The sequence below is a fragment of the Leptopilina boulardi genome, unplaced genomic scaffold, assembly GCF_019393585.1.
Source record: "Leptopilina boulardi isolate dan_hultmark-lab unplaced genomic scaffold, ZJU_Lbou_2.1 LbouV2_44, whole genome shotgun sequence".
Classification (NCBI taxonomy): domain Eukaryota; kingdom Metazoa; phylum Arthropoda; class Insecta; order Hymenoptera; family Figitidae; genus Leptopilina; species Leptopilina boulardi.
Window position 1 is genome coordinate 862,253 of NW_026137988.1, and position 68,336 is coordinate 930,588.

The 68,336-nt window shown below is 29.3% G+C and overlaps 3 protein-coding genes and 1 long non-coding RNA gene across 4 annotated transcripts in view; 1 reads left to right on the forward strand and 3 right to left on the reverse strand.

Moving 5' to 3' along the window:
* Window positions 1-9,572, reverse strand: part of LOC127289527 (uncharacterized) — a 21,776-nt gene extending 12,204 nt beyond the window's left edge. The window contains exons 1-2 of the long non-coding RNA XR_007844190.1: window positions 8,953-9,572; window positions 8,102-8,615 (exon numbers count right to left, since the gene is read on the reverse strand). This is a non-coding gene — a long non-coding RNA (uncharacterized LOC127289527). The remainder of the gene's footprint in view (window positions 1-8,101; window positions 8,616-8,952) is intronic.
* Window positions 9,573-19,876: 10,304 nt separating this feature from the next.
* Window positions 19,877-38,371, forward strand: LOC127289520 (uncharacterized). Its single transcript, XM_051317500.1, has 4 exons — window positions 19,877-20,020; window positions 25,392-25,592; window positions 34,195-34,317; window positions 34,373-38,371. Exon 4 carries the CDS (start codon window positions 36,736-36,738, stop codon window positions 37,963-37,965), a length of 1,230 nt encoding a protein of 409 aa, XP_051173457.1. The 5' UTR covers window positions 19,877-20,020; window positions 25,392-25,592; window positions 34,195-34,317; window positions 34,373-36,735; the 3' UTR covers window positions 37,966-38,371.
* A 2,917-nt stretch (window positions 38,372-41,288) lies between these two features.
* LOC127289538 (uncharacterized) lies at window positions 41,289-41,789 on the reverse strand. The gene has a single exon (XM_051317523.1). It carries the CDS (start codon window positions 41,787-41,789, stop codon window positions 41,289-41,291), a length of 501 nt encoding a protein of 166 aa, XP_051173480.1.
* An 894-nt stretch (window positions 41,790-42,683) lies between these two features.
* LOC127289539 (uncharacterized) lies at window positions 42,684-43,562 on the reverse strand. The gene has a single exon (XM_051317524.1). It carries the CDS (start codon window positions 43,560-43,562, stop codon window positions 42,684-42,686), a length of 879 nt encoding a protein of 292 aa, XP_051173481.1.
* Between the last annotated feature and the right edge of the window lie 24,774 nt (window positions 43,563-68,336).

The window sequence follows — 68,336 nt, forward strand, 5'->3', positions numbered from 1 at the left end:
GTAGTTTTGCTCTTCTAACTCAAAAAAATAAAGCCAGCATTGATCCATAACCCTGTGATTTTTTTTAATCAAAAAAACTACCCTTAACCTGAAGAATTAAACTTAGGAGATAACACAATATAATTATATTAAATTACCTTCTAAGTTTGATACTTTGGTGGTTTTTTCGATTTAAAAAAATTTTAGAGGGTGCGGGAGCATTTCTGGCTTTGTTTCCGCATTGCTAGAGTAAAAATACCTGGTTATAAACTTTTTTAATCAGTTATTTTATTGTTTTACCTCCTAAATTTGATTCTTCAGATTAAGGGTAGTTTTTTTGATTAAAAAAATTCAGGGGGTGCTGGATCAATGCTGGCTTTGTTTTTGAGTTAGTGGAGCAAAACTACAAACATGTATAAGGTTCTGTTTTTAAAGAAACCGGTAATTTAATATTTTTTACTTATTAAATTTAAATTTTTCTATTTAAGGGTGGTTTTTTCGATTTAAAAAAATTCAGAGGGTGGTGGATCAATGCTGGCTTTATTTTTTTAGTTAGTAGAGCCAAACTACATACATGTAAGGTTCTGTTTTAAAAAAAGCCGGTAATTTAATATTTTTTTACTTCCTAAATTTGAATTTTTCTATTTAAGGGTGGTTTTTCAATTTAAAAAAATTTAGAGGGTGAGGGAGCATTTCTGGCTTTGTTTCTGCATTGCTGGAGTAAAAATATCTGGTTATAAAATTTGTCAATCAGTTATTTTATTATTTTATCTCCTTAATTTGATTCTGCAGATTAGGGGTAGTTTTTTCAATTGAAAAAATTCAGGGGGTGCTGGATCAATGCTGGCTTTGTTTTAGAGTTAGTGGAGCAAAGTTTCTTAGATGTAAAATTCGATTTTTTAAAAAAATAAGTTGATTTATTTTTTATCTCTGAAGTGTGAATTTGTCCACTTAAGGGTAGTTTTGGTCAATTTAAAAAAAAAACTGAGGGTGATGGAGCAATTCTGAGCACAGATTCGGTTTCAGCGGGCCAAAATACTATAGGAAATATATGTCTAGTTCAAGAAACAGACAACTTTTTTTTTTTGTGTGCCTGTCTTATCAGATGCTCGAAAATTTAAACTGTTAAAGTATATTGAAAAGGATCCATATATTCCTATCAGTTTTCGAACTTGGGAATTGTATGAGTATCCTCTATTACCTGTAACTCCTAAGCATATTTGGAGTGTAAAAACTTCAGCACAACTGCAAAAACCTAGATTTGTTGAGTTGGGGTTTCAAAGAAGTAGAAAAAATAATACAATACTAAATTCAAGTTATTTTGATCATTCTAATATCTCTGATGTTAAGTTATTTTTAGATTCTCAATGTTATCCATATGAAAATATGAATCTCGACATTGACAAAAACCAATATTCTACTTTGTATGAAATGTTCACTAATTTTCAAGCTACATATTATGGTAAAGAATCACAACCAATGTTAACAAAAAAAGAATTTTTAAAGTACGCTCCTTTAGTTGTAATAGATTGCTCAAAACAAAATGAATCACTGAAAAGTGGACCTGTTGATATCCCCTTAGAATTTGAATTAAAATAAAATTTCCGTGCAAATACTTCCGCCCATTGTTTAATTCTACATGATAGAATTGTTGAATATAAACTAACTAGCTAAAAGAAACGCGCGTAAACGCGCGCGATATCTACGATTTTTTATGAAAAATTAAAAATTTATTTTTATTTGACGGACACTTATTGGACTTTTGATCTCACAAAAATAATAATATTATTTTACAAGTACGCTTAAGGTATGTATACTTAAGGTTAACAGTCCATCCAGGATCACCAAAAGGAAACAATGTAGGATATGTCATGGGATTAAAATTTTCCCTAACAATAAGACTAGAAATTATTTTCTTATTATTTTCTGTTGTGCATACTGAATTTACATCAGCATGTAAATCCCTCTTCAATTTTTGTAGATAATTTCTTCATCTTACAGGACAAATTTTTTTCTTTGGGTATTTTCTTTTCATTCTTAGTTTCAGTAGACAGAACTCTGTTGTCATTTTTACTGGGAAAAGTTTTTACAAAATATGAAAGGTTTAGCTCACCATTTTGAAGTTCTTTAGCTCGATTTATGAAAAGACAATTCCAATCATTCTCTACAAATCGAAATCCTAATATTAGACATTCTAACTGCCGGAAAATGATTTAATTAATTGTTTTCAAAAAATGATATCAAATGCTTGCTCATTACATTATTATCAGTTCCATAAATTAATCTTTTAATTTACACTGTTAACCAATACAGATGTTGCAAATGCTATTGCATTATACTTCACACTTAACTGTACCAACCGGTTGTTGATCAACATCTACAAAAAATTCTGTTGGTTTAAAGGGGAACAATCTAATTAAATATTCTATTTGAAGAATATTCGAACACCCTGCATTAAGGTTATCAAAAATATAAAGTCTTACTTCATCGTAATAAACACAAATCCAATGACCAGAATTGTTATTACCGCTAAAAACTATTTGAATATGTTTATCTCTTTCTCTAATTGGAACAATTAAATCAAGCATTTGTAAATACACAGTACTTTGCATAATGAAAAAAGAATTTGAATCATTTTTTGATAATTCTTGAAATTTATACATATGCATATCATTTAACATTTCATTTACATTTTCAATAATTTTAAAATCTTCATTACTTAAAATAAAATACTCTTCTATGTTCGACATGGTATCCTTCTTCTACTTTCAAACTGTTGATAAAGCCAATTTTCAAAACATATCGTTTATTTTAGTTTATTGCTTTAAAAAATTTACTTACATGTGTTTCACCTATAAAAAATTTCATTAACTATAATTCAGCTAACTAATGCAACAATGATAATCTTACATGAACGTGAATTAGCGTTGTTTAATCTTTTTCCATATTATATTATTTTCGATAATGATTATTATTGAACTTATTTTCCTCTGCACTTTTTATTAATATTCAAATCAATATTCAACTCACAAACTATTATTTAACCCATAAAACAATTTTAACCCTTAAAACAATATTCAAACCTCTTTCTATCTATTTAAATACTTTTCCAAAAGCCAGCATCCTCTATTCTCAAACAGTCAATATTTTTTTTTCAATATCGAAATATATTCAATGCCAATGTTATCCAATATCATATTTTATTATCCTCAAAATCCAAATATCTTTAATGCCAAAATTACCCAATACCAAAAAATTTTTCCAAAAGACAGCTTCCACTATTATAAAACAATCAATATTTTTGTTGCATTATTAAAATATATTCAATACTAATGTTATCCAATATCTCTCGCTTTATCCTCAAAATCGTAATATCTTTAATGCCAATGTTATTTAATACCAAAAAAACTAAATGGATTGAAGTATTTTTTATATGAAACATTTAAGACAACCAAAAGAAACAAATATCTTCAATACCAATATCATGCCATATCCATATTTATCTTTAAAATACATATTGTATAATTATTAATACTATACAAAAATAGGAATATATTTTTTGGGCCCAATACAAAAATGAAAAAGACAAATATAATATAAGAAGATTCAACACCTGCAGTAAGTTATTGATCGACAAATTGCAGAAAAATATTATAAACTTTATAATAATCAAGTTAAGTTACCTGAGACTATTAGAATCTTTTTTTAGCAACACTACTACAATGTTGTTGAAACGGTATTCGGTTGCTCTATGTTTATCTTACATCAGCAGTAGCCTTTTCACTCCATTGAGGAGAAGTGTTATACCCCCACTCTACCAATCTGGGCCTATATTAAGTTCTCGCGAGTGGCAGATATTACGGTAGGCCTGAGTGGCATCCTCGGGGATAGGTGTTGGTAAGTTAAGTATGAATACACCACTTCCACTCACTGGGATTAAACGGTTATCATCTATATCGCATATACAATAATAAAAAAATTTCCCTCAACCCAAGACTGTTAGGACGAATCGAGCGATTACGGATTGGGTCCTGAAAAGGGAAGTGGTATATCCTCACTCTATCGGCCTGTCCCGGGCTCAGACCTCGAGTAAGTCAATTACAGCGGGGGCCTGTATGACGTTCTCGGGCTTAATGACAATATTATTTTATGACGCTTAATGAGTTTTTCAAAAAAATTATAAATTTTTTAAATATAAACACTGTTTAATTTATTTTGACATATTCGTTTTCCTCAGAAGTTCACGATTACGATCATATATTGCTCCAATAATAACACAGGCACAAAAAAAAAATTCAGGTCTTAAAAAACACAACCCCATATTCCTATGTTTTTGGGGTCGCTGAAACCGAATATGACCATTAACCAAGCCATTAACAATTTTTTTGACGACCCATTTTCCCGCAACCACCCCTTGCACCTACTCACGGGGGTTGGAGTTTCAAATTAAAAAAAATTGAGTATGGTGTCTATTCCAATGTTTTTTTGGGTCGCTTCATCCCAAAAACACCATTGAAAACAAATCCTTTCTTTCCTTAACCCCGTACAACCCTCTGGGAGGGGGTTAAAATTTTAAATTTCACAAAAAGTCAAGTTCGGTGTCTAATCCTACGTTTCTTGGGGCGCTGAAATTAAAAAACACCACCAAAAACAAATTCTTTACCCCCTTAACCCGCTAGAACCCCTGGGAGGGGGTTGGAATATCATTTTTCACGGCGCTAAGTGTAGAAAAATAAATTTCCTTAAGACTTTGTAGGTGCGTATTTGTGTAATCATAGGTAACTTTCTAGAAAACTTTATTGTTGGTGATGTTTTTTGGTTTCAGCGACCCAAAAAACATAAGATTAGACACCGTACTCGACTTTTCGTGAAAAATGAAATTCCAACCCCCTCCAGGGGTTTTAGGGGGTTAAAAGGGTAAAGAATGTGTTTTTGTTGGTGTTTTTTGATTTCAGCGACCAAAAAAACATAGGAATAGATACCGTACTCGACTTTTTGTAAAAATTGAAATTCCAACCCCTTCTCAGGGGGTTATAGGGGGTTAAGGATTTGTTTTTAGTGGTATTTTTCGGATTAAGCGACCCAAAAAACATTGGAATTGACACACTACTCGATTTTTTTGTTTTTAGTGGTATTTTTCGGATTAAGCGACCCAAAAAACATAGGATTAAACACCGTACTCGACTTTTCGTGAACAATGAAATTCCAACCCTCTCCAGGGGTTGTAGGGGGTTAAAAGGGTAAAGAATGTGTTTTTGTTGGTGTTTTTTGATTTCAGCGACCAAAAAAACATAGGAATAGATACCGTACTCGACTTTTTGTAAAAATTGAAATTCCAACCCCTTTTCAGGGGGTTGTAGGGGGTTAAGGATTTGTTTTTAGTGGTATTTTTCGGATTAAGCGACCCAAAAAACATTGGAATTGACACAATACTCGATTTTTTTGTTTTTAGTGGTATTTTTCGGATTAAGCGGCACAAAAAACATAGGATTACACACCGTACTCGACTTTTCGTGAACAATGAAATTCCAACCCCCTCCCAGGGGTTGTAGGGGGTTAAGGATTTGTTTTTAGTGGTATTTTTCGGATTAAGCGACCCAAAAAACATTGGAATTGACACACTACTCGATTTTTTTTTTTTTTTTGAAACTCCAACCCCCATGAGTAGGTGCAAGGGGGTGGTTGCGGGAAAATGGGTCGTCAAAAAAAATTTTCATGGTCATATACGGTTTCAGCGACCCCTTTCATTACAGTATTTAAAAGGTCATCGACCATCTTATGAACCCTCAACCAAAAGCTGTTTTGACAACAAAAATTTCAGATAGAAACCGTCGAGAACCCTAATTATCAAAGTAAAGATATATATGTATATATAATCTAATAATAATGAGAAAAATCAAGTACTAAGAAAATGTGAATGAATGACGGAATGAATACAAAGATTATTATACTATAATAATAATTAGCGAAATTGTGAGAAAAATTGTGTAAATTAAAAAAAAATTTATTTACAATAATTCAATTTTTTACCAATAATTGTTAATTATTATTAGTATTAATTTATAATTATTAATAATTAGTACTAGTAATAATTTATAATTATTAAAAATTATTACTAGTAATAATTTATTATTATCATTATATATATATGAGAGATTCTTTTTCAATCGCCCCAGCCCAAAAAGTCAATGTTCTGGGATTGGCTTCATACTTTGGTAAATTGTTGTCCTATATGATAGTAATAAATCCCTAAAATATAAACGCATTAAAAAAATATTTGTAGAAAGTAGAGGGGGTTGAAGTTTTGACGTTAAGGGTAACATTGTCATTTTCAAATCCGTATAACTATGACAAAAATTAATGGATTTTAATTTATCTATAATGAATTTTAATTCATTTTTCACGTACTTTTCAAAAAAGTATACGAAATTTAAAAAAAAAATTTTTGACCCCTTTTTTTCAAAATCAACCCTTATTTTTCGATTTTCACCCCTTCGGATATTTTTTTTTTATTTTATTTTCATTGGAAAGCTGAGGTTTTTTCCCATGAGCTGTGTAAATATGAAAATGGAACAACAATAATTTTGTGAGAAACAGAATATTAAAGTAGGCGGTGCCGATAAGGGGTATACCTGGAGATCATCTTTGAGGATTTAGGTAGGCACCGCCTAATTTAATATTATGTTTCTCACAAAATTATTGTTGTCTCACTTTCGTATTTACATAGCTCATAGGAAAAAACCTCAGCTTTCCAATGAAAATAAAAAAAAAATCCCGAAGGGGTGAAAACCGAAAAATAAGGGTTGATTTTGAAAAAAAGGGGTCAAAATTTTTTTTTTTAATTTCGTATACTTTTTTGAAAAGTACGTGAAAAATGCATTAAAATTCATTATAGATAAATTAAAATCCATTAACTTTTGTCATAGTTATAGGGATTTGAAAATGACAATGTTACCCTTAACGTCAAAACTTCAACCCCCTCTACTTTCTGCAAATATTTTTTTAATGCGTTTATATTTTAGGGATTTATTACTATCATATAGGACAACAATTTACCAAAGTATGAAGCCAATCCCACAACATTGACTTTTTGGGCTGGGGCGATTGAAAAAGAATCTCTCATATATAATAATTATTATTAATTTATAAATATATATTATTACTAGTAATAATTAAATTGCATATGAATAAAATTGTATTTGAGAGAGAGAGACAGTCACAGCAGTTCACTCGACCTTGTTAAGAATTTCTCCTAGGTCAGTTATAAGAGGCTCTTAAAGAAAAACTCTCCTAAAGATATACTCTTACGCAAAACTTTCACTCTCTACATTTATTCCTCTTTTAGAATAATAATTTTGTAGATTCCGAAATGGAGTACATAGTAGATGTTCAAGGATTCAAATTGCCAATTAATGAATTTGTTTTAAAAGAATTGGCTATAGTTTCTACAAATAATAATGATTCCAATCCAGTGCATATGATTTTTCAACCTCCGTGTCCGTGGAATTGTATTTCGAAGAAATACAAGAGTGTTAATCGTTGGTTAGAAAAGAATTTACATGGTATTTCTTGGAATGCCGGTGATGTTTCGTATACTTATATAATGAAATATTAAAAAATACGCTTAAAGAAGCGAGAAAAATTTATGTAAAAGGATACGAGGAAAAAATGGTTACAAGAATTTATTGATGAAAACAGTGTTGCCAAGTTAGTGGTTTTCCCACTAAATTTAGTAAGATTTTGGTCCTTCAGTAACATTTTTAGTGAGAGAAATATTTTAGTAGGAAATTTAGTATCTTTTTTTTTCTTTCGTGGTCTTTTTAGTGTTTTTACCTAAATGTCATTTTTTCTACGTAAATTGTATCTGAAGTATTAAAAGTGTGGTCACTAAGTTTAAACTATTCAAGTGAATTTGATTGGTTATACTGATGGAGATTCAGCAAATGTTCAGACTGGGCCAATCAAAATTAGTCACACAGTTCTATAAGAAAGGATGCTCTTCTACGTGCCAAGCCCTGCACTGCTGTTTAGTACAGTTTATTTGTGAAGCTTATATTGTCGATATGGATAATTTAAACTACGTTTCAATAAAAAAATTAAGAGATCAAGCTTTTGTAGTTACCTGTTCACATCATTCAATTAATGATTCCTGTGGTTCCTGTTTAATAAGTAATTCCAGGAGACTAGTGGCTTCATTTACCTCCCTCTGCCTCTCCTTCTCTTCCTCCTCCTTATTTTCCTTATCTATTACAACAATCTCTTCAATTTTAACACCTTGAGTTGGATGAAAATCAATGTCCATTTGACTCATAGTAAATTCTTCAATTTCTGCTGGATTTGAAACCGGACCTTCTATAATGTCAAAATCAAATTCATCTCCCGATAAATGCTCAATATTAGGACGTTTTTTAACAGGAACACGAAATCCTGAATTTCAACTACTTCTACTACGATATTCATGTGTTCCAGGAAATACTCATCGTCGTCCATTGATAAACGTGGACTGAATAGTCCGTATCGCCTTACTCCTGCCGCCAATGTAAGAAAATCTGAAATTTCTGAAGATCAAAACAATTGATCACCCATTCGTTTGGTACATGAAAAAATAAACGGAAGCCCGTGTAATTGTCCTCATTCTGCAAAAAACAAAGAAATATATATTATTATTAATTGTATAATTAAATAATAATCATAATAAACTATCACATACAATTAAAAAATAATTTAAATTAACTTTTATAATAAATAATAACTCACGTAAAAAGTGCTCCTGGGAATTGCCACCAGAATTCTTATTCGAAATTCCAATGTAATTCCGATTGAAAATTTCAGTGGAATTCCAAGGAATTCTAATCGAAAATTCCTATGGAATTCCGATTAAAAATTTTAGTGAAATTTCGATTTTTATTAAATATTACTAAAATTGAAGGCAAATTTTAAAAAAATGTAAAAAAATTTTTTAGTTACACTCACTTTTTTTCACTAAAAAGAAAAAAACCACTGCACTGTGCATTCAACAAGTCACTTAAGAGGTTCTTCTATTTTTGGTGGTTACTTTTTTATTAAAGCTCCTATGGCACTGGCCTCTTTTCATATGTTGTCCCATAGTTTACAATTGAGTGACTTTACTTTTTGGTAAAAGAACTCTTTTATCGTCATACCAACTTAGAGCCTCTTTTCTTTGTTGTACAGTGTAATCTTGATGTTTTACACTTCGAATTAAATATTGATTTTCTACTACGTTTTCGTATGAAAAAAGTGTTTTTTTATAGTTCTCAAATGTAATTTCCTTTAATGTTGAAGATCTAACACCTTTATCTTTTTTCTTCTCGCGAATTTCTTTTAATATTTTATATGAATACAATTTCGATCTTAATCCAATAAACTCCATGACAATCTTGCCATTGCATTCATCTTTCATTAAACCTCGAACTTTTCTATTTTTTAATTCTATACCATAACAATTATTTTCTGGATAATCGGAAGTATCGAAAAAATGTGAATCGCGTTTAATATAATCATATATGTTTGGAACTTTAATATAATAAATTAAACTATCAGTATCGGTATAAGGTAATTTAGATTGATCACTGAAAGTTTTTTTAACATAATTATAATGAAAATCGTAAAGAAAGAGTTTTGATATATCAAGAATGCTAAATCCAACATATATCGGTTTATTAAATTTAATCTGAACTTTATTCATCTCTATCCTAACCAAATTTTCATCAAAAATATAACAACTGTTGAAATTTGGTTTACTAATAAGAGCTTTAGCCCTGTATCTACATTCCCAATGTGTAATAATTCTAATATCCTTATGCTTTCTTATATTCTCCATTGTCTGCCCAAAAACAGAATTGTTTATTAATTTGTAAAAATTTTTCAAATATATTTGTTGACATTTTTCGAAATTCAGTATTCAAATCAATATATTTTTTTAACCATTGAGATTGATTGAATTTTAAAATTCTATAAATTTTCGTTAATTTCATTCCAAGTTGCAAATAATATTTTAAATTTTTATAATGAATTACATATTTTGTTCTGGAAAACAAATGTGGTATTAAGTTAGGTAATTTTCTCCCTGCAGCAGGGGGTATAAAATGTTTGGGGCATAAAGGCAAATCTTTATGCATATCATGAAATTCTTCTGGATATTCCAAATCTACTTCCAAAATATATCCATACATAGAATCATCTTCAATTTTATTCACATCAAACTCTGATAAATTAATTTCCCATTGAAAATCAGAATAGGGTAAAAAATTACTCATCGCTGCGCCATATAAATTATTTATATCAAAATACATTATATAAGATTCTTCAATTTCTGAATTAAATTCTGGCCCCATAAATCGATTGTTTGCTTTCGCATACCTATTTGAGCATTGAGAAATTCCTCCGCGAATACCTCCATTTCAATATTTCTTAATAACTCTAGTTCTATTTTTGTGAATTTTAACATAGCATCGAATGCAAGTCCTGGTGCTGTAAAATAGTGTAAAGGATCTAAATTATATGCAGATAAGCATGTTTTTCGAAAATTCTCAAAAACATCAGCTAAAAGTAAAACGTCTGTTTTTAAATATAAATCTGAATATTCCCCCAAGTTATTCAAATTAAATGTATTCCATAGGGGCCGTCCATATACCACGTGGACAGTTTTGGGGGGAGGGGGGGTTCGTCAAAAGTCCACGATTGTCCACGAGGGGGGAGGGGGGGTCAAAGCAAATATCCACGTGGACCCAGTAAAAATGAAATTTTATTTATTGTTTTTTATCCCTCTTTTAAATTTCGCGCCAGTGTATTATGCAGCGCTGCGCAAGTCATTCGATATTTTTATCGATTTCGTTCGAGTTTTATCGAATCAATATACGCCGGTTGGTGTGCTACACGTGAAAAATCATAACAAACCCGCCTAAACCCGAATTCTCATAAATTACAATTTCATTTTTAATGAATTTAAGACCTACTGTGAATAATTTACCTCAAAATCTCCTTGATGATTTGTACTGCCCTTCAGTACTACCTGTACTGCAAGGTAAGTGACCCCTTAAAAAGATTCCACAGATAGGACTCCGATAAAAATTTTGATACTCAGCGTAACAAATTTTGATTTGAAATACATCTTGAATTTTGAAACTACTATTGACTCAAAATACTTCAATCAACTAACAGACTGTTTTTAAAATTTTAAAACGCATATGCAATGAATGTGGCCTTTATTTTGCCGCAAAGTCGCACTTAACTACTCACGTTAAAATATTATATAAAAATCAACGTAAAAGAAATACAGAGGATTGGGATGAAGAAACGGAACTTGTTGAAGTGTCTTGTGTAAAGATGGAAAATAATGTAACTTCAGAGAGCTCCATTGATTTTTTCGCAACTGATAATCTTGCCGAATGGTTAACACAACCATGGATCAGCAATGATGATATAGATGACGATTAGTAGATTTGTGGTTTTTTCGATATTATTTTAAGATTTGTTACCATAAAGATTTACCTACTTTTATTTTATACGATAATTTTCAGATATTCCTGGCATAAATATTTTAATTCTACCATACATTGTATTTTTAGCTATAGTGATCGATAATTTAAGATTTGTTGCCCAAAAGATTTATGTATTTTTAGTTTGTAGAGTAATTTGAAATATTTTTGCCAAAAATATCTTCACGATACCAAAAAATAATGGTATTTAGTTGGTAAACGTTATTCTAAGATGTGTTAGCAATGTGATTGTTATGTGATTCAACCAAAAATGTTATTTTGCTTAGCAAAATTTTAAGTTTACTAGCAGTAAACTTGAAAATTATTTTTATAATTAAAAGAAACAGTGACTAAATGTTTTCTAATAACTATTATATATCTATTTATTTACCATTTTAAAATAAGAAACATACAAACAAAAATTTTCACCAAAAAAAGTCCACGTGGACATTTAGGGGGGGGGGTTCGTCAAAAGTCCACAATTGTCCACGAGGGGGGAGGGGGGGTCAAAAAGTGACGAAAAATTGTCCACGTGGTATCTGGACGGCCCCATACTTGACAGCATGCGCATATTCTTCATTCGATATATTTGAATTATTCAATTTTGAAAAGAATGCTTCTATTGACGGTAACTTATTTTCCTCTAATTTTTTCCAACTATCTATATATTCATACAGGAAAACTCCTTTTCTGACCAATAAATTAAACTTATCGATATTATTGCAATATTTTGCAGTAATTTTTTTTCGTTATTATTTAAAAAACTTGATCATTTATCCAAACTACTAGGCATGAACCTAAACGAGTCTAAAAATTTAAAACATATGTACATCGTATCCCGACAAATTGTGAAAAACTACGGGAATCGAATGCAAATTTTTATAATTAATATTACAACCCTGATGAGCTGCACCCCGATATTTTCCAGTGAAATGACAGTGATCTCGATGTTTAATTTCATCATTTTCGAACGAATTTTCACAAATGTGACAAATTTTTACGGTTCTAAATTCCAATTCTTGCTGAAAAGTTAGAGTTTCTATTGGCACTATTTTTTTCAAATATGTTTCAATTAAATCAGTAATACTTATTAATTTTTTCATGAACCAAGAAATGCAATCCTGCCCTCTATAAGATTCAAACACCGAAAGTGAATCTTCTAAATCACATTTTAAATAAAATGCAACGCTTGCCGGAATGTGTTTCCAATATACCCCAGATATTATTTCGTTATCATTAAAAGCTTCTAAAAGACTTTCATTTACCGCATATAGTACAAATGGCACCTTTTCTTTAAATCTAAAATTTTTAAACTTTAAAATATTCTCCTCTTATGTCGGTAAAATAACTTTACACTCGTTTAAATTCATACAATCGGTTTTATGTTTCAGAAATGAATTTTCATAATTAAAATGACATAGACATCTGTCACATAAATAAGTTAGCCGTGATGTTTTGAGAATTGTGATTTTACCAATCCACGCGAAGTGATAATTAAAATTATTATTATTGTGATTATTTATTACAGAAAAAGTGTCCACTTTTTTATAATTAGTAAATGAATAGCATCTCTTTTAGAAAAATTATCGCCGAGGGGCTGTTCACTCTCAAATACCCGATTTGTAATGTAGAGAATATACTAGGTATCTTCCGAATATTCATCAATTAACATAAGAAAATATAAATTTCTTGATTCTGAATAAATTGTATTTTAAGTGGAGATTACCGGCGATTACTGAAAAGGACGTTCGAATTTGTCGAATACTATGCGAATCCAACAAATCTCGTCGATTACAGTAAAATCCTAAGTCATGCAGTAAGAATTGTTGCGAGTCACGAATGGTTACGGAGAAATACGAGCGAATTCGGCGGCAGCCGATTATTATTATTATTATTATTATTATTATTATTATTATTATTATTATTATTATCTAGTCTGCAACACGAAGCAGCGCAAAGAAAGAATTTGTGAAAATACTGTGAATATCAACGAGTCCGTGCGATTCCATTCGAATCCGAAGCCGAATACGTACGAGTCCTAAAAATCTTTAATGAATTCTCCAATATTGTTCAATTGGATTTTCAGTGAACAGCCCCTCGATTATCGCTTAAGTAAAAAGGGACAATGTCTTCTTTATTTTTACCAACTTTTTCAAAACCATAAATATTTATTTTCAAACTATTCATCTTTTCAAATTTAGAAACATCTTTTAAACTAATAGGAAAATTTATTCCCTCATATTTTAAAACATTCCTAAAATGAGGATAAGAACTTATAAAATTTGCATTATTTTTAACTGGAAACAAAGCTGCCATTACTGACCAAAGAAAACAGTAATCGTTAGTACATTTTACATTTACAATAGCCGTTTTATCAATTATAAATTTTGGTAATTCCGTATTTACAGAACAACCTTCCTGAATTGGCGCAAGTCTATTTATATTAACCATTAAATTTAAAATCTCCTTCAATGACCAACCTGACTTTTTTTCATTAAATTCCTCAATTTCTTTAAGAATATATTCATTTATTTCATTAAGAATTGTATCTAAGTCTGAGAAGGGAAAAAGAATTTCATTTTTTGCATCAAACGATTTTTTTTCTTGTATATTTTCACCGTTTTCGATAGTTGTAAAATTGCCTATTAACACAAAATTCACTTTTAAGCTATTATTTTCTTTAAAAGCATTTTTTAAACGGGATTTTATTACAGATTTTGACTCCTCTAAAAAGTTGAACAAATCTTTATGTTTTAAATTAATAACTACTCCTGTTCTAACTCTTTTTTCAAAAGCTGACTCTAAATTTTCCCATTTTATTCTTCTTTCTTTTTTTCCAAATTACCTCCACCAGTTTTTTGAATTTCTCTAAATTTTTCGCAAATAGTTTTTAAAATTCCAACAGTTGTTATAATTCTTTTTCTTTTACTCACATTAATCAATTCTTTTTTTGATGTCAAAATTTTATTCAAAAGACTTATATTTTGCACTACTAATTTTATCCACCTTTCTGATTCCAATAATTACCGTTTTTTACTCTTAATATTTTTCACTATAATTAAGCACTCTCCATAATTTCAATGAGTTTTGGAATATCTATAGAATCCATATTTTCTGTCTTTTTTTTTAATTAAAAAAATGAATTTTTTATTTAACAAACACGCACAACCTATCAAGCTATTTGTTTATTGAAGACTAATAATTATTAACAAATGTATGCTTGCTTTTATACCACATTCCAAGGTTATATGTATAAATTAAAAAATAAAATTATTAAAAAATAATTCCAGGAAATACATTAAATAAACATTCTTCTTTTCTCACGATCTAAAAATGTAATCATACGATGACCAATATTCTAATTAAAACATATTAGTCCAAAATAATATTTTCACTAAATTAAGATGAAGGCCATGCGTTTTCTTTCTCAGATCAAAAAAATTAAAATAAATTTTTAATATGTTTAGTTAGGACTAACATAGCATACTTGCTTATTAGAGCTAAGGAGTTTAGATGTAAGCGATAACAAGAACTCCGAATTCACTTTTCGGGCCGCTGTTCTCTAAATATATTAAATCTGTCAACGATAGAAAACCATAAAACTGATTGATTAGGAAGAATTTCGAATCGCGCTAAACTGAAAAGGAAATTTGATACCCTAAAAAGCAAAGACATACAGTACCGAGAATTTAAATCACGCCATCAGCAAAGAATATACCCTTAACTCTGAAATGCAATTAACAGATATCGATTGCAGGAAGTAATAAACTTGACATATTGTTTATAACAAAACTAATAGCAATATTACACTACTACTTTCATGGCAACTTGTTATCCAAAGTCCAACCATTTGGATGAAAATGTCTTTAATCTTATTTGTAACTTTAGACAATGTTTACAAGAACTTACACGATTTTAGTGAATGAATATTACCCAGTTAAAAATATTCGCGGGGATTTGAAACGATTCGCATGGAATCCGCGTGAATTTCCATTCAAAATTTTTAACATTCTAAATTAGCATCAAATTTGCTAAGGGGTTAGTACCACATCTTTTGTCAAAAAAACCAATCTTCTAAAAACTGCAGATTTTTGTTTCACAAAATGCAATGCTCACATTTTGGCAACTGGATCACATCAGGAGTTTCGCCCTATAACTTGCACATAGTTTAGCCCTAAAGGTGAGTAATTTAACCACGAAGTATTGTTCGGTTTTTTTAAAAACTGTCGGAGAGGGAGGGTGTTCAAATTTTTTGAAAAATTTAAACAGTGAATTTTTGAAGACTTGTAACTTTTAAACAGAAAGAAGAAAAAAAATTTGTCCCATATGTTTTTGAAAGGTTTTTTTCCTGCTCTTTCGAATGGTGCAAATTTTTTTTTTTTAATTGAAAATTTGACCATTTTTTGAAAATTAAAAATTTTTTCTGACTTTTTTTATGATGGGTCTTTTTTTTAATGTTGAAAATGTGTATTTTTACTGCAAACAATATTAAGATGTTCGTTTTTGTTATTTTCGAGATATTAATAAATTAATGTTTATAAAAAATGAAATATTTTACAAAGAAATAAAGTTATTGCAATTTTGAAGTTACTAATTGAAAGCTGTCATAATTCCGCATCCAACGAGCCCTATATGAACTTCTTTGGATTAGGCGATTTTTTATAAACAATTGGAATGTTAGCCAATATTTTATAACAATCCACTAATTAAAAATATTTGATATACGGCTCGTTGGATGCCGAATTATGTCAACTTTCATTGAGTAACATTAGAATTACGGACGAACATTTTTAAAATTTATCGGATTCGGTTTAAACTTGTAACTCACAATTTTAAGACAGAGAATTTTTATTTCACCGATACCTTATTTCACTCAAGTTTTACTTATCTGAATTTTCATTAGATAAAATTGTTAAAACGTCGAATTTCCATTCCATCGAACTTTCATATATCAGATCATACACTTATCAGAAACATTTCAGCGGGAGTTTTAAAATCAACCAATCAAAAATTATCAAGAAAATTGTGATTGGTTGATTTTAAAACTCCCACTAAAATGTTTTTGCCATTGTATGATGGGATATATGAAAGTTCGATCAAATGAAAATTCGACATTTTAAGAATTCTATCGAATAAAAATTCGGATAAGTGAAACTTCTGTCAAATGAAGTATCGGTGAAATAAAATATCTCTATCTTAAAAACTTAGCTAAGTAGAATTTCTGTTAAATAACAATTCTATTAAATAAAAATTAGATTGCATGTATAGAAATTTTTTAAATAAAACTTTTGTTAAATAAGAATTTTTTCATATAGAAATTCTTTTAGTTGGAAATTCTGTTAATAAAAATACTTTTAAGTGAATATTCGGATAAATAGAAATTCAACAAACGAATAATTCTAATAAATAAAAATTCTTTTTTATGAAATTTTTCTAGATATAAATTTTGTTAAATGGAAATTGTGTTATTTGGAAATTCGATGTATTAGAAAGTTTGCTTTATTAAAGTTCAGTTTAATAAAAATTCTACAAAATCAGAATTTTGTTAAATAGACATATTTTGATATTAAAACTGGGTTCATTATAAAATCCACTTTTTTAAAATTCTACTAAATGTAAATTTTATAATTTTTAATTCGATACCACAAAAATTTCGGCGAGTCTAATTTAAGGAATATTCATGCGTCCCGTTTTATAGTGTCCATGCTATATTCCTAAGGATATGCTCATGCGCAAATCTCAGCAGATTTCTCTCCATGTATGATAATACCAAGTCATGCTGGATATACAAGGCGCAAAGCCAGTATAAATGCCAACGTTAAACCATACTACTACTACTACTCTCCGTGTATGAGCTTTTTAATTTTTCTATGAAATTTTTTGTTCTTTGAGCTTTTCTAAACATAAAAAATAACAGGGTTGCTACGCTTTCTGGAAACCTGAAAAAGTCAGAGAATTCTATTTGACATGGAAAAGTCAGGGGAAAGTCATGGAATTTTTCTGGAGATTTTGTGGAGAACTAAAAAAATTAAGTTTCAAAAAATATTTATTATAATAATAAACTTTACTATATTTTAAGAAATTGTGTATATTTAATAACTATTTTTATATTAACCACACTTTCATGGAGTATGGAAAAATATCATATTCAGTCCTGGAAAATCTGGAAAATTCATGGAATTTTTTTCGAGAGAAATCGTAGCAACCTTGAAAAAATGTTTTAAGTTAGAAAATAAAAATAATTATATATGTATTGTTTGATAATTTATCAATGAAAAAAATACTGTTACGTTACAAACAGTGTTCGACTCTACATAAAGAAATAAATTACAATTATTGACTTTATGTTTTATTTCTAAAATAAACCTAAAAGAATTAGGTTCTTCTCTTTTATTAACATAATAGATTTTTTACTAAAAAACTTTTAGTAATTTGGGATTGTTACGTTTCATGAGAAAATGCTGTCAAATTATTTTCTTTACAAACGCAGTAAAATTTTTTTATCAAATATTTCTATTTAGTTACTTTCAAGTAACCTTATACTATCTGAAAATAATGAAGAGCATGTATAAAATAACATTTATGCAATATTAAGTACCTTTTCGACACCTGACATTTTTGCGTTTATTTTTTTATCATCGCGATGAAATAACGTAGCAAGTGTGAATTATCTAAACAATCAACAGATGTCAGGTTGACAATTGTGATACTTGATACATTGGGGTTTTTATTATTTAAAAATAATCAAGAAACCTCGAAATTTGAAAAAGAATTCCCATTGTTTCGGTTTTCATAAAATTGACCATATATGTATATAGTGTTGAAATAAATTTCTTCTAGGTAAATATATTTAGTACATTTTTTATGGAGTCCAAAAGTAGAAATCGAGTCGCTGAATAATATTGGCAATTCACTCATATATAAGAAGAGAGGATAATCCTCGAGCCATTTGTCTGCTGGATGTTGAGATGCTCATTTGTTCGTCGCGCGATGACAGATGACAATGAAGTAGAGAACGTGACGGGGGGACAATCATTTCGCGAGAGGACGTTCATTTGTTTGCCATTCCAGCTCAATTATTCTCGGATCATGTTCTTGTATCAAATACGAAGACAATCGAACATATGCTTCTCTTTCTTTCCTTCCTTTTTTTCTATGGAAATGGATTCTATTTTTATTATTATTATTTAGGACATTTAATTTTAAAATGTCATTTGTTTATCATCTACTACTTAATCCTGCGCACATATGCAGAGGAAATCTCTCACTTTAAATCTAAATATATGAAATTCACTTCTTTAATGATATAAATTGTTCTTTCGTTTAATAAGTGTATTATACATATATAATAAGTGGAACTTCACTCAAAGTAATGAAATTATAACCTTAATGATAGAACGTTTAATGGGCTTGCCGGCAGGGTAAATTAGCCTTCTGGATGCCTCTATTTCAAGACGACTAAAATTAATATGGATTTAGTTAAAAACAAAGTTAATTCTATGGTCAAAACTCTAAATTGAAATGCAAGTGCTGGACGGCTGAAAGAATTTTTGAAGTCATGCTTTTAAAATGACTGCTATGGCGTTCTACCGAAAGGCAAAAGCAATGCGTGGAAACGTCTGTTCACTTGGCCTTCTAGCAGGCGAAAGTAAATGTTTATTGTAGGCAAATTTTTTTACGCATTTTCCTTATATTTTGAAATTTTTTATTATTATATATTATCATTTTTCACATTATTTATTATAAGCATATTAAAAATAGATCATTAAACATTTTTAGATTATATATTCTTAAAATTAACGTTATGGGCTTCCGACAAGCTAAGCGCATAGACGTTCTAAGGTTAAATAAGTCAAATTTCACTTTTGCAGATTTTAAAGGCTTGAATGTAAAAAATTCAGCGTTGTAAAATACACAAAAGGGTCAATACAGTTTTAGGATATTTGGAACAGATGAATGAAAAAAGTATCATAACTTAAAAATTTTTCACATACACGAAAACACACCCGTATCTGCAGTGGAAATCCCTCACTTTTTGTAGTTCAGTCAGCTTTAAAAATTTATAATTAAAGATTTTTTTAATTAAAACTAAATGTCTTTTTCAAATTTAGGTAAGACGATTGTGTCAAAAGGTATATAAAAGGACAATATCCTACAGTGTGTTGAGAAAAAATTATTTTGGAAATACTGAATCCGGTGAGGGAAAATCTCACTTAATGTGTGATCGAATTTTAATGATTGAATTAATCACACCTCACAGTGGGGCCAAATCGAAAAAAACCGGACATTAGACCAAAAAGTTTAGGTTTTAAATCGGGATTTTTCAACTGACAGTTGGCTACACTGGACCCTAGTGAAGTAAAATTCACTCATAGTAGGTCCCCAAATCTATTACAGCAGTGCTGGTGTCAGTTGAAACGTAGCGTTTGTGGTAGTGCTCGATGTTGCGTTTAAAATTGAAAAAAGGAGGCGTTAAAATTTTTACTATATATTCGGACGAAATCCATAATTCTATGGAAATATAATAGAGTCCACTCCAAACAGTAAGTAAAAGATCATTATATTAAAAAAAATATTAGAAGAAGTGCAGAGCATGTTAATTTCAATCTAAAAAATCTAAAAAATTTGTTGTTTAAAACTGAAAATCTTCTAAAAAGTACCTTAAAGTACCTCCGTGAAACTGTTGGAGGTTGTACTTTAAAGTATCATAAATAATATATCCAAATTTTAGCTGCCCATATTTGCCCGCAAAATTTTAATCGAATTTTTCGTGAAAAAATACATGCGTTCGCTTGAGTAACGCACATGGCTATAGTATACTAATGCATAGAAATTCTTGGCTTCCCTTGTACGCACACCTGTTCCCCCCTCTCTAGCTAGTTTCTCTCTCTCTCTCTCTCTCTTTTTTTTTTCTTTCTCTCTCTGAAGAGTGTACAGTGCGTATGACAACGTACAAAGCGTGGATGTTGCAGCATGTTACCTAAAAACTGAGAAATCCTATATAAGAAATCTCTAAACGATAAACTCTCGATCTATAGTAACGCCTATCCCATTGGTTGATTGTCGCCGTGGCGTCTATTCCATTGGTCGAATTCTTATTTGTCATCTTCGTCTCGCAAGAGCGTAAAACAGACACGATCTGTCCGCGTAAAGATTTACCGACACACAGAAATAAAAGTGGTGTGTGCGTCAGTTATCTTTGTCAAGCAACGTTTTCAGTCAGTAAATGAATGAAAGCAATATATACGGTCGAATTTTCTTAAAACTTATTTTTCCAAAGAATCTTCAAGGATTGTTTCTCAGAATAAAAAAATGTTACTTTGTAGTATAAATAATTAATGAAAATTTTGAAGTTTGATTAATTTTTTATGTACAAAAATGAACATTATGTTTATTAAATTTTCTGTCATGAAGAACGTGTTGAATAATATTTTTTCTCTCATAATTTTTTTTATTTAGAAGGAAGGATAAATATTTTGTTTGTAATAATTATTTTAAAATTAAATGTACCGATAGTAATGATTAATTTTAATTATAGAAAATGAAGGTTAACTTTTAATATTTCAAGAGAATTCACATAAGTCAAATCTTCTGCAACCTTGCCTGATTGGTTATAGAATGTCAACTAATTAGATAATATTAACCGAATAAAAGGTTCACTATAAATAGAATGTCAGTTAAACGGGGCACATGAATAAGTTCTAAATTTAATTTTTTTGAATTTCCATTTGTTAGAATAAATTATTTAGATAGATTTTAAATAGATTAGATAGAATTTTCTTTTAACCGAATTTTTATTTGACCGAATTATTATTTCACAGAATTTATATTCATCCGATTTTCTATATTACAGAATTCTTATATAACCGAACATTCAACTGACAGAACTTATATTTGATCGAATTTTCATATGCTCGATTTTTTGTTAAATAGAATAGCCATTTAGACGAATTCTTATTAGACAGAATTTTAATATAAAGAATTTACTTTTATCCGAAGTTTAATTTTTTAGAATTATTATTTCACAGAATTTATATTTCATCGTTTTTTCACAGTATAGAATTATTACTTAACCAAATATTCATTTAACAGAACTTCCATTTCATCGAATTTTTATGTGTCAGAATTTTCATCTTTTTGAATGTTCATTAAACAGAATATTCATTTAAACGATTTTATTTATTAGGTAGAATTTTAATAGGAAGAATTTACTTTTAGCGGAAGTTTCATTTCTTAGAATTATAATTTAGCAGAATTTTAATTTAATCAATTTTTAGCATTGCAGAACTTTTATTTAGTCGAAATTTTATTTAAAGAATTTCTATTTGATCGAATTTGCATTTTTCCGAATTTTTATTAACTCGAATTTCTATTAAACAGAATATTTATTTAGATGAATGTTTGTAAGACAGAATTTCCATTTCACCGAATTTTTATTTGTTCGAATTCTTATTTGAACGTATTGTCATTTCAAAAAATTCTTAAAACGTCGAATTTGCAAATGTCCGAATAAGCATCCGGCAGAAACGATTCAACCATTTGCAAATTCGGTCAAATGCAAATTCGACGTTTTAAGAATTCTTTCAAATGACAATTCGTTCAAATAAGAATTCGAACAAATGAAAATTCGGTGAAATTGAAATTATGTCTTACAAAAATTCGTCTAAATAAGTAGGTGTTCTGTTTAATGGAAATTCGAGTTAATAAAAATTCGGACAAATGCAAATTCGATCAAATAGAAATTCTTTAAATAAAATTTCGACTAAATAAAAGTTCTGCAATGCTAAAAATCGATTAAATTAAAATTCTGCTAAATTATAATTCTAAGAAATGAAACTTCCGCTAAAAGTAAATTCTTCCTATTCAAATTCTACCTAATAAAAATTCATTTAAATGAATATTCTGTTTAATGAACATTCGAAAAGATGAAAATTCTGACACATAAAAATTCGATCAAATGGAAATTCTGTTAAATGAATATTTGGTTAAGTAATAATTCTATACTGTAAAGAAACGATGAAATAGAAATTCTGTGAAATAATAATTATAAAAAATTAAACTTTGGATAAAAGTAAATTCTTTATATTAAAATTCTGTCTAATTAGAATTCGTCTAAATGGCTATTCTATTTAACAAAAAATCGAGCATATGAAAATTCTGAGAAATGAAAATTCGATCAAATAGAAGTTCTGTCAATTGAATGTTCGGTTATATAAAAATTCTGTCATATAGAAAATCGGATGAACAGAAATTCTGTAAAATAATAATTCGGTTAAGTAAAAATTCGATTAAAAGAAAATTCTATCTAATGTAATTCTAACAAATGGGTATTCTAACAAATTAATCTTAGAACTTATTCATGCGCCCCAGTTAAACAAATTAAAGTAAACAAATTTTTTTTAATAGGAATGCTATTATTATGGGAGCCTAAAAAGTGATAAATAAAAGATAGAAGTATAACTGTTGAAAGTTGCAATAAAAGAATAAATGTTTGCCAAAATAATTAAAATTATTGCGAGTAGGTATTATTTATGCCAGATTGAATCAAAATGAATCACGACAGTTTTGAATATATTTTCGAATTGATTAAAGGTAATTCGTAAAAGCATTCAAAATTGGAATAATTTTTTCATTAAATATGGTTTAAAGAATGTTTTCAATGATTTAAAATATTTTAGACAACTTTGAATGTTTTTACGAATTACTTCTTCTTGGACCTTTAATAAATTCGACAAACTATTTAAAACTGTCATGTTTCAATTTGATTTAATCTGCCATAATGAATATTTGCAATCAATTAAAATATTTTATCGGACATTTATTCTTTTATTAAAATTTTTATAGTTCTACTTTTCTACGCCATAATAAAAGCATTCTAATTAAAAAAAATTGTTTGTGATTTTAATTTTTTATTTATTACTTTTTGGTTCATAAAGAAAAGTTATTTAGATTTGTTGGTTTTCAAAATGTGTATATTTAGGTAAATATTTTTTTAGCAAATATTCTACTTCATTAACAAAGATCTTAGGAGATTCCATGAAATATTTAGAAAATTCTATAAAGTTTCTAAAAGGTGAAATATAATTTCTAAATATTTCTTTAGGTTTCTAGAAAGTTTCATCAAGTTTCTAAAAGGATCTATGAAGATTTCAGAAGATTTCTTGAAATTTTTAGATGCTTTTCTGAATTTTCTAGATATTTTCATGAAGTTTTAAAAATTTTGATGAAGATTTCCTAGATTTTTCCATTATGTTTCCAAAAAGTTCTACGAAGTTTATATATAGAAAGTTCCATAAAGATTCTAAAAGGTTATTCATTCAGTTTCTTCAAAAGTTCTACGAACTTTCTAGGTATAAGGTTCTATGAAGTTTCAAGAAAGTACCATTACGTTCCTAGAAGGTTTTATGAAGTTTCTGAAAAGTTCCATGAAGTTTTTAGGAAGTTTCTAAAAAAGAGTAAAAAAATTAAAATGTTCATTAAAATTAGACTTCAGAAGGTTTCAGGAATGGGAGTTCCAAGAGGTTTTTAGAAGGTTCCATGAAGTTTCTAGAATGTTCCGTGAATATTTTAGAAGTTTTCATGAAGTTACTATAAAGATCCATGCACATTGTGAAAGGTTTTATGAAATTTCTAAAAGGCTTCATAAAACGTTCTAGGAAGTTTCATAAAGACTCTAAAAGGTTTCATGAATGAAAAGTTCCATGAATTGTTTAGAAAGTTCTGTAAAAATTGTAGAAGGTTTCATTAAGTTTCTATGAAGTTCCATGAAGACATTAAAAAGTTTCATTAAGTTTCTTTTTTAAATTCTACGACGTTTCTAGAAAATTCCACAAAAATTCTAGAAGGCTTTATGAAGTTTCTACGAAGTTTCATTAAGTTTCTAGAAAGTTTTATGAAAACTCTAAAAAGTTTCATTAAGTTTCTTGAAAATTTTAGAAAGTTTCTAGAAAGTTCAGTTAAGTTTTAAGAAAGTTTCATAAAGACTCTATATGGTTTCATGAATAGAAAGTTCCATAAAGATTATAGATTATTTCATTAAGTTCCTAGAAAGTTCCATGAAGTTCTTAGAAAGTTCCATTAAGTTTCTAGAAATTTCCATGAAAACCCTAAAAAGTTTTATAAAGGTTTCTAGAAAGTTCCATAAAGTATCTAGATAATTCCATGAAGATAGTACAAGGTATTATGAATATAATGTTCCACAAAGTTTTTCAAAAGTTTCAAGAAATTTCTAGAAAATTCTACGGAATTTCTATAAGTTTTTATAAATTTACTAGAACGTTCTATGAAGATTCTAAAAGTTTTCATTAAGTTTCTAGACAGTTTCATTAAGTTAATAGATGGTTCTATGTCCTTTCTCGAAAATGACAAATCAATTTCATATAAAAGCATTCTAATAAAATGTCGACTTTTAAGAGTGTTGACTTCATAAATTCCGGTCAAATAAATTATTATCGACAAAAGATTGAACTTTTGACTAATTTTCAATCATAACACATTTTGACATTTGCAATATGAATATTCTTTACTTATTTCTGGTCAAGTACGAAATATCAACTTAAAAGGCGCGCGCTTGCGCGCGCAGTCTACGTCTAGTATTACTTTTTAAATTACTTGATCACGACTCTCAAACTTTGAGTATTCTCACGCAGTAACTACCGAAAACATTCCTTAGCAGCAGTAATTTACCGGTTTAAAATTTAAAACTTTTTGTTTAGCACATTATAGATTATTGTTATATACAATATACTTTACAAAAGTATCTATGCTTTGTTGTTTTTTCAATACTTAAATTTTTTTAATAAAAGTGTAATTATATTATTTTAAGAAGAAAGTTATTTATATTCAAATATTGTAGATTATTGTTTATTAAATACATCTAATAATAAATTTTAATTTAAAATAATTATCTTTCAGAATCCGATGCGGTATCTGCACCTGTGCACGAAAATATTAATAAACAGTTTCAACTGAACGACAGTAGTACAAGTGAATCAGAGATTTCAAATTTGGACTCCGATTATGATGAAGAATTTTTGTACTAACTATTCCACTCCTTTGCACTGACATTATGTTTATATTGACTGCCGAATTTACTGTAAAATTTGTATTTGACAAGTAAATTAAAAACTTATAAATTGAAAAAACTACTATTTTCTTATTTCAAAAAGCTTTAATTCAACTTCAGAGACACTGAAAACCCCCGTATAACAAGTTTTAAGGGAATTTGACCATTTCTTAATTTTTATGTCCGCCATATTGGATCCGCCATTTTGAATTTTGAAAAACTAACTTCAGATTCGTAATCACCGACCCCGAAAACTCCCGTATAACAAGTTTTAAGGGAATTTCACCATTTCTTAATTTTTATGTCCGCCATATTGGATCCGCCATTTTGAATTTTGAAAAACTAACTTCAGATTCGTAATCAGCGACCCCGAAAACCCCCGTATAACAAGTTTTAAGGGAATTTGAGCATTTCTTAATTTTTATGTCCGCCATACTGGATCCGCCATTTTGAATTTTGAAAAACTAACTTCAGATTCGTAATCAGCGACCCCGAAAACCCCCGAGTAACAAGTTTTAAGGGAATTTGACCATTTCTTAATTTTTATGTCCGCCATATTGGATCCGCCATTTTGAATTTTGAAAAACTAACTTCAGATTCGTAATCAGCGACCTCGAAAATCCCCGAGTAATGATTTTCAAAACGATTACTTTACTTTTTGGTCTAATGTCCGGTTTTTTTCTATTTGGCCCCACTGTGCACCTGTGTCTGGCCGTTTTGCTAGATTAATTCATTTACGGATTTTATAGGCAAAAACAACATGAATTGACTATGACGAAACATCTTTTAAGGGTTCCGTACCCGAAGGGGGAGCTCTATTAATGAGACTAGTGAAGCAAGGCATGTACCCCCCCCCCTAGCGGCCACATGAATTTATGTAGAGAGCTGAAATTTGGTACACATATGTATTTTGGTGTGTAAATTACAGGAAAAATCTAGCGAAATATAGCGAACATGATTCGGATCAATTTACATAGCGTTGTCAAGGAAAAATAAAAAATTTCGAAAACAATGGTTTAATCTCCTTAGCGTGCACAATATTTGACCAAGACAGTTCACATTTGGTATACATGCGTATTTTTGCGTGTAGAGTACAGGAAAAATGTAGCGATTGGAGTTGATGTTCATATTGTTTTTTAAAAAAATTCATATTTTTAGAAAAAATCATGGATTTTTTTAATAAAAAAAGAAGAAAATTTTATCTCAAGGTATTCAAATTTATATATTTTTACGTATTTTGACGTGTAGATTACAAAAAAAATATAGTGAGCACGATTGGAGTTTATTATCATAGCGTTTTCAAGGAAAAATTTATAATTTTCAAAAAAAATCATGAATTTTTCTCAAAAAACGTAGAAAATTTTATCTAAAGGGCTTCAAATTTATACATTTTTACGTATTTTCACGTGTAGATTACAAAAAAAATATAGTGAGCACGATTGGAGTTTATTATCATAGCGTTTTCAAGGAAAAATTTATAATTTTCGATCTATGTGTCTGTCTATGTGTTTTCATGCTCACATTACAGGAAAAATTAAGAAAAACAAGATGGGGGTCTCTTTTTATAAAAGAAGTTTATGTTCATTTCATGAACATTTTGCTTCCTCATTGCGCAAAGCAAAAGATTTGCTTCCTCTTGGAGGAAGCAATAAATTAATAATTTATATACATATTATTTTTAAAATATGATAAATGATTTCAAAAAATATATCTTTTTCCACCTTTTCCACTCTTTCAACCGTTTTATTTTAGCTTTGAAACAATTTTTTTATTAAAATCGATTTTTTGAAAAAAAGTAAAAAAAAATTTTTTTTTAGGGGGTACTTTCTAAAATTGTTGTGTTCATTTTGAGATATTAATGTGACAAATGTACATACCAAATTTTAGCCAAATCCGTTAAAACGTATTAACGATATCGTGTTCACAAAAACTTTTTTAACTAAAATATGAATTTTTGAATTTTGAATTTTTTAATTTATTCTTTAAATTTCAATGAAATATAAACTTTATATATACCAATCGATTCGTCTTGATATGAGGAATACGATTTTACTATGTATTGCCTTTAATTTTGCTTTCAATAAATTTTTTCGATTAAAATCGATTTTTTTGAAAAAATGCCAAAAAAATTTTTTTTGTGGGTATTTTCTAAAATCATTGTGTCCATTTTGAGATATTGATGTGACAAATATACGTACCAAATTTTAGCCAAATCCGTTAAAACGTATTAAAGTTATCGTGTTCACAAAAAAATGGATCCACACACACACACACATACACACACACACACATACATACACACACATACATACATCCGGACAATTGATCAGGGACTTATATATGACATTTATAAATAGAAAAAAATTTGTTTGGTGCATTTCTAATAATTTCATAATTTGAAGGACTACATAGCTTCCTCCAGAGGAAGCAATTGAAATTTTTCCATAGGCCTTTACACTTTAACCCTCTCAAATTTTAGGTTTAACGGTACGCTACCCTCGGTTTTAATGCGAGTGTAACTCGCACTTATCCGACTTTTTTAAAATGAAACAATTTTGTTAATTTATCCTCTAATATTGTTACAGTGGTTTTAGATTTTTAACTGTTTTCAAGGTTAGTAAATATACTCCTTTTAAAAATTTTAAGATCAACTTTTAACCCCAAAACTACCCTTGTTCTGTCATTTTGAAAGAAATTATCTTAAAAATTAAAGTATGTTCGTTTTCCTTCTTGTATTATTCTTAGAAAATTTTTCTGTTTTTCAAAATAGTATATTGTGCATCTAGGGAGGAAAATTGTTAATTTTCACGAGTGTGATGTTTGCAGTTCGAGGCGGAGCGAGTGCACAAGCCGAAGACGAGTGCTTGCGAGCGAAGACGAGAACTGCAAACACACGAGCTGGGAATCATTTCCCTCCCGAGTTTGCTTTTTAAAACACACGTATATTGAAAGTACAAATATATAATAAAGCATTGAACATAATTATTAATTTTTTAATAAAACTTTAATAATATTTTATCGAAAGTTTACAAAATAAATTTTTACAGAATCAAATTCTTCATTTTTATCTATCAGTAACTTTTCCTCCCGCTCGCCAGAAAAGACATACATTTCTCCCGCTACACAGGTAAAAAATGATGTACTTTCGGTGCGTGTGTTAGAAAAAAACTTTTTTTGCTTCCTCGTGGAGGAAGCTTTGTAGTCCTTTCGTTTATAAAATTTTTAAAAATGGTGAAAACAAATTTTCAACTATATATTGGAACATGTTATAAGAGAGCCTGATCAATTGTCCGGAAGTATGTGTGTGTAGATCTTTTTTGTGAACACGATATCTTTAACAAGATTTAAAGGATTTGAGTAAAATTTTGTAACCTTATTTATATACTGTAAATGTCTACTATCCTGCCATTTTTAGGCTAGTAGAATAAGCACTGTTTATATTATTGATTAGGTCTCGTTGATTAATGTAAATATTAGAATTTGTATAATAACAAAATGAAATATAGGTTTTGTAATTATATTTACCACGTAGAATAATTTTAAGAACCAATTTTAGTTTCCGAATTGATATTGTTCGATAGAGTCGCAATTAATACGATGGAAAATATTGTCTATCGGGATGAATTTGAAAAAAAATTATTTGAATATTACACAGTAATAAGAACATCTTAATTTAAGATGAGTCTTAAAATCAGCGCTAATAGTTATAATGGAAATTGTTTGGCGTAATTTAAAGAATTAATTAAAGTTTGTCTAAAAATAAAAAAATTACATTTTAGCTAAAAAATTTTGCGTTTATTTAAATTCAAGTTTAAACATAAAATAATTGTATTCCTTGCATTAAAACGAATCCATTAGTATATATATAAAGTATACATTTGAGTAAAATTAAAAAAATTAATGAAAGTTAAAAAATCAAAAATTCATATTTTAGCTAAAAAATGTTATGTTCAAATTCAAGTTTACACATAAAATAATTGTATTTCTTGCATTAAAGTAAATAAATTGGTATTAATTAAAATTAATTTTCAATTAAATAAATTATATTCAATTAAGGGGTTAGGTGTAGTCAGAGGCACGAAAAAATGAGAATTTTCAGTATTTTTTTTTGCTATTAAATAATTTTATTTTACAAAAGTAGTAATATGGTATTATTAAACAATGTTTTGACTTGAAGACACGAAAATTTAAAAAAAAAAAAATTTTTATTTCCGAAGTTACAGCTGTTTGTGTTAACCCAGTTCCAAAAAAAGGTCCTTGCGGTGACAATCATAAGTCCTTGGAGATTAATCAGAAATCAATCGGATAAAAAAAATTAGTTTTATAAATAAATAATCCTGGGCCTGATCGAAGGATTTTTTTTTTTTCAAAAATTAACAAAATGGCGGCCTCAGGAAATTTTTGTCTAGATTTTTGGGAAAAAATCAACATTTAATTGGTCTTAAAAAATCGAAATTTTTCAAAAAAAAAAAAATCCTTCGATCAGGCCCGAGTTTATTATGTATTCTAAAAGCTGTATAAATTTCATTAAAATCGACTGAGCGGTTTTCGAGTTATAGTTGTCACCAGTTCAAAAAACATAGTTTTGAGAAAAACGCGTTTAGTTTCACACTAGATTTACGTACAAAAAAACGAATTATTAAATTACTTACACCGAGTCATCTATTCCTGGGCCATATTAATTTAGGTACTACTACATATACCCAAGTCTAAGTTCATCGATGACAATAGAACCCTAAAAGCCGATTTCTTGCAGCTGACACTAGCTGCAAGCGCTCGCGAGCGCTTTAAAAGGCCCGAGCTCTCTTTGTTATTTGTCGAATAACTTAAAAACGAATTATCGGATTAACTTGAAATTTTCAGAGATTATTTTTAAGATATTTTACTTAACGAAAATGCAAAAAAAAAAAATTTGATTTTTTGAAAATTCTGACTACCCCTAACCCCTTAAATGAGTAGAAGAAATTGATTGCTTCCTCCGTGAGAAAGATTTTTTGCTTCACACAATAAGGATGCAAAATTTTCTCGAAGTGAACAGATAGGACAAAACTCAATGGATTTTAATTTTTCAATTTTCAATAATTTACACGATATTTAAGAAAACAAATTTTTCACGCCTTTTTTTAAAAATCAAATCCTTATTTTTCGATTTTCACCCCTTCGGGTATTTAAAAAAAAAATTTTTTATTGGAAAGCTGAGGATTTTACCAATAAGCTACGTAAATAAAAAGTAGAACAACAATAATTTTTTGAGAAACATAATAATAAATTTGGTGATGTTCCTGCGCAAAATTTTTTTTCCATAATACGATATTTCAATTTTGCTTCCTCGTGGAGGAAGCTAAGTAGTCCATTCGTTTATAAAATTTTTATACATAGTGAAAACAAATTTTCCTCTATATAGAAACATGTTATATCAGATCCTGATCAATTGTCCGGATGTATGTATGTGTGTGTGTGTGTGTATGTGTGGATCGTTTTTGTGAATACGATATCTTTTACAAGTTTTAATGGATTTAAATAAAATTTTCTAGGCTTATTTATCACATTAAACTCTTAAAAATGACGAGAGGATCTTTAAACATACCCCCAAAACAAGTTTTATAGTCAATTTTCCAAAAATTTTTTTTTAATTGAAAAAATTTAAGGTAATATATAATATAATCGTCTTCCTTACATCAAGACGAATCGATTAGTATATATAAAGTATAGATTTGGCTGAAATTTATAGAATTAATGAAAGTTAAAAAATCAAAAATTTACATTTTATTTAAAAAATGTTGTGTTTATTAAAATTCTAGTTTATATATGAAATAATTTTATTCCCTGCATTAAAACGAATCGATTGGTATATATAAAGTATAGATTTGATTTAATTTTTAAGAATTAATAAAAATTGAAAAATAAAAAATTCATGTTTAAGCTAAAAAAAATTAAAATTCAATTGTAAATTGAAATTTTGTATTTTTAAATTCAAGTTAATACATAAAATAATTGAATTCCTTGCATTAAAACGAATCGGTTCGTATATTGAATTTTTTTTAAATTTTTTGCACCATTTAAACGAGCAGGGAAAACCCTTCGAAAACGTATAGGACAAATTTTTCTTCTTCTTTCTGTTTAAAAGTTACAAGTCTTCAAATATTCACTGTTTAAATTTTTCAAAAAAATTCAACCCCCTCCCTCTTCGACAGTTTTTGAAAAAACCTAACAATACTTCGTGGTTAAAATTTAAATCAAATCTATACTTTATTTATACCAATCGATTCGTTTTAATGCAGGGAATAAAATTATTTCATATATAAATTTGATTTTTAATAAACACATTTTTTAGCTAAAATGTAAATTTTTGATTTACATATTATATATTACCTTAAATTTTTTAATTCAAAAATTTTTTCAATTAAAAAAAATTTTTGGAAAATAGACGATAAAACTTTTTTTGGAGGTATTTTTAAAAATACTCTCGTCATTTTTGAGAGTTTAATGTGATAAATAAGCCTACCAAATTTTATTTAAATCCATTAAAACCTGTAAAAGATATCGTGTTCACAAAAACGATCCTCACATACACACACACATACACACATACATACATCCGGTCAATTGATCAGGATCTCATATAACATGTTTCTATATAGAGGAGAATTTGTTTTCACTATGTATAAAAATTTTATAAACGAAAGGACTACAAAGCTTCCACCACGAGAAAGCAAAATTGAAATATCGTATTATGGAAAAAAAAATTTTGTGCAGGAACATCACCAAATTTATTATTATGTTTGTCAAAAAATTATTATTGTTGTTCTGCTTTTTATTTACGTAGCTTATTGGTAAAATCCTCAACTTTCCAATAAAGAAATTTTTTTTTTTTAATAGCCGAAGGGGTGAAAATCGAAAAATAAGGATTTGATTTTTAAAAAAAGGCGTGAAAAATTTGTTTTCTTAAATATCGTGTACATTATTGAAAAGTACGTGAAAAATAAAATCCATTGAGTTTTGTCATAGTTTTACGGATTTGAAATTTACAATGTTACTGTAAACGTAAAAACTTCAACGTCTTCTACTTTCTACAATTTTTTTAACGAGTTAATATTTTAAGAATTTCACTTAGGACAACAATTTACCAAAGTATCAAGCCAATCCCAGAACATTCACTTTTTGGGCTGGGCGACTGAAGAAGAATCCCTCATATGCACATGCCATTACATTCATGTTATATGGCAGGACTCGTAAGCGATCGTTCGACATTCATGAACACAAAATTCTATAAGGATTTAGAAAGAGGAGAAGTTGAATTTCCCCCAGTATGATTTGCCGAGAACAAAAATACAAATGCTCATTTCTTCATCAGGGACGAAGTTTTCCTATTAACAAAACAAGTCATGATCCCATTTGCTTGACGCTATTCCCTTAATGCTGGGCAAAAGAAAAAAAGCCTATGCCAACCTTGGCGCAACCCAAGGAAAAACGCAACACCATGAAGCTATCCTTGCTCATGATCACTTCCCAGGGCATGGAAAATGCTTGGTTAAAAGCTGACAAAAAAATTCCAATTGCATTGCAGTGGAAGAGTGGATTAACCCTGGCATTTCTTTTCACGGTTTTTACACCTTTAAAACCGTGGCTATCGACCTTTGTAATTGTTTTATCCACAAATTTAGAGTGAATAAAGGCTGAGCAAAGCCTGGCGTTTCTTTTCACCGTTTTTACACCTTTAAAACCGTGGCTATCGACCTTTGTAATTGTTTTATCCCCAAATTTAGAGTGAATAAAGGCTGAGCAAAGCCTGGCATTTCTTTTTACGGTCTTTAGACCTCAAAAACAGTGGCATTCGAACTTTGAAATTTTTAACTGAAAAATTGAGAGCGCACCAAAGCTGAGCAAAGCCTGGCATTTCTTTTAACGGTCTTTAGAACTCAAAAACCGTGGCATTCAAACTTTAAAATTTCTTAACTGAAAAATTGAGAGCGCACTAAAGCTGGGCAAAGCCTGGCGTTTCTTTTCACCGTTTTTACACCTTTAAAACCGCGGCTATGCGTTGAATTCATTTATGAATCATGATAAACTCCCATGAGAAAAATACATGTGAGAATTAAATTCAAAGTGCATAGGCCGTACATTGATATATATAATAGATCTCAATATCAACTTCTAACTTTCAATCAGAAATGAATCAGAAAAATAAAACAATATGAGGTTAAAATAAACCCCCTCCCAGAGGGTTGTACGGGGTTAAGGGAAGGAAGGATTTGTTTTTAGTGGTGTTTTTCGGATTAAGCGACCCAAAAAAATTGAAATAGACACCCTACTCTATTTTTTTTTAATTTGAAACTCCAACCCCCGTGAGTAGGTGCAAGGGGGTGTTTTTGGGAAAATTGGTCGGCAAAAAAATTTTTCATGGTCATATTCGGTTTCAGCGACCCCAAAAACATAGGAATATGGGGTTGTTTTTTTTGGGACCTGACTTTTTTGTGTGCCTGTGTAATTACTTATTAAATACAATATTTTATATTACAATATAATATATAATATAAAATATTATAATATATAATATATAATATAATATAAAATATAATAATATATAATATATAATATAATATAAAATATCATAATATATAATATAATATAAAATATAATATATTTTTTCAGAGAGAAGATGAGCTTCCAGAAACTCCCCACAATTCCCCCGCAGAAGGGGGTCTAGAGGTGGTTGAAGACCCCGGCTTCTATGAGCTGTCTGCGGGGGAAGATAATGAGGAGCCACCACCGGCAGTAAGTATAATTAATTTTTAAATTTAAATTTGAAATTAACTTTTTTTCCTTTTAGTTCGAAACTCCACCACCAGGGGAAGGGGAAACTCCCATTCCAGAGTCAGCCAACTCCTGGGTGACTCAAATGGAGTTGCCGGTGGTGGTAATTCCGAGGCGCCGCCACTATCGCCACCGCCATCGTCGTAGCTTCCACTACCGGCACACTCATCGCCACCCCCATCACCTTTCCACCGGTGGGTGGGTATTATTCAATTTTTATAAAAATTTATGCCTAAGGTTTTCTGAGGTCACTGATTACGAAACTGAACTCATTTTAAAACCCAAATATATTATTATAATATAAAGTAACACTACTTATTGTTACCTTTAAAATGATTTTATGCTACAGTTTCGAAAATTGTATGTCCTATGGCTTATTAAGTCATAGGTAAATGTAGTTTATAACATTTTTTAAATTTTTAAAAATTTAATTTTTTAAAAATTTTTAAAAAATTTTGTTTGCATTTTTGGATCCACCATTTTAAATTTTGAAAAATTAAATTCATATTCGTAATCAGCGACCCCATAAACCCCCGAGTAACAAATTTTAGGCCAATGGGATCAATTTTTTTAAAAGTCATCCACCATATTGGATCCGCTATTTTGAATTTTGAAAAACAAAGTTCAGATTCATAATCAGCGACCCTAAAAACCCCCGAGTAACAAATTTGAGGCCAATGGGATCACTTTTTTAAAAAGTCGTCCGCCATATTGAATCCGCCATTTTGAATTTTGAAAAACAAAGTTCAGATTCATAATCAGCGACCCCAAAAACCCCCGAGTAACAAATTCGCCATTATAAATTTTGTAAAACTAAGTTCAGATTCGTAGTCAGCGACCCCACAAACCCCCGAGTAACAAATTTTAGGCCAATTGGATGAATTTTTTTAAAAGTCATCCGCCATATTGCATCCGCCATTTTGAATTTTGAAAAACAAAGTTCAGATTCATAATCAGCGACCCCAAAAACCCCCGAGTAACAAATTTGAGGCCAATGGGATCACTTTTTTAAAAAGTCGTCCGCCATATTGGATTTTCCATTTTGAATTTTGGAAAATTTTAAATTCAGATTAGTAGTCGCAGCGACCCCAAAAACTTTCGAGTGAGAAATATCAGCCAGATTTAAACACATCTATTAGTTAATACTTACTTTTCTTCACAAACTATGCGTCGGACAGTTTAGGTTTATATTCATTATTAATTATACAGTTTTAATGAAGTGTGCAAAGGTTAACGATTTTTCTGTATACTTTTATAATGCATGAGAAGAGATTACAATGAGTTGGGAGCATTTAGAAGCAAAATTTAACATGTGCTTTTCAAATATGTGGTTTTTTGATATGAGTTACGTTTTAAAATTTAATGTTTGAAGTCATTGCATTCTTTGTGTAAAGGAGGCACACATTCCTGTATGGGTTCAAGTTACTTCTTTTTAGGTAGATAATATAATCCCGTTGTGCCGTTACTCAAAAACCTTCGTTAAAAAAGTTATATCAGTTTAACTGATAACTTGTAAAAATTTTGAAAAAGTTGTCTCGCAAGTTTGAAGCTACATAGTTTTTATTCAATTTGAGGCACATCATTGTTTTATGGATTTTTTAGTTCTTTACACTCCCACCTACTTCTATTGCAAGCCACAAGACACTCAATGTTTCGTTAAAAAAGTTACAGTCTATAAATTTAAAAAAACAGTCAATATCACACACTAGAAACTGTCGATTTCACCACTTTAACTTACGTTCGTCATTTCCTACATAATTAAAAAAATTATATAACGCATGATACATTTAAAAAGCTCTATAATTGGTCAAATTATGGTATTGAAAAATTATTAAAAAAATTCTTAAGGTATCATAATGAGCGATAACATAAAGTTTAAACGTTCTAGAGATATGCCCATATATCCTATTGTATATATATATTTTTAAATGATCGAGTTTACAATGTCTGCGCATGCGTGAATAGTATTCTGGGGGAGGCCCATGCTATTGCGCGTGCGCGGTTATATTTAGCTATAAATACAAGGATTTCAAGCAGTGCAACTCATTCTATTCTGTGAGCTAGTGCAGCTTAGTCGCAGCAAAGCAAACTGTAATAGAGCGATCTTTTATTTATTGTATTTTTTCTTGCGTTTTGACAGTTAATTTTATTTTATAAGTTTTTTTTGTGTGCTTGGTTCTTTTTTTGCGTGTTATTAGATTAAGGATTAGTATATAAGTACGTTTTTTCTTTTTTTTATTAATTTATCTATTATTCATTTTTTTTCTTTATTTATTACTATATTTATTGTTCTTTATTATTATTTTTTTGTTTATAAATTTTTTGTTCTATTTTTATATTATTTATTTCTATTGTTTTTTTATTTATTTTTACGCGACAATGCCTGGTAAACGAAAGTTTGCAGGCATTGTGAGACCTGCAAAGCGACCCAATTATCAGACCATCCTTGATGACTGCGAGGTCACCATTGCACTTATCAAAGATGCTCTTGAATTAGTCGCGAATTTGCGCAATGGCGCTGTTAAAAACGAAATTATAGCGCGATGGGTTGCAGAATGTTCTTGCAACGAACAAGTTTTAACAAGTCTTTTAAGATCTATGCAATTTACGCATGAGAAAAGTCGTTGCCAGAAGATTCTACAATTCATTATGAGATTTAGAGTTTTGTTCGAATCTCAAGCGGTAGAGGGCGGTGGTATACAAGACCCTAATATTAATAATCGCGTGCGTTGGGCTATGTGTGAGTCAGCGTTTGATCAAAATGGTCCGATTATCGTATATGGTGTTTTAAATGCTAATTTTAAAAGAGTGCAGAATGAAGTGGAGGTAGTGCAGCCAATTCCATTCTCTTCTAAATCTAACAGCATTTTCCCCACAACTTTATTGGAGGACTGGTTCGAAGTCAATTTGAAGCAGCCAATCCTGAGGAATGTGGAGGAGTTCCATGAGAAGGGATCCAGCTGGAATCTACAGTCTATAGTTAAGTTAGAAATTAATGTTAATAAATATAACCCTATGCGTGCGAGTTCATATATCAGTTTACCCCCAAAAATAAGAGCCAAAAATGCGTGTATTAATGTAGAAAATGAAAAAGATAATAAGTGTTTTAAATGGGCTATACTTTCCGCTTTACATGACGTGTCACATCCCAAACATGTGTCTAGTTACATTGATATTGAAAATGAATTAAATTTTGATGGTATTGAATTCCCTGTAGCGCTGAAAAGTATACCTAAATTTGAAATGCTCAACAATATCTCGATAAATGTATACGGTCTTACCAAAAGATATAGTAATTTCTCTGTTCATCCTCTTCATCTGACCGCAGAGAAGATGGATCAGCATGTAAACCTGTTACATGTAGTAGATTATTATATAGATGAAAGTGTAAATGAAGATAATGTAAACAATGATTCTAACGATATTGATTTTATGAATTTCCACTATGTTTGGATTAAAAATTTATCTCGGTTAGTATCCAAACAATTGACTAACCATAAATGTAAAAAATATATTTGTGATCGTTGTTTACACTATTTTTCATCAGCGGAAAGATTGAATGTACACGATGAAAATTGTAAACGTATGAATGTATGTAGCGTAAAATAACCGAATGCTGAAAATTGTAAAATTACCTTTAAAAATTATGATAATAAGGAGAAAGTTCCTTTTATCATCTATGCCGACTGTGAAAGTTTACTTCTTCCCGTTGAAGAAGATATAGATAATTTAAGTAAAACTAAAATTTTCCAGCGTCATAAATTGCTTAGTATAGGTTATTATGTAAAATGTAGTTACGATGACTCATTGTCCGTGTATGTACCGTGTCCGAGGCAGGAAAATGATCCTGCTAAGTGGTTTGCTGACAAGTTAAGGCAATTTTCCGAGAAAATTGATAATGTATTTAAGAATCCTATTTCTATGGATGCCTTAACTCCTCAGCAAATCGCTGATTTTAAGAAAGCAAGCGTATGCCATATTTGCCGTAAGAATATATCAGCTAATGTTAAAATGGTTCGCGATCATTGTCATCTTACTGGCAAATATAGAAGTGCTGCGCATGAATCATGCAACTTGAATTATCATGAGTGCCAAATCGTACCCATTGTATTTCATAATTTAAGTGGGTACGATGCACACTTTATAATTCATGCTGTATCGACGAGCTTTGAAGGTCAAGTTGACCTCCTCCCCTTGAACAAGGAGAAATATATCTTCTTTACGAAAAATATCAAGGGGAGTGTGGTTAAATTACGCTTCATTGACTCGTTTAGATTCATGGCAGCATCTCTAGAAAAATTAGCGTCATATCTTGACGAATATAAAATTGTTGAATCCGTATTTGCCAGTACGGTAACAGATCGCGAAAAAATTAAATTATTAACGAGAAAAGGTGTCTTCCCTTACGAGTATTTAGACACGCGAAGTAAGTTGGATGACACCGAATTACCAGCCAAAGAGAGATTCTATAGTACTCTCTATGATGCTGGTATATCCGATAGTGAATAGGAGCATGCGCAAAAAGTCTGGTCTGAATTTAATTGTCAAACCTTTAACGATTACGTTCACCTTTATATGAAAACAGACGTGTTATTACTTGCCGATGTCTTTGAGAACTTTCGCGAACAATGTTTAAACGCGTACAGGTTAGATCCAGCACACTATTATACTACCCCCGGTTTAACTTGGGATGCTATGCTCAAATATACGGGCATAACATTGCAACTTTTAACCGATATAGACATGATGATGTTTATTGAGTCGGGTATCAGAGGTGGTATTAGCCAGTGTTTTACCCGTACGCTAAAGCGAATAATCCCTATATGGATCAGTTCGATTTAACGCAAGACACCTAATATATTATGTATTTTGACGCGAATAATTTATATGGTTGGGCAATGGCACAAGCGCTACCAATTGGTGGTTTCGAGTGGATTGCCAACCCAGACGAGACCTTTGACTTCAACGTACCCGACGACTCTTCAGTTGGGTACATGTTGGAAGTAGATCTCAAATATCCTGAGAGCCTTCACGATTCTCATAAAGACATGCCGTTTTGCGCAGTTAATGCCAAACCTCTCATGTCTAAGCAGGACAAATTACTCACAACTCTCCTGCCTAAAGAGAAGTACGTGATGCATTATCGTGCATTGAAACAGGCTCTCGTGAACGGTCTCAAACTAGTCAAAATACATCGGGTGCTCCAATTCAACCAATCACAATGGTTGAAACCCTATATAGACTATAATACTGCCATGCGAACAACTGCGAAAAATGAATTTGAAAAGAATTTATTCAAATTAATGAATAACGCAGTGTATGGTAAGACCGTGGAAAATGTTCGCAAGCATGTAGACATTAAATTGGTTACACACTGGTTCGGCACATCTGGTGCCGAAGCCCTCATCTCTCGGCCTAATTTCCACAGTCGTGCAATATTCGATGAAGACCTTGTGGCCATCGAAATACGAAAGACTGAGGTCCTAATCAATAAACCGATTTATGTGGGTTTAAGTGTGTTGGATGTCTCGAAAACGCTTGTCTATGACTTTCACTACAGTTACATGCTTCCGAAATATGGTGAAGCATGTAAACTGTTGTACACAGACACTGACAGTCTAGTGTACGTAGTGAAATGTCAAGACATATATAAAGATATGTAAGAAGACATCCACAAGTTCGACACATCTGACTATCCGGTAAACAACGCATATGGCATTCCGCAAGTCAACAAAAAAGTACTCGGCCTAATGAAGGGCGAGTGCAACGGTAAAATTATTACAGAGTTTGTTGGCTTGCGAAGTAAAATGTATAGCATACGCGTTGAAGGTAAAGATTTCGTTAAGAAAGCTAAAGGTATTAAAGCGGGGGTCGTCAAAAAGTCTATTCATTTTGACGATTACGTTGAATGCTTGCGCGATTTTAAGATTCAGACTAGAACTAAATACAACATTAGGTCACGGTTACATTATTTAGAAACAATTAAACAAGTTAAAGTAGCATTAAGTCCGTATGATGATAAAAGTTACTTGCTTACCGAGAGTACCGATACTCTACCCTGGGGTAACTACAGGATCCCAGAAATCGAAGAATTGTAAATATTTTTGTAAAATAAAATGTAAGGATTTTCATGTTAAATAAATGTAAAAAAATATTATAAATTTTATGTATTTTTTTATTTATAAAAACCTTGTATATACATAACTCATAATTGACAATTAATGCAACATTGACAATGCCAAATTTAAATATTAATCTCAAAATTATAACAAGTAGAAATAAATTTGAAACAATTATCACAAAGTGAATTTAATACTCTCTATAATGTAACTGTTTAATAAAATATAATTTAAACATTATTGTAGAACTCTAGTCCTCGAATAAGATCTTCGACAAAGTGCAACATACTTTCATGATATGCACGTAGTAATTTTACATAATTTAAGGATAAATCATTATTGATTCATTATTGATTCATTATTGATTCATTATTGATTCATTATTGATTCATTATTGATTCATTATTGATTCATTATTGATTCATTATTGATTCATTATTGATTCATTATTGATTCATTATTGACTCATTATTGATTCATTATTGATTCATTATTGATTCATTATTGATTCATTATTGATTCATTATTGATTCATTATTGATTCATTATTGATTCATTGTTGATTTAACATCAAATAACGTACAATTACAACGTGCATATCATGAAAGTATGTTGCTGTGGAAGATCTTATTTCAGGACTAGAGTTCTACAATAAAGTTTAAATTATATTTTATTAAACAGTTACATTATAGAGAGTATTAAATTCACTTTGTGATAATTGTTTCAAATTGATTTCTGATTCTTTCAATTTTGAGATTAATATTTGAATTTGGTATTGTCAATGTTTATTATTAGAATAAATTTTGATTTAAGTTATAAATTTGCTTTCTCTTCCCAAGTATTGTGAGAGTTATCAAAGGCAAGCCATTTGACGAGAACTCTATTTCCACGTGTCTTGAGAATTTTTTCAACCAGATAAATATCTGGATATTTTACTTTAAGAAGTTCCTCTGCATAGAATCCTCCACTAATGGGTTGATCTTGATAGTCTTTGAGTTTATAAGTTATAGGTTTAGTTGACAAGACTTGATCTATTGTGAATATTTCTGTTGTCCAATTGGGAGTGTAATCTTTCTCAAACACGCTTTTATACTTGCTGACTCGAACTTTGTCACCAATTTTAAACTTTGCTTTCTTTAAAGGTATTTTTCTTAGCTTCAAAAATCGTTCTTTCAAAATTTCAACATCTTCTGCAGTAACATCTTTCGGCTTCATTCCAATAGTCCGATGTTTAGTGTTAATATAATTGGAAATAAGATTAGGTAATATATCATACCATTTATAATTTACACGTAGACTGAATTGCATCCACATTTTTCATTTTAGAGTTCTTTTAAATCGTTCAACAATAGATGCTTTCAAATTACTGAACGTTGAGTAGAAATTAATTTTATACTTTTTCATTAGAGCTTTAAACTGAGAATTATAGAATTCTTTACCTTTATCAGAATGTAGATTTCTTGGAATACGTCCTTCTATGAATATGGATTTCATAGCGTTAGTGACATTTTTTCCATTTTTACAGGAACAGCCCAAGCGTATTTGAAAAAAACATATCTATAACTGTTAGTAAATACTTAAAACCTTTATTTACTTTAGAATAAGGTAACATTTCTACTAAATCTGCTTGCCAAGTCTCATCAATATCACGCATGTCGACTTGGCGGCGATGATAATTCCTCCTTGCCTGACTATGAAGTTCATTCACTACTGTTTTCTTTTTGTCGTTCATTTTCTAGAGTACTCAAACGAGCATCCAATTGACTGATAATTTCAGCGTTTCGATATGATAAATCAGCATTTACTTTCCTTTCTAAGACTTTTAATTTTTCGTTTATAGAGTCTTCGAGAATTTTTAATAATATATAGTTATTGTCAATTTCTTTTCGCAGTGAAGACGTTATTTGATATATTAGTCTTAACTCGTTTTCGACTAAACGTTGTGCAAGTTGTAAATTAACTACGTTAGTTTTTTCTTTTGCATCAGCAACATTGGAAATTTTTCTACCCTGTAAGTCGAAGTGACCTTCTGATTTAATTTTAAAACTAATTTCAGGTGGATCTGGAGGTTCTCTTGCGACCCTTACAATTCCTCTTTCATTAAGAGGATGTCCGAACACATCAATGCCCATCTTAAGACTGAGAGAAAGTTGATGGAACACCTCCTTATATACTTTTCTTGAGCCTGACTAAATGAAACAATAATTTTCAATATATAATTTGCGCTTCACGTAATTCTTCTATGATTGACATAATTTCATTATTGTGACTGGGATTCCCAGCTGCTTGAGATGCCATAAGCAATCGAAGACGGTCAACCAATTCGTTAGGATCATCCCAATAGATATAGTCTGCTTGAAAACTTTTTTTTGCAATCAAAAAATGTGGTAGTGAAGTGCCAGTTTTCGATCGTCTTTTTGGTGTTTCATTACGAGGAAAAAGTTTTAAAATAATATTGACATATTTAAAAGTTTTACTTGTACGTATAGGTTCAGAAGAACTATAATTTTTTCTGTGAGCATTGAAGATGATGAAAATTTGTTTATAATTATTCATATCATCATCGCCAATGTATAACATTTCAGGTTTATTTTTTAATAACAGTTCCAATAAACCGGAAGTAATATTAAAACGTTTATCACCAACATTTATTAAGTGATCTTTAAAACTTATTGGTGCATCACCAATCTTGAGAGAACCATTTTTAACCTTATATACTCCGTACAACATATCTAAACATTGCTTTCTATTATGATCTAGCAAGTATATATATTTATTAACTACTTTATCATATTCAAAGCCTGGAATTACTGATGTTTCATCTTCATCAGCACTCAAAAAATTCATACTATCATCTAATTCATCATTACTTTTAATTACCTCCTCCTTCTTTTCTATCTTATGATTTTCATGTTTAACATCAGAGAGGTTAACAATTTTCTCTAAGGGTTGAACTATAGGTTTAAAAGTTTCACTCAAAACATTTTCAACAGTTTCTTTTACAATTTTTAACATGCGATGTTTCCGTCTAATGGACTCACTAGTTTTGGCAATTTGGCGGAGATACTCTTTTTCCTTACGAAACATGTTGTTAGTTCAAAGATGTACACTAGACTAATACTCATGGAACCAATCACCTTCTATTTATAGTGTTATGAAGCAGTCAAAACCTTTCCTATATATCCCCTCATTCAGATTGCAGTCTTTATCAATGACTACGAAGCCATATTTATCAGAGTTCCAACATGTTGAACAAAGCTCACGAAACTTGGTAAATGTCATGTCTGTATTAATATGATCATCATACACATGTTTTAAATTTGTTTCATCCTGACGAAAAAGAACTAATAAATTAACATTATCTCTTACTAAATGTTTGGGAATCTTCGCATATGCTCTTATATTATCTTGCTTTTCACAAGCTACGTCATCAAATATAAAAATAGAATTTGGCCTTTTGGGGAAATTACATCTTCATGCTCACTAAATGGTAAATATTTAATTCCCTTAACACTACCTATAACTTTTTCCAAAAATTTGTACTTTGGTTGGTGAAGAGATTTTGAGTAGAGATAAATATTATTAAATCTCAGACCATTTGGATGTAAAATTAGAGAAAGTAGTACATTTGTTTTACCACAATTTGATGGTCCACAAAAACTTGCACGAATACTACCAGACAACAAACTACCATGACGCTTCACTTGCTTCTTATCGTACTATTCTACAATCGCATCTAGATTCACGACTGGAAGCTTGTGATGTTGTTGCTTGAATCGCATTCTGAAATAGACTGCTGTAAAAAGTATAAATACAGCCCTTATATAGCTTACGAGTCACTCTGCTTTTAACTTTCATAGAGTGAGGTATGATTATACATCACCGCTCCCGAGGTAAAGGTTTAGTTAACAGTCTTATAAATAAGTTACCATTTGAATTACACATACCTGGTTATTAGTACTGTGGTCCAGGTACTAAATTGATAAAGCGTTTAGCACGAGGTGATACAGGTATAAATCCATTAGACGAAGCTTGCAAAGAGCACGATATTGCATATTCAAAGAATCGTAATAACGTTCAAGCAAGAAACGCTGCTGATAGGATTTTAGCTGATAAGGCGTGGCAACGAGTTTTAGCTAACGATTCCAGTATAAGTGAAAAAGCTGCTGCTTTAGCTATATCTGGTACAATGAAGGTCAAATCAAAATTAGGTATAGGAATGAGAAGAAAAAAGACATCTAAAAATAAGAAGAAGAAGCAGAAAGAAACAGTATTAAGAAAAATTGTTGATGCTGCTTGACATTCCATTATTCCGGGAAATGATACTCAATCTACAATCAAAGCTGCAGTTGAAAATGCTCGAAAAGCTATTAGAAGAGCAGGTGGTAGAAGTAAAATTTTAACACCTCGCATACTACCAGTACCTTCAAAAGTTGGCGGTCTCTTACCATTAATTCCAATTTTTGCTGGACTCAGTGCTCTTGGAGCTCTTGCTGGTGGAACAGCAAGTATAGTGAAAGCAGTAAACAACGCGAATGCAGCAAAAGAGCAGTTGAAAGAAGCTCATCGTCACAATAGAGTAATGGAAGATGTTTCTTTAGGTAAAGGTCTTTTCTTGAAACCCTATCGACAGGGATTGGGACTTTATTTGAAACCTTACTCTAAAGGATTAAGTATGACGCAAAAAAAAGGTCTCATAAAACTTCCTCAACGAGCATTAACTAACTATGATTTGCTCAAATACGCTAAAGAGTTAAAAATTCCTCATTTTCGAGGAGTATTCATGCGAAATGAGTTGCCAATAGGTGGAGCTTGGAAAAATGAATCTGCCATTATTAATCTCGATAATAATCAGTCTATAAAAAGTCATCATCATGGATAAATCATTTACTCTAACTATTTCAGGTAAATCATCTATACTTGAAGCAGAATATTATCCACCAATAGAATTATTGACAAATAAAAATTATGCCCTTGGTCTTGTTCAACTTCTAACTTTTAATTTAATTCCTAATGTTGATGTAGGAAAAAATAAATTTTATCTTGGTAATGATGTGATTACTATACCTACTGGCAGCTATGAAATTGAAGATATTGAAAAATATATTCAAAATTCCATTCAACAAGGATCGAAAGTTATAATCATTAAACCAAATAATAATACCTTGCGTTGTTAAATTATGACTAAACGTGAAATTGATTTTACACATAAAGATTCAATTGGTGAATTATTGGGATTCATTGCACGCAATTTTGAAGATAATGCAATACATACGTCAGATTTCACAGTAGCAATTCTTAATGTAAATGCTATTAGAATTGAATGTAGTATTACAACTGGTGCATATATTAACAATAAAAAAGTACATACAATTCATTAATTTTTTCCAATTGTTCTAGCTGGTTATAAGATCGTGGAAGTACCATCTCAAGTCATTTATCTTCCAATCGCCGTGAATACAATACATAATATTCAAGTGTGAATCGTTGATCAAGAAGGAAATTTAATAAATTTTCGTAGTGAAACTATAACAATTAGATTACACGTTAAGTCAACGTAATGGGTATAGTATTTCACAGAAAAACTGGTGGAAGCTATATAAACGAGCATCCATGTCAAAAAGCAATCAGTTCGCAAAAGGCTAACACCTCAGAACATACGTTTCCTAAAGCAGCTCGGTCTACTAGTTTATCAAGAAAACAAACGAAGAAAAGAAAACTAAATAATCATTAAAATATTTTTCATTTGCTGTTGTTTCTATAAAAGAAATGGAAGATATTCTAAACATTAAATTTGATGATTCTCTAGCACACTATGAGATTCATTCTCACCAACCCTACAATTCATCAGCATTTAATAATAGTGATGAAATTCGAATTCCAGTTCAAAATCAAGATCAATACATTCTACCCTCAAAAAGTACATTACACGTAACAGGAAGATTAGTAAAAGCTAATAATACTAATGTGACTAACACAAAGTTAATTAGTGATAGCGTTAGTTTTTTATTCAACGAGATTCGTTATGAATCATCCTGGAAGATATGCAAATATTTTTGATAGCTGTAATCTCATAAATGTAAAACTTTTCTTAAATTCACAATACTATCCTTATAGTAATTTAAATTTTACTTTTAATCAAAATCAATTTTCAATTCTCTATGAGATGTATTGTAATTTTTAATCATCATACTATGGTAAAGATCCTGAGCCTATACTGTCCAGGAATGAATTGAAAGATTATGCACCATTAGCCGTCATAGATTGCTCCAAGCAAAATGAATTTCTTAAACAAGCTTCTGTGGATGTGAAACTAGAATTTGAATCTAGTGAAAATTTCCCAGACAATACAGCAGCTTATTGTTTAATTATTTATGATCGAATTATTCAATACACACCCATCAGTAATGTTGTGAAGAAAGTATCGTAAAAAGTGGGGGTAAAAGTGAGTAGTGGAGGTAATGGTAAAAAGTGGGGATAAGAGTATAAATACAGCAACTCTTAGAGGCTAAAGTCATTCATCTGTTATAGATACCATGGCGTACGTCGTAGATTTCCAGTGCTTCAAAAGACCTTATAACGAGTTTATCATAAAAGAGCTAACAATCATCCCACTTCAAGAAGATGCTCATCCATTGGTGTTCCTCTGCGAGCCGCCATATGCCTGGAGCCGCCTACCGAGAAGATACAAGAGTCAAAATCGATGAACTGCATTTAATTATCATGGTATTAATTGGAATGTTGGTGACATACCTTATGAAGATTTACAACCAATTCTGAAAGAGATATTAATAGGTACACCTACAGTTTATGTAAAAGGTTTAGAGAAACAAAAATGGCTAGAAAGCTATACACAAAATGTATTAAATTTAAATGATTTGAATTGTCCGTCGTTGAAAAAATTAGCCTTAGATCAATATACTCCATGTACAAATCACACACACAATAATTTCCATTGTTCTGTAAAAAATGTATATAATATTGGGATCAGAAATCACGCGAAACTGACCCACCCCTGAGCCTTCTTGTGACAACCATCTTGGTTTTTTATCTCTTTCTTTTGTATATGTTAGAGAAACACGGAATGAAAACATGGCCACCACAACAAGGCTCTCACCAGATGGCGTATCGCAGTATTTCAGATCCCAATTCGAAAATGGTTACTACAACCATCTAATGTACCGACAAATATTCCTTTAGGTCCCGATGAAGTTGACAATAATTCAACATTACAAGATTTTTATAATAATTGTGACCACTTTTTATTAATTCCATAAATGTATATTGTTATTGTAAATAAATGTTTTTTTTAAATAATTAAAATTGTTTATATTTATTTATAAAAAAAACCTAAAAATTGAACAAAATTTTTCATTTACACACGTCTGGACATGCAAAAAAAGCAATGGCGCATGCGCGAGTAAAATTTTAGGTATAAATTTAGCGTGCATAAACAGTTTTGCTCATTCTGTTTCTATTTTCTCAGATATCGTCTAGTTTTTAATGATGGATCTAAGTAAAATAAATGCTGTTGGTCGTATGGAGGGATTCCTGCCTACGAAATCGCTTTCAGAGTTGACTCCTGGACATAAGTATCCTATTACCAAAATCCAGTTTGGCAACACAAAATATGGAGAAAAGGTAGTCGTTGAAGTGGATGGAAAATTTAATACTTTCTTACCTTCACGATTTGTACCTATGTTCGCTGACAACTCCATATGCTTCGGTCAAATTCAAAAAGCTATTGGTGCTGGACAATTACGCCTCAAGTATATTGGTGGTCCATATAATCATATTGAATTTAAATTAAAACAAGTTTAATTTTGTATAAAAATTTTGAAGGTCAGATTCGTTTTTAGCACATAAAAAACTACAAGAAACTAGTACAGCCATTCTAGAAACTGAAAAAAGTTAAATTTTGCAGGCCTGTGTTATTATTGGAGCAATATATGCTCGTAATCGTGAACTTCTGAGGAAAACGAATATATCAAAATAAATTAAACAATGTTTATATTTAAAAATTTTATAATTTTTTTGAAAAACTCATTAAGCGTCATAAAATAATATTGTCATCAAGCCCGAGAACGCCACACAGGCCCACCGCTGTAATTGACTTACTCGAGGTCTGAGCCCGGGACAGGCCTGATAGAGTGAAGGTATACCACTTCCCTTTACAGGACCCAATCCGTGATCGCTCGATTCGTCCAAACAGCCATGGGTTGAGGGAAAATTTTTTTATTATTGTATATGTGATATATATGATAACCGTTTAATTCTCGTGAGTGGAGGTGGTGTATCCATACTTAACTTACTAACACCTATCCCCGAGGACGCCACTCAGGCCTACCGTAATATCTGCCTCACGCGAGAACTTAACATAGGCCCGGGTTGGAAGAATGGGGGTATAACACTTCTTCTCAATGGAGTGAAACGGCTACTGCTGATGTAAGATAAACATAGAGCAACCGTCTACCGTTGCAACAACATTGTAGTAGTGTCGCTAAAAAAAGGCTTCTAATAGTCTCAGGTAACTTAACTTGATTATTATGTAGTTTATATTATTTTTCTGCAATTTGTCGACCAATAACTTACTGCATGTGTTGAATTTTCTTATATTATATTTGTCTTTTTCATTTTTGTATTGGGCCCAAAAAATGAATTCCTATTTTTGTATAGTATTAATAATTATATAATTATATATGTATTTTGAGGATAAAACATTGATTATTGAATAATTTTTTTATGCATAAAATATGGATATTGCATAATATTGGTATAGAAGATATTTGTACCTTTTGGTTATCTTAAATGTTTTATATAAAAAATACTTCAATCCATTTAGTTTTTTTTGGTATTGGATAACATTGGCATTAAAGATATTACGATTTTGAGAATAAAGAAAGATATTGGATAACATTGGTATTGAATATATTTTGATAATGCAACAAAAATATTGATTGTTTGATAATAGTGGAAGCTGCCCAGTAAAAAAAAGGAATTAGGAGTAAGCGAAAAGAATTGGTGGTATGTAACTTAAGCTGAATGCGGTTTGGCGAAAAAACCGAATTGGAACGTTACGGTGAAGAAACTTTTGGGTTAAAGTGAGTTACGGACCACCGTGTGAATACATAGCATTTACCTTCTATTATAAAGCCCGTATATTTTTTAGATTCTTCCGATAAAGGAATTTGCCAAAAACTACTGACCAGTCTAAAGAAGACATCACTTTTACACCCGTACATCTTTGAAATAAAACTTCAGTTGTTTCCGCACGTTCATATTCATCGATTACAATTAAATTTAATTTTCGCGCATCTAAACAAAATCTAATAGTACCATCTTTTTTAATGATATACATATTGGACTAACGTATTGCGTATTCATTTTTTTTAGAATTTTTAATTTAATTAATTTTTTTATTTCATTATTAACTTTATCACGCAATTTCATCGGAATAGGATATGATTTTTTAAAAAATGGTTTGCTATCATCTACTTTTATTTCGTGTTCGAATTTGAAATTCTATCCGGTTTTTTAGAAAAAACATTTTTATACCGTGAAATAAGTTTATAAAATCTTTCCTTATCATTTTTGTTTAAAACTGTACATTCCGCAATTTTATTTTTAATTTCATCTTCAGTTATTTCAAATTCAAACTGTGTGTCATCATAATCATTGTTTATTTCTAAATCTTTAATTACATTTGGGGCATCTTCTAACATTTCCATTCCCGTTAATTGATTGACAATAATTTTACTAATATCATTATTATTATTTTGATTTTTATTAATTTCATTATTTTTAATTCCTTTAAAAATTTCATTTTCTAATTTATTTTCAATTTCATTATTTTCTATATTTTCGTTTTCACGAATAATCTTTATTTGATTTATATTTTCTTTAAGCATTTCCATAGTTAATGCTTCTTCTTCTCTAATAACAATAACAATATCTTTTTCAAAATCTACTTTTGTTTCAAATGTTTTTAAGAAATCAGCACCCACTAAGCAATCACAATTTAATTTAGGAACTACTATAAATGTATATTGTGCATTATAACCCCACTTTTCGAATTGTATCAATAGCTGAAGTTTTAATTTTACAGGGCGTTCTCCAGTTGCACCTACAATACTCATTCCTACTACCGGTAATGAAAGACATTCTTCCATTTCTTTTATATTATTCTCATAGAAATCTTCCGAAATACATGTTACTTGACTTCCGGTATCTATTAGTGTTTTTACTTTTTTATTAAACATAGTTAGTTCTACAATAGGACATTTACCTAACTGATTTAATAAACGATAATTTATATTTTTTAACAATTCTCTACGCAAATCTAGAGGAATAAATTCTTCTGATTTTTTATTTTGTTTTTGTATATTTTTTTGATTATTTATATTTAAAAGCGTCATTGACCTCGGATTTGTATTCATCATACTCGTGTTTACAAACCCGAGGTTTATATGTTTTCCAAAGTCGATAAAGGTTCTCCACAATCATTTATTTCACTTTTTGAATTTTTACATTTTTTTGTTACATTTACACTTGCTTGTTGACAACCTTCATTGTTTTGGTTATTTACATTTTGTGAAAATTTGTCCTCTTGATTAACATTATAAGGTGTATATTTTGCATTTTCTACATAACCATTATTATAATTTTGACGCTGATTTGAATAATTTTGATAATTATTTTGTCTATTATTATAATTGTTAAAATTGTTACCCGAATATTTGTTTCTATCATAATTTTGATATCGGTAATTTTTATTTTGAAAATTTGGATTAAATTTAAAATTTGTATTGTTTTGAAAATTTTGTTGTCTATTATTCTCACTACTTTTGTTTTGATAATTATTACCTTGATTAAAATTTTGATTTGTATTACTATAATTAGGGTTGCGATTAAAATTACTTGTTCTACTTTGATTTTTACTATCATATTGTTGTCGACCATAATTATCAAAATTATTCTTAGGATTGTTTTGAAAATTATTACTTTTATTTTGAAAATTTCTTTAAGAGTTTACTGGACCAGTCCTATCAAATTTTTCTAATAAATCTAATAAATTATTAATTGTATTAATTCCTCTCATTAATACTGCTGTATGTATGTCTTCATCAAAATGTCTGTCAATTTTAATAACTATTTCCTTCTCTAAAGGTGATGGAATTAAGTCTTTAGCTTTATTTATTGTTTTTATTGCATAAGCTGACCTTAATAATTTTCCGCTTGGATTATATTCACCAAATTCTAAATTTGTACTTATTTTATAACGAATATTTTCATTCCAAAATCGATTAATTAATTTTTCTCTAAAACTCAAAAAATTATCATCTTCCGACTTAACTAAATTCCACCATTCTTTAGAAAACCCTTCTAAACATGTTTGAATAAAATATTTGAATTCTGAATTTAAAATATCATTGACTTGTATGTAATTTTCTAATTCTTTCAAAAAAATCATGGGTCTTTCCTGAGTAGTCCCAGAAAATTTAGGAGGAGTATATTATCTTATCCATGAATTTTTATTAAAATTATCATTATTTCTTATACTACTTATTTTTTGTTCAAAATATACTTGATTTTCTTGAATTGTTTTTACTTTATTTTCATTATCTAAACTTAAAATTGTATTTTCTTCAGTACATAAATGTAAGTTATTAATTTTGCCATCCATATCATGAATTTTGTTAGCTACTTTGTCCAGTGATTCATCTACATTTAATTTTAAATTTTCACATATTTTTTATTAATTTCAATACCGGTGTCTACTCTATCATATAATTTAGCTTTTAATTGTTCGATTTCTCTTTCATTTTGTTCTATTTTTTTACGAATTTTAGATATTTCTTTTATGCATAAATCAAGATTTTCCTTTTGTTTAGTATTCAATTTACCTAATCCTTTTTTTACTTTTTTAACCGTTATTCCCAATTCTTTCATGAAATCATCAAAATCTTTTTTAGTTTTATTTAATATTTCTTGTTCCTCATCATTAAAATCATATTCTTCATCACTATCAAAAAGAGAAATCTGAGTGATTTCTTCATCGAAAACCTCTAAAAATCCTCTATTTTTACTTTGTTTTTTAGGTATTGTACCTGTTTTCTTTACTTTATCATTATTTTCATTTAAAGACGATTTATTTTCTTTATCTGAAATAGATTTTGATGCTTCATTGTTTTTATTTTGTTCGGGATCCATTTTAAATATTCAAAACAAAAACAAAAAATAATATTTAATTTTATATTTATTTATTCAATATCTCTATAATTGTGAATGATTTTTAGTGCACTCTCTTAATTCTACTTATCCCTATTATTTTGCGTAGTTTATATTCTTAAAGGAAAAAGAGAAAGAGAGAAAGAAAAAAAATTTCATTCAATTCAAATTCATTCAGAAAACGAAAACACCAAGGGTACCAGTTGCAGCATTATTAACTCTCACACCGGGGATATATACTATTATACGTGTTTATGTTTACCTTCTTATCAATCTTAGCCCTGATTTGGTTTGGTTCTGAGAAATTAATAAGTTCAAAAATGTGGTTGAATGACCGTAAACATAAATGTTTAGATAGTAATCACCCACATTACGTAAGTTTATACAAAAGAAAGAATGGCTATTGTCTAAATTTAAAGGGACATTGTATTTTCAAATTTAATTATTTGATACAATGGACACGTGCCAGCTATATCAATAGATATGATTGTAATAATATAATAGAATTATTTAAATTAGATCAATTATTAAAATTATTATTTCTATAGATATATTTGAGAGAAAATATTTATTTTGTTTTTAGAAAACTTGTTGCTTGTTTACCAAATTAGAGGAATCTTTCCTATAATTATTCGGTAGATCAGCTGTTTATTTTCTTATACACTTCTACTTTTATACATGTATAAATGTCATATATCGTTTCGAAGTTGAATATTTTTACTTTACAAAAAAAATAAATATTAATTATTAATAGAAAAATAAAATATACAATCAATCATATAGTATAACTATTTATTATTTAAGTTTGAATAATTAATTGTGAGTTCGTTCTGAATGAAATTAAATGAAATAATTTTATTAATTAACTTAAATTTTTCACCTTTTATCTGACTTCTTTCTAACAAATTCGCTTTTCCTCAATCGAAATTCAAAATTATCTCGTAGGCTTATCTCTATAAAAAAAATATATAAAATAAAATTTCAACGAAATAAAAGAAACCTGTCAATTTCCATCGACTATCAAGGTCAAGTTCCCTATTCCCTAAATTAGTTAATCTATCATAAGTAAATTAATTTTGCAAGTATTTTCCTTAGACTTAGATTTATTTAATATGTTATTTATTTTACAACACATTAAAATGATCTAAGTGAAACAGAAAATAAATGAAAAAGTCATTTACTCCTCTGAAAATTTGCTAAATAAATAATTTAAGTAAATTATTTATTCCCTAAATTAACTAATTGATTGGAGGGCAGGGATTCATAATCAATTGAATCTTACACATTAACAAATTGATCGCCTATTGCAATGAATTTGAGATATATATCTTCAAGAGACTTACGATTTGCTTTTGTTACCACTTAAGGATCCAGATCATAAGGTGGTACTCCGAGTTATCAGAAACCCCTTAAGTCTTTCACCATGGCTTGACTTTGTAGATTTAATGGTTTGAGTTAAAGTGATTATTCACTTTTTGTTTCTTCTACTTGCCTAATCTTGACTTTAAGGGGTTACGCCACCCTGAAATTTTCAAAAAATTGAATTTTTTTTGCTTAATTTCAAAATTTATATTGTAACGAATATTTTGAGATGTCTCCGAAGACAATGTTTCACTAATTACAAAAGTTATGATCTTTAGAAGACAGCGGGTAGGGACGCGCCGAGAGCTGCTAGAAGCCGTCTAGCGCCTCCTTAACGACTTTCCAATTTCAGATCATAGGACATTCTTTCCATTCTAGGAGAAGAGTATTATGGCCCAGGAATCGCTGATTAAATAGTAAGTTAAAAAATTTTCAAGTTATAATACACTAAAGTATATTTTTTTCTTCTTTTGCGTTTTTCTCGAAACCACATTTTTCGAGACGGTGTACACGATAACTCTAAAACAATTCAACCGATTGACTTGCAAATTAATATACATCTTCCTAAATAGATTTTCCAGAGTGACCTGGGATTTTTTCAATTGAATAATTTGAAATTTTTTTATCCAATTTTTTAGGCGGTATTTTTAGCCCAAAAAAAATTTCAATTTTTGAAGTGCTTCCATTTGCGTAAAAAATTTTTTTTTTTAAATGGCTTCGTCACTCTGTTCAAAATTTGTCACTTTTTAAGAAAAATATTGTTTTACTTGTTTCAGACAAAAATTGAACTGCCAATCAGGTACACCATCAAGGAGTGCTCCGGAAAAATTGATCCACGCCAATACTTATATATCAGTTATTTTTAATTAAAAACCATTTTTTTTAAATATTTATAAAGCTTAATATATGTATTAAAGCATCAATAAATGTAAATAAGTCCTACCTCTAACAGTTTTGTCAAAGAAATTCCTAAAAAACCATCCGATTTTCATGCGTTCAGGGTGGCGTAACCCCTTAAATATTGAATTTATAATTTATTTAAAACGCTTATTTCTTATATAATTCTGAGTTGGAACGGTTGTTAAACCAGCCTCTCAGACATTATATAAGATTATATAAAAGATAAATAAAAAATATAAATAATTAAAAAAATTAATATTTTAAATAATAAAGAGAGTTTATATTGAGCACTTGTTCTTTATTCTTTAGAACTTACTTTTATAACGTAAAATCCAATCACAAAATTTTCAATCACTCAACACAAAAAAAACTATCTGTCAAAAATTTAGTATAAATAACCTATATTTGCTCGCTTGAATAAATTTCAGAGAATGTCCAAATTTGGGTCTCCTTCTCTATTTATTGACTCGAGAAGGCGCTTCATCCCCCAAATTTCTCTCCATTTTGTGTAGGTTTAAATTTGGTAAGTGTGTAAGAGAAATTCTAACAGCTGATTGCTTGAAAATCCGCGGTTTTCCCTTCCTACCTTTCTTCGTATACTTTTGCTGTATATTTCTTACCGCCAAATTCTCCCTCTAATCGCATTTTTCGCGGCGTCCTATTTTCTTAGCCAATAATATTTAAATTATTTTGGCAAGGACAGAGCGATTTCTCTCTTTCTAATTCCGTTATAACGTATACAGAGAACAATGCCATTGTCTATAGCTGTCAATGATTTCTCAATTATTAATATAGTTTCTTTAAATCTTTAATATCTTAAAAAATAATAATTTGACAAAGATTTTACTTTTACCATTAATTTTTAAATAATTTTTACTTTTATGTGACATATAATTTTTACTTTAATATTATTAATTTAAGCAATTATATAAAATAATTTGTATTATTTTATATAAAAAATGAAAAATATAGATAATTAATTTAATTGTAGTTTATATTTATTTTTAATATTGTTAATAAAAAATCTTTAAATTTGAATTAAATTAATAATTTCTTTATATTCGAAATTATATCTTTCCTCTCTTACTATTATTTTTCTCATGTGTACTTGTCTATAGTGTTATCTATGAATGACTTCTATCTCTTTTTATTATTTCTGAAATTACACGTTTGTAATTTATAATTAGTATTAAAAAATGATTTTGATTAAAATAAATATTACTATATATTATAATAATAACAACTTTAATAATACGTTAACAAAACATACAATTTCTTGGTAGCAACCAAAAAGTTTGATTTGCGGTATAAGAAATTTAATTTTCAAATTATGAATTACTTAATATATATTTAATTATTAGTTTTTATTTAATTAGTTAATATATGTTAAGATTATTATTCCTCATTAATATTGTATATTTAAATAATCATTTAATTGGTTAATGTTAATAAAGTAAACGATGGAAAGGTAAAAGTTAAATAAAAATTCAAAAAGTGTATCGTCAAAAGAGCGATGTTTCGTTGGCTAAGGTTTGCCAACCTCATCAGGCTAAATTTTTTAAACAGATAAAAACAAGTTCAATATAATAATAAATTCGTTACATTTTGAAAATATCGAAAAATTTTGATATCATTAGAGCAGAATTTATGATTATATATATATAAGTACAAAAAGGTAAGATCATTAAAATAAAAATTTTTTTCCTCTTAAATTCTCCAATTCCTTATAACATGGGAGCATCTCACTGATGCATCGCTAAACAATAATTTTATTGACATTTTAAATTCAGTTTTGATATTCCGTGACTTTGAGAATGACTCGATAAAATTTCCAACTTTATTCGTTATTCATTTTCCAGCCTATTCTTTCCAAAAATTTATTAACTAACTCAATATCATTAGATGGTAAATTTCCTTTCGAATAAGTAAGTAGTCCAGATCCCCTTGAAGTTAACGGAATATTATTAGTTGGCAATTTTTCTTTAACAATATGTTCTTCATTTTTTATCGTATTTCCAAAATTTAATCCCTTTGAAGTTGACGGAATATCATCAATTGTTAAACCTCCTCTAACAATTGGTTGTCCATTTTTCATCGAATTTTAAAAATTTAATCCCTTTGAAGTTGACGGAATATCATCAATTGTTAAACCTCCTCTAACAATTGGTTGTCCATTTTTCATCGAATTTTAAAAATTTAATCCCTTTGAAGTTGACGGAATATCATCAGTTGGTAAACCTCCTCTAACAATTGGTTGTCCATTTTTCATCGAATTTTGAAATTTTACTCCCTTTGAAGTTGACGGAATATCATCAGTTGGTAAACCTCCTCTAACAATTGGTTGTCCATTTTTCATCGAATTTTGAAAATTTAATCCCTTCGAAGTTGACGGAATATTATCAGTTGGTAAACCTCCTCTAACAATTGGTTTTCGATCAGCGTAAAATTTAGTATCACTTGAAAATAATGTATTTAAATTATTTACTAATTTAATCATTCTTTTTTCTTTTGGAATTTCAAAATCGTTATATATTACTCTCAAAATATTTTCTTTTTCATACTCCACTTTTCCAAGAATATTAAAATTTATTGTATCAGTAAGATAATACAGTTTCTTGGGAACATTGAAATAATTAGGATCAATGTACGCTATTCCAAATGAATTTTTAAAATTTAATTCCAACAATAGTATTTTATCAACATAGTTAGTTCTGTGAGTATTTTTTAAAGCATCTTTTACATTAGAATAAAATGGAATATTTTCAAGACATTGACTAATATCACCATCATATTTCTTAGCAAAATAAAGGGTACTTGGAAATTGAATAAATTTATCATCACACTGTCTAAGAGCCAATCTGTTTAATGCAGCATTAAGTCTTGTATTTGCATGTAGACTTGTTGGTAAAGTTCCCTTTAAATGTGAATACCGATACCTTATTAAGAAGTTTAATTTCACCATGTGGAATATCTGTCAAAAGGGTTATATCATTAAAATAAAAGTCCTTTCCTTTCAGTTGCTCCAAATATTTGACAATATTTTGTTCTTTTAATGTTTGACTAAAATACAAGTGTCTTGGCATATTATGCTCCACTGTGACTTGAATGCTTCGTATCTTCTCTAAATTCTTTTTTATTATTAAAACTTTTACTTTATTTTTGTATAAATTAGCAAAATTTCCATATTTTAAATCTTTTATAGCTAATAAAATTTCCGGATACTCAATATCACCAAATTTTTGAAAATTTAATCCCTTTGAAGTTGACGGAATATCATCAGTTGGTAAATCTCCTCTAACAATTGGTTGTCCATTTTTCATCGAATTTTGAAAATTTAATCCCTTCGAAGTTGACGGAATATTATCAGTTGGTAAACCTCCTCTAACAATTGGTTTTCGATCAGCGTAAAATTTAGTATTACTTGAAAATAATGTATTTAAATTATTTACTAATTTAATCATTCTTTTTTCTTTTGGAATTTCAAAATCGTTATATATTACTCTCAAAATATTTTCTTTTTCATACTCCACTTTTCCAAGAATATTAAAATTTATTGTATCAGTAAGATAATACAGTTTCTTGGGAACATTGAAATAATTAGGATCAATGTACGCTATTCCAAATGAATTTTTAAAATTTAATTCCAACAATAGTATTTTATCAACATAGTTAGTTCTGTGAGTATTTTTTAAAGCATCTTTTACATTAGAATAAAATGGAATATTTTCAAGACTTTGACTAATATCACCATCATATTTCTTAGCAAAATAAAGGGTACTTGGAAATTGAATAAATTTATCATCACACTGTCTAAGAGCCAATCTGTTTAATGCAGCATTAAGTCTTGTATTTGCATGTAGACTTGTTGGTAAAGTTCCCTTTAAATGTGAATACCATACATAATAATCCTCAAATAGCATACTATGCTCATTTGAATGTGAATTAAAAATTTCAAACACAGATTCAACATTCTGTTCATATGTCTTATCAAAAATATTGGCTATTGTTTTTTTTGCATCTTCCAAATTTTTTACCTGATATAAAGACTTTTCAAATAGTACATCGTCAATAAAAATATGATTTGTTATTTTCCATTCGTTAAATATTTCAGAAGGTGTAATACGTGTATTTATTTCCTTTGCCAACATTTCATAAGTAGGAACACGAGTTTCAATTGGATCGATTCTTAAAATGTAACCTTTTAACATTTCTTCCATTTCAGTTAATCTATGCAGAGGAGTATTTAATGAGATAAGATTAGCTGCATTTTCAATATTTACACTTCTTTCATACGTAGTTATTTCTTTATTTTGAAGTAAAATATCATAGTTCTTTCTATTTTGCAACCAATCGGATTCCAATATTGGCTTTTGTTTTAGTTCAACAAATAAGAAATCTTTTCCATTTACGAATTCAGTATTTTCTACTGTAAATTCCAGTTCTGGAAAAACAACAAATTGGTTTCTAAAACCCGTTTCAAATTCCGCCAAATCAACAAGTCCATATTGAGAATTAATTTTTATTTGATACTGAACTTCTGTTTTTAACGGATTCGCCGATACCTTATTAAGAAGTTTAATTTCACCATGTGGAATATCTGTCAAAAGGGTAATATCATTAAAATAAAAGTCCTTTCCTTTCAGTTGCTTCAAATATTTGACAATATTTTGTTCTTTTAATGTTTGACTAAAATACAAGTGTCTTGGCATTTTATGCTTCACTATGTCTTGAATGCTTCGTATCTTCTCTAAATTCTTTTTTATTAATAAAACTTTTACTTTATTTTTGTATAAATTAGCAAAATTTCCATATTTTAAATCTTTTATAGCTAATAAAATTTTCCCATACTCAATATCACCAAACATAAATCTAGCCCTAATGTTATCACCTAATCCACGACTATAAAAATGACTTAATTCTGACAAGCTTTCTTCTGAAGTTCCATTTGAAGTAGACGGAATATTATCAGTTGGCAATTCTCTTTTAACAATATGTTGTTCAGTTGCCCTCGAAATTTCCAAATTTAATCCATTTGATGTTGAATTAATATTATCAGTTGGCAAACTTCCTTTTATAGCAGGTTGTTCAGATTCCGGTAGTGTGGGTATTATTTTCCTATCTGCATTTGAATTAAGGTAAGGCATGTTACTTCGGAGTAGATCATTTTCTCTCATTTCAAATTTCAAATTAGAAATTTCATTAGTTTCTGGATTATATACACGATAGGAAATTTTGTTCATGTTATCTTTTATTGGCAACACGGGAACTTGTAATAGATTGCCTTCAATGGTTCTTAGTTCTGCAGTATTTTCAAATGATGATATGAATTTTGGTCCAAAAAAGTGTTCACCGCCGGGATAATAATGTAAAAAGAGTTTATAATTCTTCTCTTCATGCAGAACCTTTGGCATCAGACCATTAGTTGTGATTGGTAGTTCTATATTAGTATTCAGCTTTTTTAACATAGTTGTTAATAGCAATTTTAGATTTTTATTCATTGAAATCTTTGGAATTTTTTGAATCATAGTGTTATACATCTTGTGGAATAGTTTGGAGCCCAATTTGCTTAACTTGAAAACTAATTCAAATCCAGGATCTATCAATTGTATTAAGGCAATAGATACATCTTTTAACAGTTGCTTGGTAAGAATTTCCTGCGAAACGGTTCTAGCCAGCGCTTTTGAAATTTGATAGAATGTAGTTGATTTAGTGGCACTTGCTATTCTTGATAAACTACTTTTAATTACATATTTTTCGCTTAATCCAATTACTAAGTTGTTGGTTATTTTAGTTGCGTATTTTCCAAAAAAACTTTCTAAAGAAATCAATGAAACAATATCTGAAGTACAGCCTAATGCGGCTCCAACTTTGTCATTCTCTTGTATGCTTTCAATACAACTATAAAAAGGTATAAATGCTTTTAAAAAATTAAAAACCTTTTCTTTTGTAGTTTCATTTCTATATTGATGCATTAGGTTTTTTAAAAAGTTTGCTTTTCTTACGTTGGCAAACCTTTCAATAAATACTTCGCTATCTTCATGAGCAGATTTAAGATCATTTTGAACTATATTTAATTCCATTTGTGCATTTGGATCATTTGCAATTAATTTACCAAATATTGTTCGTTATTACTTCTTACGAGTAATGTCGGTAATGTATCGTTATATATAAATGCGTAAAAATTTGTTTTTTCTCTTCTTTTAATTGCAAACATTAGGGTTACGTTGGGGTTTATCTTTATTGCCATAGGTGGTATGTTCGTCATGTACATTGGATAATCTGGAACTCGTGCAAGACTAACAGTACTTCTTCTGTTTAATATTTCTATCAAATGATTATCGTTTAAAACTTTTCTTATCAAAATCTTTTCAATTTCATAATATGTGTTTCCTACATTTTCAAACTGTTTCCTATAGACATTTTCCAAATTGGGAAGATTGTCTAGATAACAACGAAGGGAAAGAGCCAATCCTTCAATGTAATGATTGTATGACATATAATTATTCACAGCTTGAGGTAAATTATTTTTATAATGAGAATTGTTACAATGTTTTTCAAGTATATTTGTGGCAATAAATGGACGATATTTTAAATCTTTCTTTTCCTTGCGAAATCTGTAAAAAAGATTGTTATTTAAGGTTCGATTTATACTTTCATTTATTGTTATATTAATATGTGAAAACAAAATATCATAAGCTTCATTTCGAACTTCTGCATTTAATAAAGTTTGATTTTTTTCTCTGAATGCTTCTTTTTCCTTAGTGGCGTAAAAAAATAATGCCGGTGTTGAAAAAAGATTAAACACCATTTCATAAGATTCGTTACCATAAGACGCCTGAAAATCAATCTCTCGTGATATTGAAATATAATTATCAAACGAAACGTTTATTTTTTCTCCAAGTATAGATCTGACAATTTTTAAACCAGCCATTGCGTATAGATAATCCACATCCATTATGTTCATATCTTTAATTTCTGGTTCGGGAAATATTGGCAGAATATATTCAAAAAAAATTGTTTTAGCTGACAAAAAATTAAGTTTCGGGCTTTTGTTTGTTTTTGAACAGTAATCTATACTTGTGTAATTGTTAAAGAGTTCCTGCTTTATAGTTTTCATCAACGTGGAATAAGATGTATTATCTGCCTTGTTGATTATTTTTGCTAAATATCCGTTAATATTACCATAGTGTGAAAATAGAGCATTGTTGATGATGTACTGATATGTTTCATCTACGTATTTTGTATCGAGTGTTTCATTTTCGCCACCACCGTAGAGATCGGTTCCTTTTAATATTGTTTGTAGAAGCTGGAGTTTTGTTTCGGTTTCATTGTTGGAATTATTGAGGTATTTGAAATAAGTATTTAGTACAGGAACAGACTGATTTCGCTGATTTAATGTAATGAGGCTTTCGTTGTAAAAGATAATTCCGAGAGTTGTAATATAGTGACAAACAGATAGATATTGTATATTTGGTGGAAGTTGTACGAAAACTGATGTGTCGTTCATCATGAGTTGATTCGCTTTTTGCTGTGTTGATTTTTTAATGTTTTTACTGTTGTAAATTTTTTATATATTTTTTGCTGTTGTATCTCTCCACTTTTGTAAATTTTTAATTTTTCATGAGAAAACCTGAAATAATTTGACATTATGTTAAATTAAGCTTTTTATTGCAACGATCGGTTGAGCGCTACGTAGGAAATTTTATTTTTCAAAATAGACCCATTTGTAAGATGATATAAAAAATTATCAACACAGATATCTACATTACCGACCATCGGTAAAACAGGAAACTGAATTTAAAAAGTTACCGACCCAGAAATCTACATCACCGACTGTCGGTAAAACAGGGAAATGACGATACAAAAATTTACCGATACAGAAATCTACATTACCGACTAATGTTAAAACAGGTTTAGCAATGGGCTAAAGACTGAAATATTTAAAAAAAATTTCCATGGTTCGTACGATTTTAGCAATGGTTTATAAGTACGAGTAATAAAAATGGAAGATGCAATTGCAAATGGGTGTCTAATTTGGCATGGAATTCATTAAAAATTATTGTTAAATAAAATAAATTAATTGAACTATTAGATTAAGTTAAATATACTTTTTCTCTCATTATAACGAATAATATTGTAAAAATTTCCTTCAGATGACATTTTAATTTTTCAAATAGATCCATTAAGTTTTTTTTAATATTATACGTCGTTAAATATTTATTTTTATTGTTGTTGACATATCGATATATATATAGTTTTAAGAATTTAATTTTTTAAACGTGTCTTATTTTTTACTGCTTTAAAATTGTTCACATTTATTAAATGTATTTCGATATGTAAAAGAAAATATTGAAGAAATTTGCAAAAAAAACTTTTTTTGTCGATACAGAAATGAAGCAATAAAAGTTAGAAGGATATTATAAAACATTTTAACGTTTTACTTTATCAAGCAAAATTTTATTAATTTTTTTAATATTGTACCTATGTCGTTAAATATTTATTTATACTGTTGTCGACATTTATCGATATATTTTGTTTTAAGGATTTAATTTTTCAAACGTGTCTTATTTTTACTGCTTTAAAATTCTTTTGTTAAGTTAATTATTTATTTTGAATAAACTTTAAACTTTTTAATTTTGTCAATTAAAAATAATAAAATAGATTAATTAAACTATTTTGTTAAGTCAAAGAAATATTTTCTCTGATTATAACGGATTTTAAAAATTTCCTTTAGATGAAAAATAAGATTAAAAAATCTTGTTTTTTTGAAAGAATAACAGTTATATAAGTTGTAGGTAGGGTCAGTTGGGGTAAATGGGGACAAGAGGTTTTAGAGCTTAATTTACAGTCTTAAAATTAAGTTCAAGGTCAATATTTTAACCTCAGATCACCTGCAAGAGGTTTTGACTATTGCCAAGCTTTTCTCTTGACAATTGGCAGCAAGATAAAAAAAGTTATCGCTCAATGCATAAAATCTTGAGAATCAAAGTAAAACTGTTTCAGTATTTTGTCGAGCATTTCAAAGAAAACAGACTTCAAAATCATACCAAATTTTTTTCTTATTCCTTATGAATCCTATAACAGAGATTCACTTGAATTTTTGAGTTTTGTCAATTTGGTTAATAATGACAAGCTGTCGCCATTAACCCTGAGTTTTCAAATTTTTGAGGTAAATGGAGACAGCTTGTGATTATTAACCAAATAGATAAAAATCAAAATTTCAAGTGAATTTCTGTTATAGGAGTCATATGGAATCAGAAAAGAATTTGGTATGATTTTTAAGTCTGTTTTTTTCAAATGCGAGACAAAATACTAAAATAAAAAAAAATAAAAAAATTTCAATTGGTTCAACTATTTTATATCTACTACAAATTTTTTTCAAGTTTTTTCATCCCTTAATACAGTAATATACTTAAGGAAACTATTTTCTTAAAACTTTCTTAGAAACTATGCTGTGCCCATTTACCCCAAATTTTATGAAATTTTCAAAATTTTGGTGTAAATGGGGACAGTCAGTTTCATGCGTTCAAAGCTTATATACATTTTTTTCTGCTGCATAAAATTAATCCTGGGAATGTAAATAACAAAGGAAGAAACTTACGTAATTTGTGAAAAATAGCGATTATGTCCCCATTTACCCCAACTGACCCTAAATTTTAAGAAGACTAATAAAAATAAAATTATTATATAGAATTTTTTTACTTACCCTGAATGGCCACTTATAAAGCAAAACAACTATGTCGAATTGTCTCTGATAGAGGAATAATGCCACGAAAACTAGAAGGACAGTTAAATAGTTTAATATTTGACTTTATCAAGCAAAATTTTATTAATTTTTTTTTAATATTGTACGTCGTTAAATATTTATTTTTATTGTTGTTGACATATCGATATATATTTAGTTTAAAGAATTTAATTTTTTAAACGTGTCTTATTTTTTACTGCTTTAAAATTGTTCACATTTATTAAATGTATTTCGATATGTAAAAGAAAATATTGAAGAAATTTGCAAAAAAAAACTTTTTTTGTCGATACAGAAATGAAGCAATAAAAGTTAGTAGGATATTATAAAACATTTTAACGTTTTACTTTATCAAGCAAAATTTTATTAATTTTTTTATATTGTACGTCGTTAATATTTCTTTTAACTTTTGTTGATATATCGAAATATTTTTACATTCTCATCATAATGAGAAGGTATTACATTTGGGCAATTTTGTGCCCTCTCTAATTCCAGTGAATCTCGACGTTTTGAGACTTTCTGATGCCGAAAAAATGGGTCTTAAAAAAATATCTGTCTGTATGGATGTCTGTATGTATGTCTGTAGACAAATTTTGTCCGACGATAACTCGAACAAATTTTAATGAATCGACTGCAAATTTGGTATACACTTTAAGTGTATCAAAATCTCGCCTGAGTTCGTTGGCCAGATGATTTCATCAAAAATCAACAAAATTATTCAAATTTTGAATTTTTAAAAATTCCTAAAATTCGCATTTTTCAAAAAAAAAAAATTTTCAATTTTTTTTCGAAAAATACGAGTAAAAATAAACACTTTTTTCTTTTGACAATTTTTAATAGCGATTAAAACAAAAATGTTATACCTCTTTTTTTAAAAAATCGGACAAGTCCGAGTTACACTCGCATTAAAACCGAGGGTTCCGTACCCTTAAACTTAAAATTTAAGGGGGTTAAACATAGATTTGAAAATAAATTAATAAAACTAAAAAATAATAAAAATGTCAACAAATAAAAAATGTCAAAAGATAAAAAAAATAGCAAATGGTAAAAAATAGAAAATGGCAAATTATAAAGAATGGCAAAACACTACAAAAAAATATAGCAAGCACAATTGGAGTTGAAAAAAAAGAGTAGGAATTTGCCCCAAAAAAAGGAATAAAATTTTATCTTTCTGGGTCAAAAATTGTAAAACTTAAGGAAAAAGTCCACTTTTTAAAAAAATTGTATGTTTTGAAAAAACTCAATTAAATTAATTGCCTATCATGTTTATTAAATTTTTACTATAATCTGCACTCAAAAATACGTAAAAGTGTATAAATTTCAAGCTCTTTAGATAAAATTTTCTTCATTTTTTGAGGAAAATTCATGATTTTTATCGAAAATTATCAGTTTTTCCTTGAAAACGCTATGATAATCAACTCCAATCGTTCTCGCTATATTTTTTTTGTAATCTACACGCAAAAATACATAAAAAAGTATAAATTTGGATCTCTTAGGATAAAATTTTCTTCTTTTTTTATTCGAAAAATGCATGATTTTTTCTATAAATATGAGTTTTCCTTAAAAACAATATGATCATCAACTCCAATCGTGCTTGCTATATTTTTCCTGTAATCTACACGCAAAAATACGTAAGTATACCAAATATGAACTGTCTTGGTCAAATAGTGTGTGCGCTAGGTGGATTAAACGCTTTTTTTCAAAATTTTTGATTTTTCCTTGACAACGCTATGTAAATTGATCTGAATCATGTTCGCTATATTTTTCCTGTAATTTTCACGTAAAAATACATAAGTGTACCAAATTTGAGCTCTCTATGTAAAAAGATGTGGCAACCAGGGGGGGGTACATAGTCATTTTCAGGGATTTTTCGTAAAAATTCATGGTTTTTCCTTGACAACGCTATGATAATCAATTCCTATGAGATTCGCTATATTTTTCCTGTAATCTACACGCCAAAATGCATATGTATACCAAATTTCAGCCCTCTAGATAAATTCGTGTGGCCGCTAGGGGGGGGGGGGGGTACATGCCTTGCTTCACTAGTCTCATTAATAGGGTTCTCCCTTCGGGTACGGAACCCTAAAAAGGACAAAAAAAGACAAAAACGGATGAAAAATGGGTAAAATACAGGGCAAAATTACTTTATTTTGAGAAAACATGAGCAACTATGTATTATCTCTGTTTAAACCACCTTAAATTAACACAAATTACAGTAACTTACTAATAAAATTATAAATTTTTTGTTTTTTTTAAATTTTTAATTAAAAATTTATTTTTACATTCTCATCATAATGAGAAGGTATTACATTTGGGCGATTTTGAGCCCTCTCTTATTCCAGTGAATCTCGACGTTTTGAGACTTTCTGATGCCGAAAAAATGGGTCTTAAAAAAATATCTGTCTGTATGGATGTCTGTATGTATGTCTGTAGACAAATTTTGTCCGACGATAACTCGAACAAATTTTAATGAATCGACTTCAAATTTGGTATACACTTTAAATGTACCAAAATCTCGTCTGAGTTCGTTGGCCAGATGATTTCATCAAAAATCAACAAAATTATTCAAATTTTGAATTTTTAAAAATTCCTAAAATTCGCATTTTTCAAAAAAAAAAATTTTCAATTTTTTTTTCGAAAAATACGAGTAAAAATAAACACTTTTTTCCTTTGACAATTTTTAATAGCGATTAAAACAAAAAAGTTATACCTCTTTTTTTTAAAAAAGACAAAAACGGATGAAAAATGGGTAAAATGCAGGGCAAAATTACTTTATTTTGAGAAAACATAAGCAACTATGTATTATCTCTGTTTAAACCACCTTAAGGAAGTTCTCCCCCTCCAACGTCAGTCAAATCAATGCCCATTTAAGTTTTCATTTGTATTACGTAGTACTAGCTCAACGCTTGACAACTTTGGATTATATTTCCCCCGTTCCGTTTCGTGTCGTCTGCTATTGTTTGATTTATTTTCGTTAAATAATAATAATAATAATTTATTATTTTAAAAATCTTAATTTTTTATAAGCAAATTCAAATTATTATTCATTATTATGAATCTTTGAAGAATATACTATTATATGTATATACTACTTATATTACTTTCAAATTTCGCGCTTTTTCTATACCTAACCTACAAGACGCAACGTTGCCAAGCGTTGTGCTAAGTAATTTCTGATTGTCAAAATACGGTGTTTTTTTAGACAAAATAATTAATTGTGAGTCTCCTAAGCCAGGTCTGATCAATTTTATTAAAAGTAAGTGAACATTGGCTATTAAACTTTATGTATATAAAGTTCCAGTAATATCTTTTCGTCAGATTTTTCACAATTTGAGATTTCAGACCAAAAAATTCAATTTCCCATAAGAACCCGTGTTAAATGTGAAAAGAGAAAATTATTTATATCTTTTGTCAAAATCCACCTAGACCTCTAAAAATTTAACTACATCTTCTTTAAACCATTATCTATCAGTTTATCAAGTTTGATAATTAACTCTTCGTCATTTCTGTTTGCGAGAGAACTTCCTTAAATTAACACAAATTACAGTAACTTACTAATAAAATTATAAATTGTTTGTTTTTTTTTTTTTTTATAAGTCCATCAATTGTTATCCATTTCCAAACATTGC

Bases quoted from the DNA above. Each gene is read 5' to 3' on its own strand.
- LOC127289520 (XM_051317500.1), top strand. From the start codon at position 36,736: ATGCCTGGTAAACGAAAGTTTGCAGGCATTGTGAGACCTGCAAAGCGA.
- LOC127289538 (XM_051317523.1), bottom strand. From the start codon at position 41,789: ATGTGGATGCAATTCAGTCTACGTGTAAATTATAAATGGTATGATATA.
- LOC127289539 (XM_051317524.1), bottom strand. From the start codon at position 43,562: ATGTTTCGTAAGGAAAAAGAGTATCTCCGCCAAATTGCCAAAACTAGT.